Here is a 69,899-nt window from a genome sequence, read left to right on the forward strand (position 1 = left end):
TAATAATTCACATGTCATTACAAGGCATACAACAAACGATTTTCATTAATATTCAACAGCTTGTACTGAAAGCTATGCGAAAGTCTCTGTGAATGGTCATAATACAAGATTTCTATTCCTTTCCTACATAAAATATGGCCTTTCGGATATAGTGTGACCAAGGCTGTATATTGTAGAGACTGACAAGAGAGAACGGTCCTATAGTTAAAGTACTGACTTCATTTGCTAGCTGTATGTGGACAGCCTTCAGTGAAAACAGTACAGAAATAGGAAAAAGTGATTAATGCGATACTTTTAGATTTTTAAACCAAATTCAAGCTATGATTTGAAAAAAAAAATATCGTAGGCCTGAACCTATTCTTGCGTTTTAATCGAGCTTTCAAAAGATTAGACGTGTAGTTAGTTCGTATGAAAACAATGTAGTGCTTAAACTTACATATACGGTCATATCTATTCTTATTTTTGTTTTAAATAGAAAGCCTGATGATGGACTTCAATTTGTGTTTATTTAACTTTTAAATTGGTGATAAAATTAACTCCTTTCATTTTGATGCTATTTGATAGATTGTTCTTCATCAATTACCTTTTGTTCATACATACACTCCTCAAGGAAACCATTTTAGTTATGGTATGAAAGATTGCGGCTCATTCAATGGCGCCATAGGTTTAATTACTTACCCCTATTAAGCAGTAAAGACGGGAGCCAATTAGGGTAGACTCGTAAAATACAATTTAGTTAAGATTATTACTCACTCAGTAACCAGCAAGCAAGATAGAAAGCTGGTTTTCGATATAATACATCAAATGGCTATGCCATTTCCTTTCCTTTGGTTCTACATGTAACGTTCCTCGCTACTTTTAATATTTTTTTAAAATATCCATTCAATACCGAAATACCTAGTCCCGTTTATTATTTATGTCAATTTCTTAAGCTGGCACCAAATTATGTTCTCTTTTCCCTCACTAGTGAGTGGTAGAGACAGTATTCCACAGTCAAATAGGTTCATGGAATATCTTATTTGTTATTCGTAAGATTTTTATCTATATTCAGGTGACAGGTATATAAGGGGCGCAAGGCCGGTAGCAAGGCCGGGGTTTACGTATTCTAGCGGGGTGTCGGGGACGTCGACCCGAGCGTTGACCATAACTTCACTTGTTACTTGTTACCACCTTAGTGCGCGCTATTCCGGACCAAGTCGGTTACTACCATACGTTTTTCGGAAGATCACACGAGTGCTTTGCGTAATTGGGTAGCTGAAGTGATAACCAATATTTAAAAAGACATGTTTTACATAACGCCATACAAAATCGGTGGGAGCGTCGCTTTTAGTTAGCTCATAAAAAGTGCATACATGTCAATTGACTGGGGTGTTGTCACTACCTTATTCATTAGATATTTTGATTTTACTCGACTTAGCAGAGTCACTGCTACGACCCAACTGTTAAGTAGGTATTTACTCAAAATTGAATATTGAAACCGTTCGTCAATGTTATCAATGAAGTCGGATATAAATAGTTACATCTGCAGTTTATTTATCAGTGTATGTACTTAGATACTTTCGCATTTATTGCATCATCATTATCGGCTACAGGACGTCCACTTCTGATCGTATAAGTATAACCGGTCGCAAGCGGTCTGTATCCTGGAAAATCAAGCCATCTTTATTCCTTGCTGTTGGACGTCTCTATTGCTTTTCGGTAGTTCCTGCTGTACTCGGACTGACATAGTGACATTGTTGTGAAACACTGCTGCAAGACTTTAATGTACCGTTAGACAATGTGTCATTGTTGAACTTGAGGAGACCGTAAAAGCAATATACCCTCTCTTTTAATATCGCAACAAAGTAGGTAGGTATTTTCATTCCATGTAGAGGCTTATTTATACACCCGGGTTAGCTATCTTATTTACTGCAGCTTGGTCTAAAGTTCTATGATCAGCACGTCATGCTGAACAATCTGGCATTTTACGTAGTTATAAAAGACGCTATATTGCAACAAAAATGTGTAGTAGGATGTGCTGTCAACTCTACCATATCGGAGTACGAATGGCTGGAAATCATGAAAATAAATCTTCGATTGAAAAGATTCCATTTTACCCTCGAAAGCAGTTTGTGACTCATAAGCGAGATGGCTTGTTATTCATTAATAAAGTTGTCCTTTTTTCAAGACGCTTCATTTCCATGCCTCCAGCATTGCCTTCATGAATATTATATGCATTGCATAACATCATTGAATCTACGAAGAACTTTGAATACTGGCTTTCATACAAGAAAAATAAATGAAAAAAGGTTTAAATTCAACATTTATCAGCTCATTAATCAATGAGGAACATCGGTGACCTCTACAAACATTTTAGGTCATCCTTGTTTTAAGATAATTAACAGGTCACGATCAAGGTTACATTGTGCTATTTTTGTGTATCGAAAAATAATATTATTTATCTAAACGTTAGTATGACTAACTTCGATCATATGATAAACACTGCTTTTTTGCGAATTTATTGCTCATCATTAAATGAACAAATCTTGATTCAACTGACAGATTTACTTATGAATAGGTATATAATATTTTTCAGTGCCGACTTACTTGGGCTTCTCTGGGCATAGTTATAGTAGCTGTTTAGCCAAAATCAAAAAACAACAAAATAATGGTAATAAGCTAGTCACAAAAGCTTTCGTTTTATTAATGAATATTTTATGCTGTAGTACCTACTCTACTTTTTATATTTTTTCATATTATACCTAATTGTTTGCTAACTCATGTTGAGTATCTACATAGGGGCCGTCCATNGTTCTATGATCAGCACGTCATGCTGAACAATCTGGCATCTTAAGTAGTTGTAATAGACGCTATATTGCAACAGAAATGTGTAGTAGGATGTGCTGTCAACTCTACCATATCGGAGTTCGAATGGCTGAAATCATGAAATCTTCGTTCGAAAAGGTTCCATTTACCCTCGAAAGCAGTTTGTGACTCATAAGCGAGATGGCTTGTTATTCATTAATAAAGTTGTCCTTTTTTCAAGATGCTTCATTTCCATGCCTCCAGCATTGCCTTCATGAATATTATATGCATTACATAACATCATTGAATCTATGAAGAACTTTGAATACTGGCTTTCTATCTGCTCACGGAAAATCGTAAATCGGTCTTCATCCGTTGCTTATTAAAATGTTGGATCGGATTTTTAATAAGTACTATCCTACATAAGGCAAATTCATACAAAAAAACCGGCCAAGTGCGAGTCGGACTCGCTCACCGAGGGTTCCGTACAAACCTGCAAGGTTTACAAAGTTCGTTCATTACGACAATCGAGTCATAACTATGGTATTTTTATTGCAAAATGAAATTCATAAGTTTTTATTTATTAAAAAATATATATTTTGTAATGTAACTAAAAATTTAAGGTTTTCGGAATTTTTCCTTCATGTGTGCTATAAAACGTTGCTTCATGCCAAATTTCAAGATTCTAGGTCGACTGGAAGTACCCTTTAGGTTTTGATTCCCTTGCGAGTACTTGCGAGTTTCAAAATATGCAGCTTAAATTGCTGTTTCTTTTGATTGCGTTGACATAGAAGTTTGATTTTGTTACAGCTTAAAGGTATTATAGACCTGAGTATTTGGTATGAATTTCAATTTAATACCTCTACGCGTTTATGAGGAAATGGGTAGTAAGTTTAAAATTATTAAAAAAATATATATTATGTGATGTAACTAAAAATTTATGGTTTTCGTAATTTTTCCTTTATCTATGCTATAAGACGTTGCTTCGTACCAAATTTCAAGATTCTGAGTTCACGGGAAGCACCCTGTAGGTTTTGATTCCCTTGCAAGTGTCGAAAATTTGCGGCATAAACGGCTGTATCTTTTGATTGCGTTGGCTTGGAAGTTTTATTTTTTCACAGCTTCAAGGGACAGTAGACCTGAGTAATTGATATAAATTTCAGCTTCATACCTCCACGCGTTCCTGAGAAAAAGGGTCTTGACAGACGGACGGACGGACAACAAAGTGATCCTATAAGGGTTCCGTTTTTTCCTTTTGAGGTACGGAACCCTAAAAATAAATGAAAAAGGTTTAAATTCAAAATTTATCAGCTCATTAATCAATGAGGAATAATCGGTGACCTCTACAAACATTTTAGGTCATCCTTGTTTTAAGATAATTAACAGGTCACGATCAAGGTTACATTGTGCTATTTTTGTGTATCGAAAAATAATATTATTTATCTAAACGTTAGTATGACTAACTTCGATCATATGATAAACACTGCTTTTTTGCGAATTTATTGCTCATCATTAAATTAACAAGTCTTGATTCAACTGACAGATTTACTTATGAATAGGTATATAATATTTTTCAGTGCCGACTTACTTGGGCTTCTCTGGGCATAGTTATAGTAGCTGTTTAGCCAAAATCAAAAAACAACAAAATAATGGCAATAAGCTAGACACAAAAGCTTTCGTTTTATTAATGAATATTTTATGCTGTAGTACCTACTCTACTTTTTATATTTTTTCATATTATACCTAATTGTTTGCTAACTCATGTTGAGTATCTACATAGTGAAAAAATATCACTTTTTTACCTCTATTAGCGGTAATTGATCTCTTAAAACCTGTTAAAGTAAGTGGGTTAGTGTTACAAAAATAAGTAGGAAAAATAAAATTAATTAGTATCGGCAATTTAAATATTTAACCCATTCCTCCCCACTGTCCTATTTTTAGGACACCATATTCAAATATTTTTTTTACAAGTTAATAAACTATTTTTTATNGGGCTTATTCCACTATTTCCCATTGACAATCCCCGTCAACCGGGAAGAGTGAACTTTTTGTTCACTAATTCCCGTTAACGCCAATTGGAGCTTATAATGGGGAATAATGAACTAACAAGTTCATTAATCCCCGTTATATTAGGATTTTATTTATTACGTAATGGGGATTAATGAACTTTTTACTTCATTATTCCCCATTATAAGTCTTATAAGCTTCAAATGGCGTTAACGGGAATTAGTGAACAAAAAGTTCACAAAACGGCTTATTCCACTATTCCCCATTGACAATCCCCGTCAACGGAGATTAGTGAACTTTTTGTTCACTATTCCCCGTTAACGCCAATTGGAGCTTATAATGTTAAAAATAAAATCCTAATATAACGGGACTATTCCACTATTCCCCGTTGACGGGGATTGTCAACGGGGAATAGTGGAATAAGCCCACAAAACTTCAAATATTTCTATTGTTGACTTTCGTCCAATTCTGTAAACAATAGATTATCTTCAGCTTCAGAGGCAAAAAATTGTATTGGCCTTAGTCATTCGTGTTTTAGACATGTCCCTAGTGAATGCATGGATAATTATTTATTATTTACAACGAGGTAAATAAAGATGAGACATTGAAATCTAGAAATATTTCGAGCGTAGGGTTTTTTCTTGGATAAAAAAATCGGGAGGCAAAGCAAGCAAACCTGCACCAGGTACATATGAACGCCTTTTACAACCTGTAAGGTTTAAAAATATGATCAATATTGATGACTATATGACGAAGAGGGACAAATAGAGGCATTGCCAGGGAGAAGATTGTAAAAAAAACTCTTATTTTTTGCGCTAAATGTGAAAAAAATACTCTGCGGTGATTGTTTTATACTTTACCATACAAAATAAGTTCCTAAAACTTCATGTTTAAAGCTGTTTACGGAAAAATTTTCAAATACTGCTAATTTTCTTATAATTGTTATCTTTTATTATTTCTGATCACATGTCCCCACTGTCATATTTATAGGACAGGCTGACTCAGCATTAAAGGTACTATTTTTTTTATTTTTTTGTTTTTATAATTTTTTCTTAGCCTATTATGAACTTAGTTTCAAGATTTGATCAAAAAATTCCAAAGATTTCGATGCTTGGGAAGTAATGGGTTAATACGCTCACAAAATCTCTTTTAAGCTTCCTATTTCTATGATGAGTCATACTTATGATACACGTATCTCTGTAGAATGTAATGTTTTTCCTATTGTTTTTTAGTACGCTGGGCGCGAAGTTCAGGTCACGATCTGTAATTACAATACTCGTAATTGTGATCCATCCATCCTCAAAACATACAACACGATGCTCTGTCAGAATCCATTACCGCTATTATACACCGCGGTCTACTCTACAGTTCTTTTTTACAAACATCTCTTCAACCATCTCTTTCAATCAATCCAAGGTGCTGGCATGTGTGAGAAAGAAAGGTAGAGTCGATGTACTAATGGTTTGCAAGGTAGACCTGCTAAATTGCAAAAACTTCGATGTGCAGTGTAAATATAGCAACAGAAAGCGTTATAAAAAGGTTAAATCGGCACGCAGTCATTAAAGCCTTTATTGCAAAGCTTTACACGTATTCAATAACTAGTTTTGCTATTATGGATTTAATATGATAGCAAATAAGCACTATGTAGGAACTTTTTCTAGTAGCTCTTCTTACAGGGTTGAATTTTAAAGTCAAAGCTTTTCTTTGGGAATTTTCCAAAGCTGCCATGCCCAAGAAAGTGGTTTTTATTTAATGTCACTGATCGAGCCGTAACTTAACTGAATGTCATTGGTTGACCGACTGACGTTATTTTACTTAAAAATTACATCAATTGCCTAACAATCAATCCTTTAGAAATTTTCCAAGCCATCCCAAGAAAACGGTTTTCATGTTTTAGTCGTAGTCTGACTTAAAACTATTGTTGACTGATTGTAGTTTCTTTTTCATTCACTTACTTTAACAATTACAAATACCTAACAATCGTGCATTCCCGTTAGGCATGATGCATTGGTTTTGGAGGTAACATGCCAATTACCAAGCACCAGATCTGTACTAATACAGCCACAGACAAAACTCAGGTCCGTGACCTAAGCAAAGTGGGATTACGACTTTCGATCGTTGTGACCGTGAATGTATTCAATACAACACACGAAAACCGATACAAAAGAGTTTGAAATAGGTTTGAAAAGAGGTGTCTTCATACTAATTACGTAGAAATTTATTGACATTTTATTATTAAAATTAATTAACTACATAAGTTATTAAAATGTAGAGATGTATTGTTGTAAGTGTTCTGTACACTATAATACATAAGTAAATTGGGTCGAGCTGTTAATCACTATGAACATGTATGAAAATGCGCACATTACACCGACCGATTCTTGATACAAATTAAAATGGAGTCCAACTATCAGCCGACTAAAAGCCTGAAGTCTGCGGTGAGTCTAACGCTACATACATAATTACGGATTACAGTACATCGACTTAAACATTTATTTATTTATTTATTTAAGGACAGCTAACAAGACATACACAATTAACAGGAAAAAAAAACATTGAAAACAATACATGTTTATAGTGTAGCCTTAATTAAAAGCTGCCACGACATGTGCATAGATTGCGTGGAAGCGTAGTATCGACTAAATTAAAATAAAAAAAATAATATATAAGAATTCAATTCAAGCCAGGAATCATTGTGGAACCTTATTTGCCAGTAACAGGGGTGATCTTGTAGCAAGAATGTAGAGTCTGATTATTATCTTTTGCACTCAAGTCGATGTCGCAAACACTGAGTAAACATATTTTCTTCCCATAAGTATGTAACTTAAGACTTCCGATTTTATACAAGGTTTTGGGAGCAACTTGGCATTTACAAAGTAACCTAATTTGCCCATTTTCCTGAAAGACAACAAAAAAAATTGCGGAAATTTCACCTAAATAAAAACCTCTTAGTGTTCATTTAAAATCTTATCTACCATTTACGCTCTTTACTTATGTAAAAACCATATTTTATAAGCAGAAAAATGTACGCACGGTGTGTAATGCGTTATTAATTGGCTTGGTTTCACCTTTTTGAAGTTTTTCACCTTTTAGTGTTTACTATTTAAGATCTTGTCTAGCTCATAAGAGCTTAAGCTCTTTATGTAAAAACCAATTTTCAGCAAAAAAATGTACGCACAGTGTGTAATGCGTTGTTAATTGGCTTGATTGATGGTGTCTTAATTGTCTGAGGTGCATATTTACACTATCGTTAAGTTCACTAACTACGTGTACATGATCACGCGTTTTTATTTACTTTAGTAAATAGCTTCTTATTAATTGATTCACGACAGCTTCCTGTATTTAGTCATAATTAGGCTGATAGGAGCTTGTTTTTGTTTTGGATAAAAATATAATTGGTTTTAATAATTGATGGTGTACGGTTTTTTTCAGTATACCTACTTAGATCCCTTTCTGCCTGAAAAATGCTACTCGCATCTTTTAATAGTATTGATCACTGAATGAATACTCTTTATAAACTTAATCATGGATAAGTTTACAAAATGAGACGTAAAATACTAATAGGTGTGTAGACAGCTACAGGTATGTAGATACATGATCGTATCACTATGGTAGGTCTTTAAAGTAAGAAATTAAGTATTAACTTGGGCCGGATTTTTCAACCGTGAATATCATTTTTACAGTGTAATAAGTAGATATTGTATACACCACACCAATTACACAGCATTATACTCGTAGATATACACAACTATACGAACTGTTGGCAGGTTTGCGTCTTCCAATTAAATTGATCACGTTCTCCAAGCATGCAGTTCGATTGTGATTTAAAATATAATAGATGTTTGTGATAATAATAATAACGTTAAGCTTCGAGTTCTTGTCAAAATGCGCAAACGCCTGTACAGTCGACAACATATCAAAATTAAACGTGCTCAAACTTTACTGCATTATCGCACTTATTTCAATATGTAAGATGCCACTACATCTAGCATCGTAACCGCTGTCGTATGTACTTAACAATGATTCTAAAGAATCTAAAAGCACACAAAACATGACCCTCACGTACAAAGTTGCTTTCGGCTGATTACACCTTTGCTTTGTGATCTGCCCGTTTCAAGGAAAAGTCCCTCCGTTCGATAGAGGGTCGTCGACATACACTAAGAAGAATCCGTATCCCACTACGTCTAGACTTTAAACCTAGATAACCTGGACCTCTGGATTGGAGCTTGACGTCACATTGATGCGTAGATAATACTTACGTCGGTGTGTGAAATGTCGTCTGGTGATTGCAAATACGCATTCGTATTGACGATAGCACATTAAGGTAAACTGAAAGCATCTTTTGTAGTTGTATTAAGTGCTATTTTACAACAATTTATAGTCTGAAGGCTGTCATCTGAACATAACTTCTAGTAAATGAAGATATGAATAAAGTATTGACTAGTTATAACTGGTAAATAATATCATGCTTGCTTGTTAACTAGTTTTCATTAGTTGTTTAATAATTATTACTTTGCTTATGAATTGAAATTTGAAACACAAACTTAAACTCTATTTAAGATTTATATTAGATAAGCTTACTACCAATAATATTATATTATGTGGGATCACCTAAATCTTTTGCGATAGCAATGGTACTGCTTCGTATAGTTTGAAGCCCCATAGCGGTCAGCAGGCGTAATCAATGAGGCTGACATCTGGATTTAACTAAATCGTGCTTGAATTTGCTATAAACAAAATAAACGGACACATCAAGATACGTGTAGTAAACAAATAAAGGGTGGTGGCTTTTATTTTATGTAACGAATTTTGGAATGAACGTTTTTCACATTGAAACTCACTCTATCCCTTTTGATGTAAGTGGTAAGAGGCGGGATAATTTAATTAAGCCCTGGTCTGCCAGAATTTTATTACCTTGAAACTAAAAATAAATCTTCCCAGAACTAGGACACTCTCTAGAACTCTACCCATTTTTCCACTCGTAGCGTCAGGTGGAGGCGTCTTAGGTTATTTTCCCTTCAAGGCTATGGAGTAGTGTGAATGAGCGTTCGAACTTAATTTTCATTTCATGACTATGAATGGTTCGCCGAACAGAATGATTTAATGTCGATAGAATATTATCATGAAGTTTTGTTCAATAAATGTAAAATTCAAGCTGAAATTATTAGAAAAAACTTCATTCGATATGTGATTAAGAAAATGATCAAAAAAATAATGGTTTCCGATGCCCCCGATATAAATTCAGGAAAAATAGCTAAATTTTAGGTATTTTCATGACTGTGTATTTTGTGAATGTTTGGGCATTGATAGGTTTGAGGTTAAATGTAAAAACAAAAGAAAAATAACACTTTTCTATTTATTTTTCATCACATCTTACAAAGTAAGACAAGGAAAACAGTCGGAATTCATTACAATTATTACAATGGTAATAAAAAACATTGGAAGATTCTAGATAAATCTATATCAGTAGCATGAACTGTAATAATAGGTCTATAAATATGTTGATATCTATAGGTATTAGGTATATATGTATAATTTAATAACATGTTTGATTGATGATTATATTTTTAATCTTGTACATTTTTATTGCCTTTTGTATTATACAAACCACTGAAACATCAAAACAAATGAGAGAGTATGGCAGTCTAATAACCATGGTATCATGATTTTAATACAATATTATGGTTACCATACATATTTTATTTATTCTAAAAGAAAGTATACATGAAAATACTTCAAAAGTATAAAAATTAAATGAAACAAAGCATTTGTCTTAATATTAGTATTGCTACGTTATTCTGTACCTCTATTACGAAAAACTTTCGAGTTCGTTTCGTTTGCGTATTCAAAGTACCATCGAAAAATTTTGTATGAAAAATTAAACAGCGCCCCCTAGGGCGGCTATAATATAGGGGGCGCTGTTTAATTTTTCATACAAAATTTTTCGATGGCACTTTGAATACGCAACGAAACGAACTCGAAAGTTTTTCCTACTAGAGGTACTGGTGTCATATCGAGTTATCGTCCGGTCACCACTAAATCACAGATCACGTGATATTTATCACACAAGGTCCGTCTTCGGGATCACTTAACGTTTTCCGTACCTGAAAGATGAAAAAAGAAAATTAGATAAAATTAACACTTAGAAAACCCGGCTTATAGTGATTCATAACAAATGGTTGTGTATTATTGGTAAGCTTAGATTTACTTTTGCCTACTTAGGCTGAGTTGCACCACCTAACTTTGATGGTAAATAGGTATAACGATAACCGGTGCTTTTTATATGGAGTTTGACAGATTTTTGATGTTTGTCAAAGTCAAAGTAAGATGGTGCAACCCAGCCTTAGTGTACCTACTATAATCATTACAAGTCACAAGGAGAACAAACAAAATAATTGGGTTGGTCTCTAAAATCTAAAAAAAAGTTTAAACGTAAGTATTTTAAGTAACAGTTAATTTTGACTGCTCTACAATGTGCGAATTAACTTTTGTGTCATCAGTTCAGTATTTTTATCAGTATATTCAAGCAAGTTAGATGCATTTAGGCACGTTGAACTTTGTCGTGTGAGAATGTTAAGGTCGAATTGATATCAGCAATATTTCTGCGCTGTAGTTTAAATGCCAGACAGAATTAAATTGATTATTCAATGTAGACAAAAAATAAATAGATGTGGTAGAGACGACTAAAATTGATTTATCAATACACAATTGGACCTAGGTTTTTTCATAAACTAAAATACTCTAGCAGTCTCATGAGAGCGCGCTAACAATTGTTTCTATCATCATATCTCAAGTCTTTCGCTGTACAGGTGACAGAACATTCGCTGTACAGGTGACGGAACATTTGGTTGTGCTTGAAGGGTTAAACAGTTATAACGTTATTCCTTACCCGCTAGCACTAGCAGACGCTGACGCACTGGCACTAGCACTGCTGCTACCACCTCCATAATTGCCACCGCCACCGCAACCGCCTCCACAGCCGCCGCCGTGGCCCGGGTTGCCACCGCCTCCGTAGCCGCCGCCACCGCCGCCGCCGTAGCCGCCTCCATAGCCTCCACCGCCTAAGGATTATAAATCGTGAAAATTAAGAATAACAACGAGTTATGTACTGACTCATGTACACTAATGTAACGGTCAAATAAACAAACTAATTAGGTAAGAGAGAAGTTAAAAGTGCATTACAAAAAGTATCCGTTGTGCATTTATGATATTTATTTTTACACGGTAAAAAGAACACATTTCATGACGTTTAGGTACCTATTATTTATAGAACCGAATCCAATTGCCAATTATTATGTGTGGCATTTCATTTAACATGTTGAAAGAGTTTATAATCCTAAAAAAATTGCTTGTGTTTTACACGCGGCCTTATAACATGACAGAATATCACTTTTGTATTCATAAAACTGTTATACCTATTTGTTCTTCAATTTATATGTACGCTATTCTTACCGCCACCACCGCCGCCGCCGCCACCGCCGCCCCCGTAGCCACCTCCATAGCCACCACCGTAGCCACCTCCGAAGCCGCCACCGAATCCTCCGCCATTCCCGTAGCCACCTCCTTGTTGGTAGTTGCCGCCTCCGTGGCCGCCGTGGCTGTAACCTCCGTGGTGGCCATGACCTGTAATCAAAACAATATTGTAAACTCATGATGCTAGTAAAAAACAATAGGTTTTTCTTTAGCCTGTCATATTGTAATATCTACTTTAATGTCATTATCGTTTACTTGGGACGGACGTTGTTTATTAATAAGATTCTGCCTGAGGCCTCGCTCGCGTGATTATCAATCCAGAAATCTTCATCGTGCGTCCCGCGAATTTCTTGGAAGAGCATTAATATGGATTAATTTTCATATGTTAGGGTTAGGTTCTCATGCAAACTTGTATAAAATACCCGTAGGTATTTCACATCTAGATTTTTTGCAAGAAAAAGTACCGAGCTTATGAAATTATCACAGTTTACTTAAAATCTTATCTTCACAACAACAAAATAAGTTCACTTTACGAACGGTATTAATACGGTCTTTTGCATTCATTACATTAGTGTAGCTAAATAAGTGTTTACTTATTTTATCCGTTATGTACAAACGGAACACTAGAGTACACAATGCCTTCTAATACAGCTAACGGTATGCAAAGCGCAAAATAAAATCTTACCGCCTATTTCTTTCACAATGATAACTTTAGTGGATCCTCCACCATAGCCACCATCGTGTCCTCCATAGCCTTGATGGCCGCCCCCGTAGCCACCGCCATAGCCACCGCCACCGCCGCCACCGCCACCGTAGCCACCGCCACTATAGCCACCCCCGCCGAAACCGATACCAAAGCTCCCACCTCCGAGACCGAGGAACTTCTTCGCCAAGAGATGCCGCTTCTGCCTGTTCTGTTGACCGGGGTTTGCTCTCTCCTGGTCTTCTAGTTTCTGTAGATAGCAAAAGTTAGTAATTTATTTGCAGTGTCCAGCAATATTTTTATTTTAATGTGAAATTCGCGATTTAGAAAATTACTGTAAAATAAAATGATTTAATTAATTGAAACTTTGCTGAAAAGTATGAGCTTTTTCATAATTTGGCAGTTTATATATTTTCCTTCAGCTTAGAATCTAACGGGGACATGTAATAGCGCAATGTTAATTTTACGTTTACGATGTAATAAAACTGTTACCTTAAACCTTTTTAACGTTTGGTTCGATATCAAATGTTTCACACATTTGCAATAAGCCTTAAAATTATTATTTTATAAATTTTGGATGAAGTTATATTCCTTATCATCACAATATTATGTTTCAACTAGATAGGATTATAATTACTCAAATCGAGACGAGTAATTTTGCCGGCGAGTGCGTGTGTTTCGCAAACTCGTTTCAGTAAACGCGTGAAGTTCAAGTTCGCTAAGCATTACAAACTATTGAACTCACTTGTACATAAATAGGTTGAGGGTTGGTTTCCAACGACTTGGCCTGGTCAGCGCGGGCTGGTTCGGCTCCTTGCTGTTTCAGTAACACTAGGATAGGGAACTGCCGAGCACGATCCGTTGAATGCTGTCTAGAGTCCCGAGGGGGCGCTAGCACGGGGGCCACTAAGACCACTCGATCTCCACCATCCAGGTTATTGTCACCAATCGTGGCCCACGCCGCGCTCACCAGCGCTAACACGCTCACCACCACTCCACTGGGTCCCATTGTGATCACTGGCACAGGACTCACAAAGCAAACCTATTTATACGAGTTTTTCCTGCAGACGCGACGTCATGACCGCCCAAGTATTGCGACTCGACGCTCGCAGGACACAGCTTCGTAGAACGCGCTTCTCACAATGACGTCATCGGATTGACCGTAGATTTATGATCAGCATCGAACAATTAAGGCCTATGCCATTGTTTGTGGAAATACGAAATATACTTAGATACATCTGTCGATGCGAAACGTGATATTGTACGCCTTCGCGTAATTTACTTAGTCCGAGCACGTATGATATCTATCTGGTTATTCCCTTAAACCGGATGCGGCGTGTTTTTGTATGAAATAACAACACACGAGTATTATTTTTGCTGGCGAAATTACGATGATAGTTTTATTTGTAAACACAAGCACGAGATGCTTTCGGTCGCGATGCTCCTTTTAGAACCTGTTCCCGGGGCAGCGATGTTACCAGGGTGGTGTTTTGTTTATTTTTTTGTTTGCTGATGTAAATATCGCAAATAGGATAAGTAGATGGTATCTGGAATGGATTTAAGAAACATTTTTAGTGCTTTGAACAATTGCTTGTATCAGGTTTGTGACATGAAAATAAAAGTAAAAGGTTTACGTTTGTTTCAAAATGATTTTTTATTTTTGCCTTTCCCTATGCTAGTGGTTAGAGTTAAACTTTCTCGACCTGGGGGTTGTTGATTCCACCCTATTCGTCTGGTAGAGCCATGACAGGTACGTGACCTCAGATAATGTAAATTGGGTTAGCAGTCGTATTAAATATAACAACATACTTCTATTCGCATTGTTTATAATAAAATAGCTGTTCCAGCTCATAACTCAGACAACATCGAACCTAATTAACCGCTTTGACATCTCATGCAACATGTAATTAAGCAATTTTCTTTACAAGAAGTATTTTGTCTGATTTGTGTCTAGTTCAACTGCAACAATGTAGTACCTAGTTAGTTCTTTACTACTTTTTCTTCGAAAATTGTATTCACTATACTTACGTGTATTCAGCTTGAATGGTTTTTATTCGAAGTAGGTAATTATAATTTTATAGGCTACCTGACTTGACAAGTAAATGAGCTAGTAAAAACCTGAAAAAAATAATTCATTGTCACGATTCTCAGGATCTATTTAAGATGTAGTCCGGAGTGAACTCTACATTGTTGAGGTATCATTTTACTCCAGGACGCTAAGAAATCTAATTATTCTGTGATTCATCATCATTATCATTTCAGCCATAGGACGTTCACTGCTGAACATAGGCGTCACAATGGCCGGTTGGTGGCGGCGTGCATTCTGTGATTGATACTTTAATAAAAATATGGGACACCAACCTACTATACTTTTGTGTGCCTTGAAATAATGAGACGTCCTTCTTGACTGATTTAATTTGATCATCATGATCTCACCTGAGGAAGTAGAGTTTTTCAAGTGAAAAATTATAATGAGCATAATAAATGAAACACTGTTTTTAAACGGTTTTATTTATTCACAAATAATATAAAGGTAAGTTCGCATTAGACTTGGATATAAGGGTCGGTGAGAACTCCACGATTGTATTGATCTGTAAAGCAAGAAAATAAAATAATTTATTATTGATGTTGATTCTGCAAGTCTCGAGAGTAGTTAATAAATGAAATAGTGTAGTGTTTAATTAATAAACTAACATATATAATTATATCTGTCGCGATTTACTTTATTATAAAGGTTTCTTAATGAAAATATATTTTCACATGTATTTTGCGTATTACAGATCATTTTCCTCAAAATACATGTGTACCGTTAACCGCTATAGATAGCGGTTTACCATTCAGCTAGTATATTGATTGTCTCTCTTTGGCTTTGGTTGCTACTCAAAAATTATTTAAAATGTGATTTTTGGCCAATAAATATAGAATTGAAAAACGCATCTCACCTGGCTTAACAACGACAACAGTTTGCCCTCGATTCGAACTGCTACCATAGGTACCATACCCGTAAGATTGCCTAGTACCTGATAAAAGTTAAAAAACATATTTATANAATTATTTCCGATTTAAAAGCTAATTCTACTGGACTATTAGGACGCTTAGAGTTTTAATTATTCTGTGATTCATCATCATCATCATTTCAGCCATAGGACGTCCACTGCTGAACATAGGCCTCCTACAATGATTTCCACAATGGCCGGTTGGTGGCGGCCTGCATTCTGTGATTGATACTTTAACAAAAATATGGGACAACAACCTACTATACTTTTTTCTGTTCACTAGCATATACAGTCTATCAAGATGCCTTGAAATAATAAGACGTCCTTCTAGATTTGACTGATTTAAATAATTTTATCATCATGATCTCACCTGAGGAAGTAGAGTTTTTCAAGTGAAAAATTATAATGAGCTTAATATTAAATGAAACACTGTTTTTAAAGGGTTTTATTTATTCACAAGTAATATAAAGCTAAGTTCGCATTAGACTTGGATATAAGGGTCGGTGAGAACTCCACGATTGTATTGATCTGTAAAGCAAGAAAATAAAATAATTTAATTATTGATGTTGATTCTGTAAGTCTCGAGAGTAGTTAATAAATAAAATAGTGTAGTGTTTTATTAATAAAACTAACGGCCGCCCGTGACTTCGTACGCGTGGATCCCGTTTTACCACCTTAGGGGTGGAGTTCCGTAAAATCCTTTCTAAGCGGATGCCTACATCACAACATCTACCTGCATGCCAAATTTTAGCCCGATCCGTCCAGTGGTTTGGGCTGTGCGTTGATAGATCACTATGTCAGTCAGTCGTCACCTTTCAGTTATACATATATATTTAGACAACATATAGAATTATATCGGTCGCGATATACTTTATCAAGGTTCCTTAATGAAAATTGGTTTACAGGAAATTTTCCGCAAAATACATGTGTACCGCTATAGATAGCGGTTTACTATTCAGCTAGTATATTGATTGTCTCTCTTTGGCTTTGGTTGCTACTCAAAAATGATTTAAAATGTGAATTAGCAAAAATTTAGAATTGAAAAATGCATCTCACCTGGCTTAACAACGACAACAGTTTGCCCTCGATTCGCACTGCTACCATAGGTACTATATCCGTAAGATTGCCTAGTACCTGATAAAAGTTAAAAAACATATACCTATTTATAAGTTAAAAAGCACTTGAAGATTTTGATAAAACTGTACGCTCTATTTCTACTTGGGCATCTAACTATCCATTTATCTAACCATCTAACTATTTTAATGAAGACCTCTCCTTGACAAGCGTAGGTAAAAATAATAGGACTTGGAAGGATATATGTATTTTGATGGGGAAATATTTTTCCAGTTAACCTAAAAGATGGGAATAAGGGTGACGGTCAGATATTAAGAACTAGTTACCTTGGTTAGGGACTACAATCACAGTTTGGTCTCGTTGTACTCCAGCTGACCTTATGTAGTCTAAAACAAAAAAAGTTATTAAGATGGTATTTGTTTACGTCATGTGGTTTGTACTTTGTACTTTAAATTGTGGTTTAATACGTTAGCAAGAAAGTCTTTTTATTGTAAAGCATCTTCTGTTTGGATTGTCACAGTTCTTGTTCAAACTTTTTTTAAAGGTAAATAAATAATTTTTGCTAGAGCTTCCATAGGAAGTTACGATGGGTATCTAATTGGTTTCTTGTTGGTTTATTATAAGTTCAATTCAAAATAAAGAAATACAGAGGGCAATAGACCATACCATTTTCAGTAAGTACACACGACAGCACATCAGGTTACCCATTTTTGTTGCAAACTCGCCCCTATTAAAACTGCACAAGAACCCACAGTGGTTACGTTGACGTGCCGTCGTCCGTACATCAAAATAGAAAAGTTACCTTACCTATGTTCCTGGTTACACGAGCAGGACCGAATCCCTCTACTTCTTCGTAAACCTTTACAAGGAAAATAATATTTATATGAAAATAAATTTGACGAAATATATTTTAATTACCATATTAAGGTAAAGTTAACATCATTAAATAAAAAATAAAAAATACCTGAATATTTATAGGTGGAAGTTTTCCATCACCAGCAATATAAAAGCACTCTACATAGTACACCAATGTTAAAGCAAGGAAAAATCTGATTTTCAGTGGCATTGTTATAATATGTAATGTCTTGAGGCTGAATGTGAATCTGTGTAAATTCAGGATGCGACACAGTTTATATATTGTCTTTAGTGTCAAGTTGATTTTATCTGAAGGAAATTGTCTTTCATAATTTCAAAATTGCTGCCTTTATGTGATACCTGTGTTACATAAGCCAATTTGGTCATGTGGGTACAGTACTTGTCACAAAGTAGTTGTTTATTGTAGAATTTATTGACGTAGGTACAGGGTACAATTGACGTAGTTGATACCTGAGTCAAAAGTAATTAAAAAAATGCTAACCCTTTATCTGCAAACATAGATTTTTATTATTTCTTGATTTACTCAACAACAAATAACATCATCAACATTGTAGTTAGATATTATATTAGTAGATATTTTGCTAGTGGACTGTACCTATCTATGTCAGTTAACGTCGTGGTTTTTCTCTACGTCAGTAATAAGTTACCAGTTTAGTGAAGAATTTGTTACAAGGCATTTATTTATATTTATGACTTAAAAAAACGTTTGAGCATATTAATTTATTTAGTAAATTTAAACTAATTATTTCGAAGAACTCTTAGCTTGGAAAATCTTCTGCGTCTTCTATAGGTAAATTTTTGGTCTTCTAGCTTCTGCAAAAAACAAGCGCAAATTATTCAACACGCCGAATAATTAATTACTTAATCAAACGTTTTAAAAATTGTTTATTTAAAAAAGACTCAACGAACATGAAATATCTGCCGACTATAGAAATTCTCTACTAATTTAATTTACCAACTAAAACTGTTACTCACCAGTACATAAATAGGCATATTATTATGTTCTTCTTCCACTTCTGGTACCTTCGCTTCACTATTATTCGTGGCCAACACCATCAGCACTGGAAAATCCTTGGCAGTTTCGGTGACCCTCGCTCTGGAGGACTTCGGAGGGGCTAAGACTGGTGCGACCAGAACTACATGGTCTTCAGGAGTTACTTCAGCCCCCACAACACAAATTATACAAACAACAGCCAAAACCTTCACTTTAGCAGCAATTATCATCGTGTCTGAAGTGGAATGAGTATGGAAATAAGCCAGGAGCTTTATTTATACCGGAGATCCTCAATAACATCACGATTTTGTAAATGATGGACACATTTAAAGTTCCTTTTGTTTCGATCACGACAACCAATCAAGCTTTGAAAAATGCTATCGAGTTTTTGTCCGCATCCAGGCACGAGCTGAATAAATTATAGTAATAACTATAGCATTTTTCTGTTTATTAACGCAATTATTTAACTGATTGTTTATTTTTAAGGTGACTTTGGGACATCCTGATATACGGAGTTAAGGCATTGAACTCCAAACTTGATTCAAACATTTAGATTGATGTGATTTTTCGAAGTAGTGAAATTCCTGTCATAGGCCTGCGTTGATTCGAACTTGAATATCATTTTATGATTCGGCCTTGGGTTGCAAATCTATCTATTAATAGGTACATTTGAGGAGCAATACTCGTGTTTATTTTGACAAAATCCAATAAAGTTCATTCTAATGAGCTTTAAATGATCTAATAAAAAGTTTCGAGTGATTTGGTTGAGTTGATGTAGATACGGGTGGTAATAATGTGAACTAGCAAATAACTGTTTTTACTACATATGATGTTAATGCTGTTAGATTAATAGTGTAATAAACACTGTTTAATAACAACACAAGTGATTTGATAATAATTGAGTCTTTGTGAAGAACAAGTCACGATTATACCATCGCGGATATTTATCAATATATTTATTATTACCGTGAGATATAAATTAAAATTCAATTAGTTATTAATACCGAAAAGCGTAAAAAATATTTTTAGATGAATATTAATTTGTAGAAACAAGTAGGTAAGTAATTAATTAATACCTAGTTTCTCTTAAAAGCAGTTCGTTCTTTTCAGCCAAATGACGTCCACTGCTGAACAAAGGACAAGTTATACTCATTTGAACAAAATAATTACAAATATATGAAATAATAAGCTCATCCTTAGTAATTATAATTTAATATCAAAATACATAAAAATACACAAGAAACAATACCAGTTTTACCCACTTGCTTTATCACGCATCATATTATTTCTACCTACTTACCTAATCAATCATCCAAATAATATAAAATGAAGCAATCGCTTGTTTGTTGGTTTCAGCCTCCTATTAAAGGACCAATTTACATAATGGTGGAAAAATATTATGAATAACTTAACAAGTGAAGTATTTAACAAGTTTACACGATGTTGATGTAAACAAGTTATTATGTTGGGAAAATTTACAATCGCTCTACAAAAAATAAAGAATTTTATTTGTAGAAAAACGTTACCATCGTGTTCTCAAACATTATAGTTATAAATCTAGCCAAAGTTAGTATTTTTGTACGTAGGTGTGGTTGTGACAACGGAGGTTACAATCTTAAATATAGCTACTTCGGACACGGCTCTATCGCATCTAGTTGAGCACATTCTTGTCGTACTACTTATGTTTGGAAAACTCGAAAAATTGTAACTACTTAGTTACAATCTGAAAATAAACACAAATTTTTCTTCAGATTGGGAATCGAACCCAGAATCCGAGAAGGTTCTTACTCGAACTACATGTGGCCTAGATTGAGGTCTTTTTTCTGAATAAAAAATTAACATATTGTGATCCCTCTTACGCTTAAGGATCTAGTGACCAGTCAAGTAAAAATAGCCTGGAAAATGACGCAACCGGTACATTGCTCTTTCAAGATTATAAAGATCAGCTGGTATCGTTTCCTGGAAGAGATACAATAAAAAGATTTTTCGTTGGATGATAGTTTCATCTGGTTGTTAACAAGTAGGGGAGACTGAGTACGGTTGAAATAACAGGGTACGGTAGTAACAACTAGAATGTTATCAAACAATGCTCGGTAGGTGAGAGGTACAAGGAGAAGCATACGGGCGACTGTCCATACTACCTTATTTGTCTTATCGCCTGTACCCCTTTGTTCCCCTCACCTGCCGAGCAACAATCGAGTTGTTACAACCGTACCCTGTTACAACCGTACTCAGTCTCCCCTATGAAAGTAGGCAGACTATATCGATTTGGTATCGACCAATTTGTCATAAAAATTAGAAGCTAACCAAACTATCGGTCGATAAAAAGTCTGTTTAGTCTGTGAGGACTCTTACTCTTAGGCCCGGTTTTTTTATTAGTAGTTAAAAACCAATAGTCAAATTTGACAGATGTCAAATGACAAGTGGTTAAGTATCAGAAAAAAATGTTCTTCGAACAATGGTTATAGTTCCAAAATACTGGACTGTCCTGTCGATGACATTGACAGTGGGGCGCCACGGCGCCACCGTCAATACCGGATCGCTGGTTCAGATTTTTGCCATGTTGGAAACCATATAGTTGAACGATGGTAGCGCCCCCCTGTCATTGAGTTTGGTGGGACAGTTCAGCGTGGGTCATCTATACCTTGACTTTTAGTACATTTTTTAACTATTAGTTAACATTTTGTTAATATTTAACCATTAGTAACAAAATTTAACGATTTGTTATTTTAACTATGAATCAAAAAACTGGGCCTTAGTTACTTACTTAGTATTCATACAAGAAAGTGGAGCACCGTTAGAGTATGCTGTATTTATTTTGTAACCTGCGGCTTCACTCTTGTGGATTTCGGTATCCTACAGAGAGTCTTTATCACTTATCACGCGATCATAACTCGGTCATATTTTTTAACAAAATTAATTAGGATCCTTTTATTGAGAAATGATTAATTTCCATACAATACCTTTATGATTCATAATTAGTTAAGTTAGTTTTGCAGGGCAATCGAATACCGCACTTAGCCTCATGATTGGGCCATTGTGCGCGATTTGTGGTTTATCTTCCTACCCCAACCACCCCAGTGTGCCTACCATGAGTTTACGTTAGGTGTGCTCGCTAGCGACTGCGTAAAAAAATGACATTTAAATGTATGACATATTGTGCAGCGCCCCTAGCGGCTACTTTCAAGAAATAAAATCTTCATAGAATTTTTTGACGTATTCGCTAGCGAGCTCACACAGATCCCCCTAGAAGGCAAGCAGCCCGTCTAGGCTGCTATAGGCCTCCTGCAGCGAGGATGGTGATCGGAGAAATTGAGCCCGTTGTTCTGCTACGCTGCTGCACTCCATGACCACATGCTGCGGTGTTTCTTCTGCCTCCATGCATCCCCTGCACAGTGGGCTGTCTGTAACACCTATGTTGTGTAGGTGCTTTTTTAACATACAATGTCCGGTTATAACATTCAAGACCTTGCGGATGCTGTCCCTGTTTAGTTTGATGAGGCTGCTGCTTTATGATTCTTATTAGCAGTCTTTGTCCTTCTACTAGATCTTAGTTTAAATAGTGGTGGTAGTGATACTAGTCATTATTAATTGCTCATTGTCTTACTTTATTAAAATTACCTAATCTAAATTGGTTCAGCATTTTAAGGCTTCAAAACATTACAAGTTCTTACTTACTTACAAATCCTACCTACACAGAGTTATACTTACGTATTTTTAAATAATTACAAATGTCTGCATTCTATAGTACAAATAATCCTGCTTCACAGTTTAAAATAAGTACTTATGTGTTGATCGTTACAAAAAAACATTTACAATGTGGTCATAACAGTTTATTTTTGAATATTAGAGGCATATATTTATGTCAGTATCGTTTATTAAATGTTGATTCATCAGGCTTCGACTGGGAAATCAGGTTTTTTCTCTGGTCCAACGGCCTTGTTGTTGCTTTTCTGTAACAAACAGTATCTTCATTACAATGTAATCGTATGACGTTAATAGTAATTAACCTAAAGACATACGCCCGTATTCACAAACATTACTATGAGATCTCACAGGGCCCGTGAACGCACAGGGTGACACATGAACCAATCACGGAACTCTAGCTCTATTCAACGCTGTGCGTTCGATTTGCTGCTTCACTTGAGCAAGCATCGTATGTTAATACGGGCGTTAGACATAGTTCGAGTATAGACTCTACTTTATATTAACATACCGATTGCTTTTCTTTAATTAAGCTGAAGCTCATCCTGTTCTGGTCATATCTAATATTAGAAACTTCAAGAATGGAATTTTTATTTGTATGTCCAATCGGTATGAAGTAAAGGATTTTCCTGTCATTAATTGTTCTACACCATAACATACCTCTAAGAAACAGTGACGTTATCTCATCTCATACATGTTATTTTTTATTAGTAATAAAAAATGCATGTAATTAATTTGCTGTGGGTTTATAAAGCGGATTCTTTAATTATCATATAGTTGTAAAAACTAATGTTACGTCTTGCTTTTTTATATATTTTTTTTTATTTTAATAAATTTTATATTACTTACCGTGACATACAATTTCGTCGGCTCTGTGTCGTCTAAAGACACATCTTCAGGAACAAAATAAATTCCATCAGGTAGGCTTGCAGGGTCCGCATCCTCGACCTTCGTCAGATCCAAAGAACCTCCCTTGGGCGGTATACCTCGTATCAGATCGAAGAGATCAGCACCCGTGGCTTTATAAACTACCTGTTCTTTACCAAAAGTGGCACAAACAAGCACTAATAACACAAAAACGCACTTCATTTTGTATTCAGTTTCACTCTATAGAGGATACAAGTGAACTACTTTTTGCAAAGCCCGTCCATCAGTTTATATAAGACAGTCTGTTTTATCTTATTATTAAAAACGATAATGGACTCATCGTTAGGTAATTAAATACTAATTTATAATCGTAACTTGATGTTCGGTTCTTCTTTCATGTTATGATTTATTGATGTGAATTAGCTTAAAGAATAAAATCGCTTAATGTGTTTTTGTAGCTAATATTACTCACCTACTCGTATTGATCAAAGATTGTTCAAGTAATTTACGTACCAAGCTAATAATGCATTATGTTGTGAAATTCTTTAAGCCGCTAGACTACCAGCTGTTATTAAGTTCTCAATTGAAGTGTCGTGAATCCTGCGACTACGGCGATAGAAAGGTTTCATTTTTCTTCACCAATCAATACTCATTTCACGATTATCGTTCGTTTCAGACAAATGGAAAAAGGCCTTCCTAAAGGATTTGTAGAACGATCGGTTCTGCGCTGCCCGTATCCAGGTTTTCCCGCGACCTTCACGAGATCGTCGGTCCACTTAGTGAGGGGCCTGCCCACACTACGTCTTCACTTTTATACTACATGTTAGATAGAGATTGAACCAAGTGATTTCATAACATTTTTGATCAATAGACAACGAAAACAATACACATGGGCAGTGTACAAAGTCGCATGGGAAATACTACTCATTATAGACAGCTCATTACATTTTTTGCGTGGTATTATTACCGGAATCATATTTTCCACTCAAAACTAGTGCCCCCTACGTATTAGAGAGTAATTATTACTTATGTGGTTATATCAACAACCTACGTTCTGGTCCTTAGTCACAGGGGATTCCTGCAATACCATTGGATCATAACAAAGATGATGACCAGGTAATTGTACAGTTATCAATGGATTCAGTAACGACATGTAATTTAATCAACAGGTCGTTATAACAAAGGTGATTAGGTCTCGGATGAAAGATGTACTAATTGCAACAATTGCGTAATAATCCATTGTTTTATGTCATATTTTTGAAACTAGGTATATTAGGTGAGTTTAATATTTTAGAAGATTGAACAAATCTTTGCACAGAAGTGGTATTTATATAAGTTTCATAAAAATTGAGACGTTCAAAATTGAAATGTATGCTAACTCGTTGATGTCTAATGTACTAAAACATAAAAATAATTAAAAAACAATTAAAATTTAGTTCAAACAAGTGTATTTTACTATTGATTCATACTTATGTGTCTAACTAAAGGATAGCCATACGTGTATTATCATACGAGTAAGTAATTGTTGCACTAAGCTTCTAGTTGAAGTGTTTAAAGAAAGTTGTATTTTCTCCATTAACTATAATAATATGGTTGTTTATTTATACCCAAACGATAGTAGTAGAATATTGGACGAATAAAGTAGAATATTGGACGAATAATGTAGAATATGTGTACTTAAGTATCTACTAACAAAACTCGATTGTCAACTGTAGTATATACCTAATAAATAAATAAATAAATATTTAAAAGGCGTTTCTTCTCAATTAATAAAATTCTTCTAATAGCAAAACTTTTTTAGCAAATCCTAAAAAATAACCTGTTTAGTAAAATAATAATATACGTTTAACGTGAATAATGCCCATTTTCACCATCAATCCCTAATTTTTAAGTGACCCCTTTGAAAACAAAATTCCTGTTATGTGTTACCATAGGGGTCACTTAAAAATTAGGGATTGATGGTGAAAACGGGCATAAGACTGCTAAAAAGGTAGGTAATCTAAATCGATGTTGTTTGACGAAAAACAAACAAAATATTATTCTAGTACGTTCGTTCATGTTATAACTTATAATAAATGCAACGAAGCATGTAACCAATTTATGTAAGACTTTATCAGAATTAATTAGATTTGACAAAAAATGCTACAAAATCTGATATAAAATTACGACGTTTTTGTTAATCACAATAAGTAATATCTTTAGAAAGTACAATAATTGTAGCATGTCGTGTTCAATAGTAATTTGCTAACATAAATGTAATAAGAACAAGAAATTAATTGTTTGACACGATTTATTAGTTATTTGTAGTTATTATTATGTAGAGATCATGTATTGTTATCTTTTAGTCTATAGGAAATATGTGTTTGGGAGCATAGTTCTTATTTTTGCAGTTATAAATAATTGAGTTTAATTGAGTGTCAGAAAAAATATGTTTTTTGGAATGCCATATTCTCGTTTAGGTTAAAATAATTGTAACTAACTACTGTATCTACGACTACGTATTTGAACACGTCTTATTTATACCTTTTGAAAAATACTATTATTTTTACTGTAAAAAGGGGCATTGTTTCAACGTCTATCTCCATTTTTACAACCCAAGAAAAACCGGGTTGGACCTCTAGATTGCTATGAAAACGGATTTGATTAAGTGGTATGTTTTTATACAATTTTCTGATACATAATAAACTCTTTTTTGTATCAAATAGGCGGAGTAGTTACCTACTTACGGTTGCTAATGATATGATCCTCCCAAAATATCTCTACGGTACTTACAAAAACCCAGCTATTTAATATTCAAACCCACAGAGCGAAGAAAACTTTGATTTGTTCAAACAAAATAAATCTTTTGTCTTTCAAATAATGTTCACAATTGAATGAGGATGAACTTAAGTACCGGTCGTTTTAATTCAAGCCGTACTAACGTGTTATTTCTCAATTATAATTCTGCACTTGGACGTATTTTCCGATGTTCATGTCGTAGTATTATGACGAATCAGTTTAATTTCCATACATAATAAAAAATATGAGGAATCTCATTAATAAACATGGTACTTACTTCTTTATGGAAGATTTAATTCTATGAAAAGTATGATAAATAGACGAGGTATGTATGTTACATTGATTAGCAGGTATTCATTTATCTAACATTTTACAATAGGCTAGATGACAAAATTTCAATTATTTGTCTGTCAGACAGATAATTAGAAAATATTAGTCTCATATTTTTTATTTTCTTTCATAATTAAATAATAACAGTGCTACATCGAGTTGAAATGCCGCGATACGTCACGCTTGAATAGAATTTTTACTCAAAAGTGACGTCACGCGACATTTCAACTCAATATAATTACTGTAATTATTCGATTATGGAAAAAAATAAAAAATATGAGTCTAATATTTTCTAATTATCTGTCTGACGGACTAAATAGAATTTCGATTTCATTACCCATTCATCATCCCTATTCCATGGGGAAATTATATTTATTTTCCAAAAAATGTTGCGGTCTTCGTATTTGCTATGTAATATGGAAAATTAAAATGAAAATTAAATTGCGGAGCAATAAAAATTTCTTGTCACAATGTATCATTTTAGATGTCATTGGGTGATGAGAAAATTATTTACAAGATCGCCTTGTAAGTGGTATGGTATGGTAAGGCACAGGTGTTTTATAAATTATGTGTTGTTAGTTAACCTGCTTCTCTACAGTCGGGTAAAAAGAAAACGAGTATTTAAGTTTTTAGTTGTACTATATTTCATTTATAGTTTTGTACGCGATTGGCGGTTTATAACCGCCATAAAACCATTGATCTGCATATCTGGTTGTGTAATGCATTTGTGGAATTAATTATACGATGTTTCCAGTTGGAATAATGACGTAAGTGATTATAATTGCTATGACTGCTGATATGGGAACTTTTTTATGTGAATTTTAAAGTTGGAAATATAAGTTCGGTCTTGACGGTCTCTCTTTGAAACTGCGTATGCTTGGTTATGACGATCTCTCCCGTGGGATGTATAAGATATTTACTCGTATTTATGCCGATGGGCCTTCCTGTAACAAAGAATTTTGATTATGTATAAAAATATCACGTCATTTAGTCTCAAATGCATTAGCACAACTCTTTTATATCAGAGACAAGTGGAGGATTTGATTCGAATCTAGCAGAATAGAGAACCACCGCTACTCTTCCAATGGAAGTCGTAAAATTCGACTAAGGGACAGTCTCGATCATCAGTTCACCTCAACCCATCTTTAAATATGGGTAGATATGTACTTAAACTAAAGTAGCGCCTGAATAAGTTGGGCAAAACATTTAAAAAGGTTACTAACATAGAGATTAAATAATATAATACAATTTTTGGTTCACTATAAAATAATTAACAAATGAAAAATGATAATATTTTGTAAATGAACCTTCATGTTAGTAATAGCCTAAATTAAATCACAAATTTGACGGAAAACACGAACGAAGCAAAATGGGGTGAATAACTTGTGACATCAGTACCTCTAGCATGAACAACTTTCGTCTTCGAATCGTTTGCGTATTCGATAAAATTCGATACTCAATCTTCGAATTAAACGATAACGTGACAATTTTGATTCTCAAAATAAGTTTCTTGCAACCACATCTCATACTAAGTTCACTTTACGACACGTTCACGAGGGCGCTGTTGTAGTTTTCTTACTAAATCTTTTGATGGCGATTCGAGTACGCAAACGATTTGAATTCGAAAGTTTTTTGTGCTAGCCGTACTGTGAAGGTCAAGTTATGTTTTATAATTGGGATTAAATATAGTATTATTCTAAAATGCCATAATTTTTTGGTTGTGATGCTAATTTCTACTTTTCGAAGTCGAACATATTTCAGTCACTTATCTACAAATATAATGTACAGTTGACAGCACATCAAGCTATACATTTTCGTTGCAAAGTCGCCCGTATCGCAACTACGTAAGATACCACAGTGTTTACGTTGACGTGCTGTTGACCGTACCTACTCTATGAGATATAATTATAAGATTCTTTTAAAAAATGCTACGAGCTAGTTTGGTATAATGTATGGCTATCTATGATGAGATGTAACATTTTAAAACATCACTAATGTATTCTTATGATAATCGTTATGTTCATGATATGGTAAATTAATGCATTATGGTGTTTGATAAAAGTTTATATTCCCATTAAGCCCCATAAAAGCTTTTTAACGATGGTGTCCTTATAATCGTTGCCACTTGCGTGTCCAATGAGCGACTTTTTCTTTTTGAAACGCACGCATGGGCAGCTTTAAAAATGTATTAAATCGTCGAATGCAATTATGGCAATACATTGCATTTACAGTACACTGTATAAGAACTTAAAAAACAATACAGTGCAGTAACTGAAATAACTAACAGTAATGCACAACACTTTGATATTTATTATGATTTATGACTATAGAATAACATAAATTAATTTTATTTTATATTATTTCATTATGTGATTGATCCTTTCGAAGGGTAAAGTTTATACTTTTGCATGTAGAATAGGACGACTAATAAAGCCATTTAAATAATGAGATCCATGTATAATTAGAAATGTCATAAAATTAAATGACCTTATTCTTAAAGTAAGCTTATTGGCTCTACTAATGTTATTTCGATTATGTACTGGCTCTTTTCTGGTATTTTTTATACCTGTATTATATTGACAATAACATAAAATTTAAGATGTTGTTTTACAATGTTTAATTACTTACATTAGTTTATATTTAACCTACATCACGAAAAGGAATTAAACGACTTGGTTTTAACCTTATTAAAAATAATAAAGATAAGATGTGCAACTAAGTAGGTAGAAAGATTTATACCTTTATTATGTTGGATTCAGTCTGCATTCTAATTATCTAGATAACTGATAACGTTAATGAGTCATCAGAAACAGGATCAGGACGTAAAATGATCTAATCTAGACTAACGTGCTTTAAATATAGACTCTTTGAAAAATAGATAAAGTTCAAAATGAATAAACTGTATTTAAATATTTGATTCTAGGACAACCTTATACAGCTACTTTCACTGAAGCTTAACATCATATGGTCTAGTGATAGGGATCTAGGATCAATTTAGAAATTTAGGTACGTTTTAAAGGAACATTTACAGTGTAGAGTTAGTTTGTGCAATTATTTCCAGATTTTTCCTAATTTATTAATGAGAAAATACGAAATAAATATCTTCTCTATTTGACCTCTGGGAAATTAGAGAGAGTCGTATTCATGCTATGGGGACAAAATTACTTGATGATGAAGATGAAACCCTGTTAATTAAGGGTTTTTTTTTTCAGTATAAATACAAAGTTGCTGAACTGAAAAAACCCAGTTAAGAGCAACATCTGTAATAATTATATTATTTCCTTTGTTATATCCAGTTTTATTTCCGCAGTAAGGTAACTTACGGTGGATCTTCTAAGATGTTTATTCAATCAATGTAACAAAACCAGACTAATTATGAACGAGGAAAATACGTAGATGTAGTATTTTTTGCGGTTTCATTTGCGTTCTCGAGATTATTATAATATTATTACATGTTTCATAGAAAAGTTATAACCGGCGTAGTTATTACATCAATACTTTGTAAATCAATATTAGGTACCTATGCATTTGATTTTTTTCAGGGTGATGCGATATTGTTTTCGAAATCTTTAGACCGAGTTGCTTCATCTTAGTTCAACAGTAACCCTAACCGGTATTTTGTATAGAAGTTGACAGAATTTAGACGTTTGTTATGGTTAAAGTAAGATATTGCAACCCAGCCTTAATTTTTTTTATTATTCATCTGTATTTGTTACTTTTTGTCGAGTTTAATAAAGAATAACCTATGTATAACTTATTAACTAATACATTTGGATGCAGAATTGAAGTGGCGCTCACAACGCATTAATTATAGTATAGCTATTTAAAGTATTAAATGATATTTAGACTATGTTAATTTCAACATAGTTTCAAATTTCTAGACTTTGTGGAAATACTTAAACATGCTTACCTTGAAACTAAATGTGTGGACATGAGATCATGGAACTTATTTATCGGTTGATTATTAATCGTAATATCTATTAAAGAAGAACACAGATTATATACATTACACACAGATATGTGTGTTTTCTGAGAAAATTAATATGTATGGATCTAATGGAAAATATGACTTTTTTAATGCATATCAAGGCAGGTATTTGACTGCAATCGCACCTGGTGACTTCCTCAGACTTCAGACCAACGTTTACACAGACTTTTCTCCCCAAATCTTTATTTACTTATGTTTTTGTATTTTTTAGGTTTAGGTACTATACATATAAACGCTACATCTTTGATCTCATTACTACATTGATATTTAATTAATTATTTTATTCATAGATAAATGACCTTAAAGTTAGAATTTTAAATATCTTGCTAAAAGTAATGTATCAGGCAGTAGTACTATTTATTAAGTTTTGTAACAATAAATACTTGATAGACAATTGACTCACCTTAGGAGGTAGCAGATCTCTTGCAGGTGCATTGACGTCACCGGTTGAGAGGGCAGGAGTTTTGTCGACTTTCGTTGGATTTATACCAAACGACGGAGCTCTAGTTTCATATACAGAATTCGTCCGTGTAGGTGTTATATCAGGGAGGCTAGGGGTGTTATATGCTGGTACAGGCTGATTCGGCAGTGGAAACACCTTCCAGCAAGTCACACATGACACAAGAACTGCTAGAGCAAATACCAAAATGTGTAACTTCATTTTTAAATACTTTTTTTTTATTACACGACACGAAACCTCCGCGGTGGATGCCCAAACTAGAATGTCCAGTTTCATCTTCATAGATAACGCTCAATCAATGAATATTAAAGTTACATTAGGCATCTAGTTCACCCTGAATATTTTATTTGCAAATCATTTAATGTCAAGATGGCCATTGACACTGTTACATGAACTAGCGTCAGCCCGTGGCTTTACCTGGGTGAATTTCGATCGCCCGTATTCACAAACAATACTTGCTTAAATGAAACAGCAAATTGAACGCACAGCGTCAATGCTCTATTTAAATAGAGCTCTGTGATTTCTTCATATGTCACCCTGAGCGTCCACGCGCACTGTCAGACCTCATAGTAATGTTTGTAAAAAGGGCGTTTACTTATTTCTTCTTGCTACACTAGACTAAGAGCAAAAATAATATTTCCTATTTCAGAAAACCTTCCTTGCCTATTTCAGATTTTCAGACCCCATCAATTTAAATTTCCCTTTGTTTTGTTAATCTTCAAAATCAAATCAATTTCTTGATAGAAACGAACATAATAACAAACAGTTGGAGTTACTTTTGTATATTAATATTACTATACTCGTATGATTGTGTATCTTTCTTTCAGTATTCGAAAGTGTTTCTACCTACGCTATTATTGCTCATGAGCGAGCACTATTGTGTAAGTGGTAGAGACCAATTGGGTAAAATTATTTGCTGTAAACAACTTTTAAAAGGAGTATTTTTAGAATAATATTTCCACTTGAGTCATATTCATATATGTTTACAATGCATTATGAATGATAATTATCATTCATTTCTGACGTAGATGAATCTGATGGTAATACTCGTATGTTTAATATGCTATCAATGTTATTAAAACGATAAGAATAAGATTATTATTTGTGGTATTTCGTATAAGCTGCAAAGTAACTCCAGTAATTTGGTTGAGATTGAGGGAAGTGTCTTTAAGTTAAATTTTAATGCAGATGGTTGATCCTTATATCAACCCTCAAAGAAAAACAACATGAAATGGTAAAAAAAAAACAATCTTGGCAAGTCTTAACGCTAGAAAGCTATAGATGTCTTCCAGTCTATCCGAAGGATAAGAATATTGATTGTTAGCTTAGGATTTCCAAAATTGTATAACTATAAAAAACTCATAAAACTCACTTGTTTTTGCTAGTAGGCTTTTAAAAAGCACTTTTACACGTCCCAGTATTAACCATACTATATCTTCGGGACAATAAATGGGCCAGTGCTGAGAAGAAGCAGCGCAAGAAACTCAGTCACTACTGTCAGCCTCTTTTTCAAGGGTTTACCGTCTTTAAAATATACAGAGTCATAAATATTGATGCGAGCCAGGCAGTTAAACATTCCAAACATTTTTATCTTTTATATTAATCACCAACTTTATTGTAGTCTTCTTTCATTAAGGTGCCTTTAATATGAATAACATTTGAAATTAACCTAACATCTGTCGAATCAAAATATACGTACTTATTACTTGTCTAAATTTCAACGGTCTAGTTATCATCGATGGTATGCAAACAAGCGAGCCGCACAAAAGTTTGACGTTTTGAATACTTATTTCTATGACTTCATGCCATTCTTCTGGCTCCGGTCCAACTTAAGGGTCATTTATAATCTGATGATACGTGTTACGTGATTCAGAATCGCATCCTGGACTAACGCCGTCTTATTATGCATAGTACAGGCAAATCCAGTGGGCTTATTACGTCATTGTATATTCAGAAATAAGCTTTAGACTACAGACTTTTAGTAGGCCGATAGTTGGGCCCGATTCTAATTTATATGAAGAATCGGCCGATACCAATGTGCGCACTTCCATACATGCCCATACTGATTAACAGCCCGACCCAACTATGGGACAATAAGCCTGTAGTCTGCCGCTAGGATTAGCAGCTACCAAATAGATGATCTTGGCAAGTTTTCATAATATTTGACAGCAGCCGTCTCTCTGAAAAACTATATGATTTCTCGGAATTAAACCTTCTTTTATAAAACTGTGTTTAGACCATAGTTACTCGTATGTTAGCACTGCATCCAACCACATGTTATACGGTATTTGACATTTTTAATCAACCATTTTCCATGTGCGGTCATTACAGGTTGCAAACGGACGCTGAAATCCGATCCAAAATATCTGAACAGGTCTGTACTAGGTAGCTACAATAAAACCGTGGACTGTATGTACTATATCATTCTATTTCGCTCAAACTAGTTCTATCTCTGTTCTACTACANCTATGTTTGTTACGCGATAACTCCGCCAATTATGAATCGATTTGAACAAATCTTTTTTCAGCGTATAGGTAATACCTCAAGGGTGGTCCCATTTCAATTTAATAGTAAAAAAAAAACAACCCCCAAGGGTGGAAAATTAGGGATGAACTTTTTTATACGCAATATCTCCGCCGATTATGAACCAATTTGAACGATTATTTTTTTGTTGAATAGGTATTATCAAAAGGGTGGTTTCATGCGAATTTGAAGAAAATATTTCACCGCCAAGGGTGGAAAATTGGGGATGAACTTTTTATAATATACATAAAGAATATGGTATCAATGTACTGCCTACCTTCAGTGGTAACATCAAGGTAATAATTAGTTAACTAAAAAGCAAGAAATAAGTAAAATTTTATAAAAAAAAATAAAACCGACTCCAAAAAACCTACACTAAAAAGTAGAAAAATAATTACTAATTACCTAATAAATAAGTAGGTAATTAGTAATTATTTTTCTACTTTTTAGTGTAGGTTTTTTGGAGTCGGTTTTATTTTTTTTTTCTTTACAAATCAATACTCATTTCACGATTATCGTTCGTTTCAGTCAAATAACTTCCACTCTGGACAAAGGCCTTCCTAAAGGATTTACAGAACGACCCATCCTGCGCTGTCCGCATCCAGGTTCTTCCCGCGACCTTCACCAGATCGTCGGTCCACCTAGTGGGGGCCTGCCCACACTACGTCTTCACGTTTATACTACATGTTAGATAGAGTTTGAACCAAGTGATTTCATTTACATTTGTGATCAATAGACAACGGAAACAATACACATGGCCAGTGTACAAAGTCGCATGGGAAATACTACTCATTATAGACAGCTCATTACATTTTTTTCGTGGTATTACCACAGAATAATAATAAGTACTACGTACAGAAGTTTTACTTCGCGAAGGTATTTAAAAAAATGTATGCTCAATGTCATTAACAATATGGTGTAATTTAGCCTGTCTCAAAAGTCAAGCACAATTTTGTTGGCAAACGTCAGTGATCGGCACTGCGCCGAAGCTGTAGGGCTGACTTCGGTAAAATGATGTGACGTGAGGTGCCAAACTGCGGAAAATGGCGGAGGAAACACATGATTTAGCATGAATTATCATGAATAATATTAACTACTTATTTACCTCTCAGTGTCTTGAGGCAACTTAAAAAAGTACATTCTGTGTTTTTATTATTATTTAGGCAGTTAAATACTGCACAGTATTTAGTACACCATTTTCTTTATTTTCTTCCATCATACACAAGAATACGCGTGCGTGAGTCAATGTTCGCTCGTATGTGAGNTAGAATGACGTAATATATGGACGGCCCCATAATGAAAAAATATCACTTCTTTACCTCTATTAGCGGTAATTGATCTCTTAAAACCTGTTAAAGTACCTAAGTGGGTTAGTGTTACAAAAATAAGTAGGAAAAATAAAATTAATTAGTATCGGCAATTTAAATATTTAATACGCTTACAAAATCTCTTTTAAGCTTCCGCTATTTCTATGATGAGTCATACTGATCATACATGATACGTATCTGGCTGTAGAATGTAATGTTTTTCCTATGGTTTTTTAGTACGCTGGGCGCGAAGTTCAGGTCACGATCCGTAATTACAATAATTGTGATCCATCCATCCACAAAACATACAACACGATGCTCTGTCAGAATCCATTACCGCTATTATACACCGCGGTCTACTCTACAGTTCTTTTTTTACAAACATCTCTTCAACCATCTCTTTCAATCAATCCAAGTGCTGGCATGTGTGAGAAAGAAAGGTAGAGTCGATGTACTAATGGTTTGCAAGGTAGACCTGCTGAATTGCAAAAACTTCGATGTGCAGTGTAAATATAGCAACAGAAAGCGTTATAAAAAGGTTAAATCGGCACGCAGTCATTAAAACCTTTATTGCAAAGCTTTACACGTATTCAAACTAGTTTTGCTAGCATGGATTTAGTACGATAGCAAATAAGCATTATGTAGGAGCTTTTTCTAGTAGCTCTTCTTACAGGGTTGAATTTTAAAGTCAAAGCTTTTCTTTGGGAATTTTCCAAAGCTGCTATGCCCAAGAAAGTGGTTTTTATGTAATGTCATTGATCTTGCCGTAGCCTGACTGAAAATCATTGATGACCGACTGATGTTTTTTACTTAACAATTACAAATATCTATCTAACAACTAGCTGACCCGGCGAACTCTGTTCCGCCTTAAAGGCAGTAAATAAGCCAATTTTGACCGTTTATACCTACCCTGGACTACAACAAACATTTTAAAACCAAAATCAGCTCAATCGGCCCAGCCGTTCTCGAGTTTTAATCAGACTAACGAACAGCAATTCATTTTTATTTATATAGATTAATGCTCTCCTTTGGGAATTTTTCAAAGCTGCCATCCCACGAAAACGGTATTCATGTTTTGGCCGTAGCTTAGTCTGACTAAAACTATTGTTGACTGATTGTTTTTTTTCATACACTTACTTTAACAATTACAAATATCTAACAATCGTGCACTCCCGTTAGGCATGATGCGTTGGTTTTGGAGGTAACATGCCAATTACCAGGCAAAGATCTGCACTAATACAGCCACAGACAAAACTCAGGTCCGTGACCTAAGCTAAGTGGGATTACGACTATCGATCGTCGTGACCGTGAATGTATTCAATACAACACACGAAAACCGATACAAAAGAGTTTGAAATAGGTTGAAAAGAGGTGTCTTCTGATTAATGAAAATGAGGCATTATTGGCATTTGATTTTGAAATTAATTACGTAACTCATTAAAATGTAGAGATGTATTGTTGTAAGTAAGTGTTCTGTACACTATAACACATTAAGAAAACATATAAAGGGTCTTGTAACGCTATTACATTGACTTACATTGTGGAACATCTCGTAATATCTGTAACAAGGGTGATCTTAGCAAGAATGTAGAGTCTGATGTGTTTTGCACTCAAATCGATGTCGCGAACACTGAATACAAACGTATTTTCTTCCCATAAGTATGTTACTTAAGACTTCGGATTTTATACAAGGTTTTGGGAGCAACTTGGCATTTACATAGTAACCTAATTTGCCCATTTTCCAGAAAGACAACATTTTGCGGAAATTTCACCTAAATAATAACCTCTTTTGCCCGTTTTCACCATCAATCCTAAAATTTTAAGTGACACCTAGGAAAACAAAATTCCTGTTATGTGTTACCTTAGGGGTCACTTAAAAATTAGGTATTGATGGTGAAAACGGGCATCAGTGTTATTTTTAGATCTTATCTACCTCTTACGCTCTTTACTTATGTAAAAACCATATTATTATGAGCAGAAAAACGTACGCACGGTGTGACGGTGTGTAATGCGTTATTAATAGAGTTTAAAAGATTTTCACCTTTTAGTGCTTATTTAAGATCTTGTCTAGCTCATAAGAGCTTAAGCTCTTTATGTAAAAACCAATTTTCAGAAAAAAAAAGTTACGCACAGTGTGTAATGCGTTGTTAATTGGCTTGATTGATGGTGTCTTAATTGTCTAGGTGCATATTTACACTATCGTTAAGTTCACTAACTACGTGTACATGATCACGCGTTTTTATTTACTTTAGTAAATAGCTTCTTATTAATTGATTCACGACAGCTTCCTGTATTTAATCATAATTAGGCTGATAGGAGCTTGTTTTTGTTTTGGATAAAAATATAATTGGTTTTAATAATTGATGGTGTACGGTTTTTTTCAGTATACTTAGATCCCTTTCTGCCTGAAAAATGCTACTCGCATCTTCATCATCTAGTATTGATCACTGAATGAATACTCTTTATAAACTTAATCATGGATAAGTTTACAAAATGAGACATTAAATACTAATAGCAGGTGTGTAGACAGCTACAGGTGTGTAGATACATGATCGTATCACTATGGTAGGTCTTTAAAGTAAGAAATTAAGTATAAACTTGGGCATTGGTAACGATAAACCGGATTTTTCAACCGTGAATACCATTTTTACAGTGTAATGAGTAGATATTGTATATACCACACCAATTACACAGCATTATACTCGTAGATATACACAACTATACGAACTGTTGGCAGGTTTGCGTCTTCCAATTAAATTGATCACGTTCTTCAAGCATGCAGTTCGATTGTGATTTAAAATATTAATAGATGTTTGTGATAATAATAATAACGTTAAGCTTCGAGTTCTTGTCAAAATGCGCAAACGCCTGTACAGTCGACAACATATCAAAATTAAACGTGCTCAAACTTTACTGCATTATCGCACTTATTTCAATATGTAAGATGCCACTATATCTAGCATCGTAATCGCTGTCGTATGTACTTAACAATGATTCTAAAGAATCTAAAAGCACACAAAACATGACCCTCACGTACAAAGCTTTCGGCTGATTACACCTTTGTGATCTGTCCGTTTCAAGGAAAAGTCCCTCCGTTCGATAGAGGGTCGTCGACATACACTAAGAAGAATCCGTATCCTACTACGTCTAGACTTTAAACCTAGATAACCTGGACCTCTGGATTGGAGCTTGACGTCACATTGATGCGTAGATAATACTTACGTCGGTGTGTGAAATGTCGTCTGGTGATTGCAAATACGCATTCGTATTGACGATAGCACATTAAGGTAAACAGAAAACATCTTTTGTAGTTGTATTAAGTGCTATTTTACAACAATTTATAGTCTGAAGGCTGTCATCTGAACATAACTTCTAGTAAAAGAAGATATGAGTAAAGTATTGACTAGTTATAACTGGTAAATAATATCATGCTTGCTTTTTAATTAGTTTTTATTAGTTGTTTAATATTACTTTGCTTATGAATTGAAATTTGAAACACAAACTTAAACTCTATCTAAGATTCATATTAGAAAAGCTTACATAATATTATGTTATGTGGGATCACCTAAATCTTTTATGATAGCAATGGTACTGCTTCGTATAGTTTGAAGCCCCATAACGGTTAGCAGGCGTAGTCAATGAGGCTGACATCTGGATCTAACAATCGTGCTTGAATTTGCTATAAACAAAATAAACGGACACATCGAAATATGTGTAGAAAGTTGAAAAATATTTTTTTATATAAAATGTATTTTAAAATGGTAGGCCATTTTATGATACGAATTCTGAAGTGAACTGTTTCCAATTTGAAACTCACTCTATCGCTTTTAATGCAAGTTCGTTCGTTCGTTCGTTTCAGCCGAAAGACGTCCACTGCTGGACAAAGAACAGGCATTTAATGCAAGTAAAAGAGGGGATATTTTCTTACGCCAATCTACCCAGAACACTATCATAGGCCACCAATTTTTACACGTCTTGTAGAAGCATGAAAATCTTTAGGCGCCTTAGGTTGTTTTCCCTTCCAGCACTCAAGTCTATGGAGTAGTGTGAATGAGCGTCCGAAATTAATTTTCATTTCATGACTATGAATGGTTTGCCGAACAGAATGATTTAATGTCGATAATAATATTATCATGAAGCTTTGTTTAATAAATGAAAAATGCAAGCTGAATATACTAGAAATAACTTCAAAAATAAACTCGAATTATACGATTCGATATGTGATTAAGAAAATGAACGAAAATAATTATTTCCGATGCCCATCCTATAGATTCAGGAAAAGTAGCTGAATTCTAGGTATTTTCAGGTGTATTAATAATTATGTTTGAGGTTAAATGTAAAAAACAAAAGAAAAATAACACTTTTCTATTTATTTTTAATCACTATCTTACAAAGTAAGACAAGGAAAACAGTCGGAATTCATTACAATTATTACAATGGTAATAAAAACATTGGAAGATTCTATATAATTCAGTAGCATGAACTGTTATAATAAGTAGGTCTATAAATATGTTGATAGGTAGGTATATGTATAATTTAATAACATGTTTGATTGATGATTATATTTTTAATCTTATTCATTTTTATTGCCTTTTGTATTATACAAACCACTGAAACAAATGAAGAAAATGAGAAAGTATGGCAGTCTAATAACCATGGTATCCTGATTTTAATACAATATTATGGTTAAAATACAATACATATTTTATTTATTCTAAAAGAAAGTATACAAGAAAATACTTCAAAAGTATAAAAATTAAATGAACCAAAGCATTTGTCTTAATATTAGTATTGCTACGTTATTCTGGTGTCATATCGAATTATCGTCCGGTCACCACTAAATCACAGATCACGTGATATTTATCACACAAGGTCCGTCTTCGGGATCACTTAACGTTTTCCGTACCTGAAAGATGAAAAAAGAAAATTAGATAAAATTGACACTTAGAAAACCCGGCTTATAGTGATGATGGTTGTGTATTATTGGTAAGTTTAGATTTACTCTTGCCTATTTAGTGTACCTACTATAAGGGCACTTCTTCGAAATTGCATTCTTCGGCTGATTCATATGGACAAATTTCAAATTCAATTTTAGGTCTGTAACATAGACTCATATGAAAATAGGTANTCGCTCGGAATTGCATGTCATTATAATAATATTTTTCAATAGCGTTCAGCCTTATTGCGTTCCTGCGATTAGATCTAGGTATTTCCTCGAGGCTCGAAAGAAATGATAACGATGACACACATTATTTATCACTATTTAGGTCGATTTAGGTATAAGAATAGGATTTAAGATACCGGGCAAGCACTCTCAAATTTAACTGCTGCTTATGACGATTTGACAGATGTTTGAGTAATGCTTAGCGTTGAATGGCGTTTCAGTATGCGAAAATTCATTTGAGTGGCGTTTAAGTGCAACTTAATTTGAGAGGTGCTTAAAAATTGAGAACTGCTCAGATATTGTTTTGAGTATGCGAAATGTAAGTTTAGGAGCTGCTTAACTATTTGAGAAGCCGTCAAATATTTAAATGGCGTTTCAGTATTCGGCCGTAAGACTGCTAAAAAGGTAATCTAAATCGATGTTGTTTGACGAAAAACAAACAAAATATTATTCTAGTACGTTCGTTCATGTTATAACTTATAATAAATGCAACGAAGCATGTAACCAATTTATGTAAGACTTTATCAGAATTAATTAGATTTGACAAAAAATGCTACAAAATCTGATATAAAATTACGACGTTTTTGTTAATCACAATAAGTAATATCTTTAGAAAGTACAATAATTGTAGCATGTCGTGTTCAATAGTAATTTGCTAACATAAATGTAATAAGAACAAGAAATTAATTGTTTGACACGATTTATTAGTTATTTGTAGTTATTATTATGTAGAGATCATGTATTCTTATCTTTTTGTCTATAGGAAATATGTGTTTGGGAGCATAGTTCTTATTTTTGTAGTTATAAATAATTGAGTTTAATTGAGTGTCAGAAAAAATATGTTTTTTGGAATGCCATATTCTCGTTTAGGTTAAAATAATTGTAACTAACTACTGTATCTACGACTCTACGTATTTGAACACGTCTTATTTATACCTTTTGAAAAATACTATTATTTTTACTGTAAAAAGGGGCATTGTTTCAACGTCTATCTCCATTTTTACAACCCAAGAAAAACCGGGTTGGACATCTAGATTGCTATGAAAACGGATTTGATTGAGTGGTTTGTTTTTATACAATTTTCTGACACATAATAAACTCTTTTTTGTATCAAATAGGCGGAATAGTTACCTACTTACGGTTGCTATAATGATATGATCCTCCCAAAATATCTCTACGGTACTTACAAAAACCCAGCTATTTAATATTCAAACCCACAGAGCGAAGAAAACTTTGATTTGATCAAACAAAATACATCTTTTGTCTTTCAAATAATGTTCACAATTGAATGAAGATGAACCTAAGTACTGGTCGTTTTAATTCAAGCCGTACTAACGTGTTATTTCTCAATTATAATTCTGCACTTGGACGTATTTTCCGATGTTCATGTCGTAGTATTATGACGAATCAGTTTAATTTCCATACATAATAAAAAATATAAGGAATCTCATTAATAAACATGGTACTTACTTCTTTATAGAAGATTTAATTCTATGAAAAGTATGATAAATAGACGTAGAAGTAGAAGTGTAATTAAGTATGTTACATTGATTAGAAGGTATTCCTTTATCTAACATTTTATAATTCCATGGGGAAATGTAATATTTTCCAATAAATGTTACGGTCTTCGTATTTGTTATGTAATATGGAAAATTAAAATGAAAATTAAATTGCTGAGCAATAAAAATTTCTGAAATGAGAAAATTATTTACAAGATCGCCTTGTAAGTGGTATGGTATGGTAAGGCACAGGTGTTTTATAAATTATGTGTTGTTAGTGAACCTGCTTCTCTACAGTCGGGTAAAAAGAAAACAAGTATCAAAGTTTTTAGTTGTACTATATTTCATTTATAGTTTTGTACTCGATTGGCGGTTTATAACCGCCATAAAACCATTGATCTGCATATCTGGTTGTGTAATGCATTTGTGGAATTAATTATACGATGTTTCCAGTTGGAATAATGACGTAAGTGATTATAATTGCTGTGACTGATGATACGGGAACTTTTTATGTGAATTTTAAAGTTGTATTTTGGTCTTGACGATCTCTTAGATTTGAAGCTGCGTGTGCTTGGTTTTGGCGATCTCTCCCGTGGATTGTCTTTGTACATGCTTAGGTATTTACTCGTTTATGCTGATGGGCCTTCCTGTAACAAAAAAAAAATGATTATGTATATAAATAGGTGGTGGATATCATCATTATCATCAGGTCATTTAGTTTCAAATGCATTAGCATGACTTTTTAATAAACCAGAGACAAGGAGGCTTTGGTCTAGATTTGGTTCGAATCTGGCAGAATACAGCACCACCTTTTTGCTCTTCCAGTGGAAGTCATAAAATTCGACTAAGGGACAGTTACACGAACATCAGTTCACCTCAACCCATCTTTTAAATATGGGTAGGTATGTACTTAACTAAAGTAGCGCCTAAATAAGTTGGGCAAAACATTTAAAAATATTAATAACATAGATATAATAACATTTTTGGTTTACTGTAAAATAATTAACAAATGAAATGATGATATTTTGTAAATGAACCTTCATGTCAGTAATAGCCTAAAATTAAATCACAAAATTGACGGAAAACACGAACGAACCAAAATGGGGTGAATAACTTGTGACATCTGTGAAGGTCAAGTTATGTTTTATAATTGGGATTAAATATAGTTACCACGAAAACACATTATTTAAAGAAAACATCTGCAACTGTATGTTATTAATAACACTACCCTTCGATTTATAAACAAACATTTTATTCTAAATAGCCATAACTTTTTGGTTGTAATGTTGATTAGTACTTTTGAAGTCGAAAATATTTATTACTATTAAAATATTACTTGTATAAACTTTTATCTGGCTCTACCTAATAATTGCGAGATTTTGTTAAACAATGCTACGCGAGCCAGTTTGGTATAATGTATGGCTATCTATGATGAGATATAACATTTTAAAACATCACTAATGTATTCTTATGATAATCGTTGTGTTCATGATATGGTAAATTAATGCGTTATGGTGTTTGATAAAAGTTTATATTCGCATTAAGCCCCTTAAAAGCTTTTTAACGATGGTGTCCTTACAATCGTTGCCACTAGCGTGTCCAGTAAGCTACTTTTTTCTTTTTGAAACGCACTCATGGGCAGGTTTAAAAAGGTATATTAAATCGTCGAATGCAATTATGGCAATACATTGCATTTACACTGTATGAGAACTTAAAAACAATACAGTGCAGTAAATGAAATGACTGACAGTGATGCACAGCACTTTGATATTTATTATGATTTATGACTATACATAGAATACGCGTAGTCCTAACATAAATTAATTTTATTTATCTGATTTATCCTTTAGAAGGGTAAAGTTTTGCAAGTAGAATAGGACGACTAATAAAGCCATTTCAATAATGAGATCCATGTACCTATAATTAGAAATGTCATAAATGACATATTTAAGATGTTGTTTTACAATGTTTAATTACTTACTTTTAGTTTATATTGAACCTTTACATCACAAAAAGGAATTTAACGACTTGGTTTTTACCTTATTAAAAATAATAAAGATAAGATGTGCTACTGAGTAGGTAGAAAGATTTATACCTTTATTATGTTGGATTCAGTCTGCATGCTAATATCTAGATAACTGATAACGTTAATGAGTCACCAGAAAAAATGATCTAATCTAGACTAACGTGATTTTAAATATAGATTCTTTGAAAAATAGATAAAGTTCAAAATGAATAGTGTTTTTAAATATTTGATTCTAGGACAACCTTATACTTTCACTGAAGCTTAACATCATATGGTCTAGTGATAGGGATCTAGGATCAATTTAGAAATTTAGGTACGTTTTAAAGGAACATTTACAGTGTAGAGTTAGTTACTTTGAGCAATTGATTCCAGATTTTTCCTAATTTATTAATGAGAAAATACGAAATAAATATCTTCTCTATTTGACCTCTGGGAAATTAGAGAGAGTCGTATTCATGCTATGGGGACAAAATTACTTGATGATGAAGATGAAACCCTGTTAATTAAGGGTTTTTTTTTCAGTATAAATACAAAGTTGCTGAACTGAAAAAACCCAGTTAAGAGCAACATCTGTAATAATTATATTATTTTCTTTGTTATATCCAGTTTTATTTCCGCAGTAAGGTAACTTACGGTGGATCTTCTAAGATGTTTATTCAATCAATGTAACAAAACCAGACTAATTATGAACGAGGAAAATACGTAGATGTAGTATTTTTTGCGGTTTCATTTGCGTTCTTGAGATTATTATACATAATATTATTGCATGTTTCATAGAAAAGTTATAACCGGCGTACTTATTACATCAATACTTTGTAAATCAATATTAGGTACCTATGCATTTGATTTTTTTCAGGGTGATGCGATATTGTTTTCAAAATCTTTAGACCGAGTTGCATCATCTTAGTTCAACAGTAACCCTAACCGGTATTTTGTATGGAGGTTGACGGAACTTTGACGTTTGTTATAGTTAAAGTAAGATAGTGCAGCCTAGCCTTAATCATTTTAATATTCATTTGGAATTGTTACTTTGTGTCGTGTTTAATAAATAATACCTAACTAATTAACACATTTTGGATGCAGAATTGAAGTGGCGCTCACAACGCATTAATTATATAGCTATTTTAAAGTATTAAATGATATTTAGACTATGTTAATTTCAACATAGTTTCAAATTTCTAGACTTTGTGGAAATACTTAAACATGCTTACCTTGAAACTAAATGTGTGGACATATGATCATGGAACTTATTTATCGGTTGATTATTAATCGTAATATCTATTAAAGAAGAACACAGATTACATACATTACACACAGAGATGTGTGTTTTCTGAGAAAATTAATATGTATGGATCTAATGGAAAATATGACTTTTTTAATGCAGGTGTTTGACTGCAATCGCACCTGGTGACTTCCTCAGACTTCAGACCAACGTTTACACAGACTTTTCTCCCCAAATCTTTATTTACTAATGTTTTTGTATTTTTTAGGTTTAGGTACTATACATATAAACGCTACATCTTTGATCTCATTACTACATTGATATTTAATTAATTATTTTATTCATAGATAAATAACCTTAAAGTTAGAATTTTATATATCCTGCTAAAAGTAATGTATCAGGCAGTAGTACTATTATTAAGTTTTGTAACAATAAATACTTGATAGACAATTGACTCACCTTAGGAGGTAGCAGATCTCTTGCAGGTGCATTGACGTCACCGGTTGAGAGTGCTGGAGTTTTGTCGACTTTCGTTGGATTTATACCAAACGACGGAGCTCTAGTTTCATATACAGAATTCGTCCGTGTAGGTGTTATATCAGGGAGGCTAGGGGTATTATATGCTGGTACAGGCTGATTCGCCAGTGGAAACACCTTCCAGCAAGTCACACATGACACAAGAACTGCTAGAGCAAATACCAAAATGTGTAACTTCATTTTTAAATACTTTTTTTTATTACACGACACGAAACCTCCGCGGTGGATGCCCAAACTAGAATGTCCAGTTTCATCCTCATAGATAACGCTCAATCAATGAATATTAAACTTACATTAGGCATCTAGTTCACCCTGAATATTTTATTTGCAAATCATTTAATGTCAAGATGGCCATTGACACTGTTACATGAACTAGCGTCAGCCCGTGGCTTTACCTGGGTGAATTTCGATCGCCCGTATTCACAAACAATACTTGCTTAAGTGAAAAAGCAAATTGAACGCACAGCGTCAATGCAATTTAAATAGAGCTCTGTGATTGGTTCATATGTCACCCTGAGCGTCCACGCGCACTGTGAGACCTCATAGTAATGTTTGTAAAAAGGGCGTTTACTTATTTGTTCTTGCTACACTAGACTAAGAGCAAAAAATATGAATATTTCCTATTTTAGAAAACCTTCCTTGCCTATTTCAGATTTTCAGACCCCATCAATTTCAATTTCCCTTTGTTTTGTTAATCTTCAAAATCTAATCTATTTCTTGATAGAAACGAACATAGTAACAAACAGACCGAGTTACTTTGGTATATTACTATACTCGTATGATTGTGTATCTTTCTTTCAGTATTCGAAAGTGTTTCCACCTACACTATTATTGCTCATGAGCGTGCACTATTGTGTAAGTGGTAGAGACCAATTGGGTAAAATTATTTGCTGTAAACAACTTTTAAAGGAGTATTTTTAGAATAATATTTCCACTTGAGTCATATTATGTTTACAATGCATTATCATTCATTTCTGACGTTGATGAATCTGATGGTAATACTCGTATGTTTAATATGCTATCAATGTTATTAAAACGATAAGAATAAGATTATTATAATATGTGATATTTCGTATAAGCTGCGAAGTAACTCCAGTAATTTGGTTGAGATTGAGGGAAGTGTCTTTAAGTTAAATTTTAATGCAGATAGATGATCCTTATCTCAACCCTCAAAGAAAACCAACATGAAATGATAAAAAAGTATGCAGAACAAAGCTATGGTTTACAGTCTAAACTAAAGATTTAAAAACGCACTTTTACACGTCTCAGTATTAACCCTACTATATCTTTGGGACAATAAATGGGCCAGTGCTGAGAAGAAGCAGCGCAAGAAACTCAGTCACTACTGTCAGCCTCTTTTTCAAGGGTTTAGTCTTTAAAATATACATAGTCATAATATTGTTGCAAGCCAGGCAGTTAAACATTCCAAACATTTTTATCTTTTAAATAATCATCAATTTTATTGTAGTCATTTTTTATTAAGGTGCTTTTAATATGTGTTTTAAATGAATAACATTTGAAATTAATACCTTTACATATCTATCGAATCAAAATATACATACTTATTACATGTCTACATTTTAGCGGTCTAGTTATCATCGATGGTATGCAAACAAGCGAGCCGCACAAAAGTTTGACGTTTTGAATACTTATTTCTATGACTTCATGCCATTCTTCTGGCTCCGGTCCAACTTAAGGGTCATTTATAATCTGATGATACGTGTTACGTGATTCAGAGCCGCATCCTGGACTAACGCCGTCTTATTATGCATAGTACAGGCAAATCCAGTGGGCTTATTACGTCATTGTATATTCAGAAATAAGCTTTAGACTACAGACTTTTAGTAGGCCGATAGTTGGGCCCGATTCTAATTTGTATGAAGAATCGGCCGATACCAATGTGCGCACTTTCGTATATGTCCATACTGATTAACAGCCCGACCCAACTATGGGACAATAAGCCTGTAGTCTGTCGCTAGGTTTAGCAGCTACCAAATAGATGATCTTGGCAAGTTTTCATAATATTTGACAGCAGCCGTCTCTCTGAAAAACTATATGATTTCTCGGAATTAAACCTTCTTTTATAAAACTGTATTTAGACCATAGTTACTCGTATGTTAGCACTGCATCCAACCACACGTTATACGGTATTTGACATTTTTATTCAACCATTTTCCATGTGCGGTCATTACAGGTTGCAAACGGACGCGTCATCCGATTCAAAATATCTTATTTGAAAAATCCCTTCACGTTAGGAGCGTTAACTTAAAATTCCTGTAAGTTTGATAAACTTATTTACATAATTATTTCACTGAACTACAGAAGTAGTTACTGCATTCAATTTACTTTACAGCATTACAGATGAACACTTGAACATGACAACAGAATAGTGGTTTTTTACGGTTACCGTGAATGAGCGGAGTTTAATGATCCGTGAGAAATCATTTAAGTAAATATTGTTATCTGTTTAGATCATTTATCACATCAGTTAATTGAAGAGACTAACGATTGTTAAGTGGTGGCTTAACTTCTTTTGCTGTGATTTCAGATACAATAGAACATGTTGTGCTAGACACATAATAACCGAGGACGCGGCATATCAATGATTATTTTACAGTTTATCTTGACTAGAAAACTTCTTAATTTGATACTTATGGCTGCAAAGGTACTTTGACACTGTCTACATTTTGGTGAAACTTTTCTACTTGTCTTCAGGTTAAGCTTCGTATACTCCTATAAAATTAAAGAAATATATTTCCAGCCAGATGGGTCGACGACATTTTCCACAGTAAAAAACAATGAATGTAAACGTCTTAAAAGGGAAGTAAGTACTACTTACATAACAAAATGTTTATACGATAGTACAGAAAATTGTTTTAAGTTGAAGCAGTTGGTTACATTAGTATTTTGTATTGGATATGCGTGTGCGTGTTGAAAGTCGACGCAAAATGGAGAAAAAGAATCGACGAGAATATTCAAAGATATTTAGAAGTTATACCTGTGATAATTTTTGCGACTAATTGCGAAAAAATTACTTCATCATTTGTTACCATCCAGTCATTCACCATAGTAATAAGGAATATTGTCTATCTTTCACTAATTTTTAACATCTTAGCATAGCTAAATGCACCACTTATGGTCTCGCTTGTTTTAATCGATAAATCTGTTGGTCAAGTAGGCACAGCTTAAATACCTATGCCTCGCACGTCTCTGTCGACTAGATTCTGAGCAAGTCTTTTTGCTGGATGGCAAGTAAACTGTATGAATTAACTTTGATTAAACTTTAGGCGAAGAAGCAACATTCGCAGGCCAAGATATTTTTAACGCGGCCGTACCCCGAACCGGTCCCAACCACTCCGCCATGTCACTGATACCATACGCTTTTCTTTGTTTTTGTTTTATTATAAAGATACAGTCTTTGGTTATTATGGCTAATGTGATAATGATTTCGTTTTCTTGTCTTTTTTGATAATTAGTTAATAGGTTTTTATCTACTTTTAATAGTGCAATGGTTCGATTCGATAGTAATAAGATTGAATAAAACCAAGCTACGAGTATGACTTTCAACTTATACTAAGAACTATCAAAGTATTAAAGAGCCAAAATCCCTTATTTTTTGAATCGATATCTTGCTTCTACCGGTCAACAGTGAATTTAAAACTTATATTGAGATTCTATTCACTATGATTTTACCAAAGGTTCTGCTAATACAAATAGCAGTCGAGTAACAAACAAGTTTTTCTGCCTGGCATAAAGTCACAGGCGTTTAACTCTGTGCTTGGAATCAATACCCGCTCTTACTCTCTGGTGAGATCATCGCGGCCATTGTAGCGACCTTTTTTATTTTCAGCAGCGAGGGAAGAATTCTAGCGCTTTGGAAAATTGAAAATTCATCGAATTCCAATTTGCACAATCGGATTTGAATTTATGGAGTAGGTGCATTAAAAATACGTAATAGCTAGTACAAATACATCACTATATTCAGTATTGCCTCCATGGTTCTTTTCTAAAAAAATCATCTGAAGTTCTAGGAAAGTAGGCCATTTTTTCAGATGCATTTTGCATCCAATATTTAATGTGCTGTTGACTGAAAGAATGAAAAGGGAAAAGGAAGGGAAAACGGTCATCAAATAGCTTAACTTTTGATGTTCATTGAGCGCCTAGTGTTTTCGCATAATCATAATTATAATCATAATATCATAGTAAGGCAAGAAATAAGAATTTCATTAATTTTGTTTATTTTCTTGTAGATAGACTGCTGCTTTTATTTTACATGGTTTTAGAAAATGAGCTCTTATTTTTCGATAACTTTTGGCGTTTTTCCGCACAGCTCTACATTTCACTTCGACAAGTGTGGAACTTTAACAGTAAAGGCTGATTTACACGTATTAAGTAGGTACATAGTTATGTAGGTAACTAAATTTTAATTTAATTCCAAACGTCAAGTGACAAGCCCCGCCCACCAACTTGACAGAAAACTTAAGTTAAAATTTAGTTACCTACTTATCTACTTAATACGTGTAAATCAGCCTTATGGGGTAATTTAATAATAATGGATATTAAAGTAATCAACTCTTGTTTGTCTTTTATTAATAAATAATCTTACTCACTAGCTTAACTATACACAATGTCAGTCAAGTTTTTATTTGAACATCATTTTACTCTTCGGTATGGTTTTGTGAAAAATATTCTTGAGTCCTTAATTCTGGATAGATGGTTGGTTAATGTATTATGAAGACTTTAAAAAGGTTTTTAATGATAAAAAACTGAGAACAGTACTTTGACGATACTTAACGCAAATATAAATAAATACTTTTTTAAATAAATACTCCACTTTAAATCACTGAATTACAATAATCAAAAGACTAGATAGTAGACATAACCATGCAAATTATTCTAGCATTGTTATTTTCTTTCCCGATACTTTTTGCCACTTTACCACATACCTATTCATAAATGATCATTTGATTAGCCATTCCTAGTTACAACTCACAGGTGTACTGAAAATAAAGTTTTCTTCAAATTATTCACGTGAAAATAGCAGTTTCAGAGCTAATTAAGTTTTTAGTGATATTATGTGAAAAACTTTGCATCTTAATGAAAATGATTATTCTTTTCTGGTTAAGATTTTGGTATTGTTGCGATTTTAATACAAGCTTAATCGCCCATGTGCACTTATGATTACACTCTGTGTACATACAGGGCGGAACAAGTTACGTATTATTTTAAACGTAATACACATTTTGTGGCAAAACAAAATATTGATGCAACCGTTTATTTTTGTGGGATATAACAACCACAACACACACTTTCGCTTTCCCCTTATTGCGAAAAGTCGCAGATTAAGTATTTGGGTTCAAGCGACATCGAAAATTCGCAACTGACATCAATCTTGTGACGTATTTTGCAAGATGTGTGAATATTTAATATTGATATTACGTTACACAAACGCCTGCAGACGAAATAGTAACGTGTGTTTTGTAACCTCGCATTTGTATGTGTAATTGAAAAACTATTACAACATAACAAACCTGTACAATTCTAGTTTTGTCACTTTAAACATGAGTGCTCAGATTTGGTCACTTTTTAAAGGTTTATATTTGTTAAATTCCATTTCAAATCCTAATTCTACTTCTCTAGCTCGTAATTTTCTTATCAGTTTGAATTTTTCTATAGTTTTTATTATTTGAGCAGAGCACATGTACAATTTTTAACGGCACTTAATGCAGATTTAGTTTAGAGCGGATTTAGTAATTGTATTAAATCCGGAAAATTGTGCTTTGGCAGATATTATTTTATGTCAAACTTATTCTTTCGATAACTGCTACTGACGATGGAGAAACCTGCATGTTTGCCTAACACATTCGTTGCATCAAACGATTAACATAATTTATATCACGTGACTTTTGTTTTGCACCGAACTAACATTGATTTTGGTTAAAAATTGCTTAATCTGACACAACCACAGACACAAAATCATCTCCACTCCTAAAGGACGGACCCTTCCGTGACTTGAAGATGGCCGCTCCGGCACCCTTGCGGCCTGAGAAGTTAGGGAACCCTGATGGGAAGGTGGGGAAGTCTGGCACCCCTCGATGTCTGACGTCGAACGCTCCATCGCCGAATGTCAGCTGGAACAGAAACAATGATTGGTGAGTTTCGGGCATATGACCAAGTCTCTACGACACAGACTATCTTTGGGTACGGTGGATTTTTTTAAAGAACGTAGTTGGTCGGATGTTGAAAGGAAAAAATAGTAGATTAATTTTATGATGATTTTATGAAATCAAATTAGATAAGGAAACGTATACTAAATGTACTTTGAGATTATTCTATTATGTTAAAGGCAAAAATCTTAGTAGCTGCGAAACTAAATAAAAACTATTGATAGCGGTACTTATGCAAATGTAGTCCACGATTTGAACTTAGTTAACATTTTATAGGTTTGTGAAATATTTTACATTGGAAGTGTAAAAAAATATCATCAAGCTTCATGAGATAGCAAAATATTTATAAAAAAATAGCATCCTTTTTTAGTTAAATTATTTACTGACTAATTAATGTACGTATACAGGGTGTTAGGTAAATGGGTATATGAGCCGACACTAGCCCATGTTAACATGGGCATATAAATGGTATAGTGAAGTCAGGAATTTGATATCATCATTTAATTTTTTTTTAATTTCATCTGATTTCACCATACCATTTATATGCCCATGTTAACATGGGCTAGTGTCGGGTCATATGCCCATTTACCTAACACCCTGTATAGGATGTGTAAGGCACAGGTTGTCAAAAAAAATAATGTCCTTGGTTCAAAGTTAAAAATCAATATCATTTAGGAAAATTTTAAGATAAATTCTTTGTAAATGTTTTACTCCTGTTGTACACAAAAAAGTATATAAATTATTCTTCCGTCTTTGGTTTAAGACACCATCGAATTCTGATGTAGTTAATTAACTCTTTAACCTTTTACCAACCTGTCCCGTACACCCTGTATGGATGTATCAGGTTACCTTGAACCTGATTGCAAACGGAACGAGTTTAAAATAATGCCGTTGTAACTGTAATGTTATTCGTGATGTAAAATTGTTGCAGCAACGTGCATATTATTTTAAACAAAATGGAAGGGCTGTGGCTGTAATGCATGGGGTTTTGGAACATTCTTTATGGACCGCAGACCGCTGCCAATCGATCAACCAGTCCTATGGCTGAAATGATGATGATGATGATGATTATGGACTGTGACTAGCGATAAATATTGTTGTCTACGTGCTACTATTATGTATTCTGTGGTTATGCCTTACCATAATCACAGCGGTCCATTGTAAAGTATATACGCGCATATAAACTTGTAAATCAATAAAGTTGACCTTAACTTGGTCCCAGAATAGATTGCAAAGTGAACAAGTGACATCCCTAGAGAATGTCTCCGTCTCCGGCGCTCCTGCACACGACGCCGCCACCGCGCCGTCGCCGCGCCGTCGCCGCGGCCCTACACTGTTCATACGCGCCGAGTAAAACCGTCACCGCGCCATCAAAGCATAATTTGTGGCGGCGGCGCGGCAGCGGTGTTCACGCGGCGCGTATAAACAGTGCAAAGGCGCGGCGGCGGCGTCGTGTGCAGGAGCGCTAATTACAGTCGACTTTTTCATAAATCTTTTGGCGCTTTCTATATTTTAGGGATGACGATGAGCAACTTTTTGCATCCAAGGTTTTTTGAAGACTTGTGCAAAGATATTTGGTACTACTATGAAATCGTAATTAGGTACTATCAAATCGTAGTAGTGCGAGTAGTTACCGATTTATTAGTAGTATTTATAATGGCGCAGGCCTGTCCTTGAGCTATTGATCTTGGAAGTGGTTTACACGCTTTCGTAAAAGCTGCTTTGAAATTGGGCTACTTATGTAATACTGCTAATGTAGAAAGAGAGTACAGCTCTTAATTGGCAAAGAATTCGTTTTGTAATGTTGTTATCAATGAGAGCAAACACTGAAATGCTGCGGCTGAATCCTCTTTGGTTGCCAAAGTGTAAAAAAACTTGTTTGTATCAGATATTATTTGTAGTTGACTTCTCGCCAAAGAACAAGTGAATAAAACCGAGCACCTGCTAAGCTGACTGTAGCTGATTGACTTTGGTTAAAGACATAGCATACTCACATCAGCCTGAGGGAATCCATTGAGCGAGTTGAACCCAAAAGCGGATGAAGCGCTTTGGCTCCCGCTGTTTCCACCAAAGCCGCCGCCTCCAAAGGCAGCAGCCGACGAAGCTGCTCCTGATACAGACGACCCGCCAAACGAAGCCGCTTGGCTGCTGGCCTGGCTGCCGCTGAAGCCGCTGGAAAATTGCAATGCACGAAATTATTTTCACGATACGAAGATTTTTAGTCTGTGTGTTTGTTATAAGACCAATTATTTTTCGATTTAGGGTGGATTCGACCCAACAAGAGTAAATATTAATCTCAGAATAAATCGTCAGTTTTGACATATTTCCCATACTGAAACTGTCATGTGTCAGTTAAAACCAAGAGTATTCTCGGATTAAATTTGGTCAAATCGAAGCTTTATACAGGGTGTTAGGTAAATGGGTATATGAGCCGATACTAGCCCATGTTAACATGGGCATATAAATGGTATGGTGAAGTCAGAAATTTGATATCATCATTTTAATTTTTTTAATTTTCATACGGAATAAATTTTATAAAATCCGATTTGTATGAAAAATAAAATAATTAAAATGAAGATATCAGTTTTCTGACTTCACCATACCATTTATATGACCATGTTAACATGGGCTAGTGTCGGCTCATATACCCATTTACCTAACACCCTGTATAAAAAGTAGCCGAAACTAAAAATGGAACTAACGAAACAACGGGAGTGGAGAAATGGGCGCTTTGCAAATAATATAAATGCAATTTGGCTTTGATGGCATTTGTATTGAATATGTTGTTATGAAGCATATCATTGCTATCTTCACACTAGGTACTTAGTTATCACCCAAGGGCTGACCTTTAGGTGATAACTCAGTAGCTATTATTATAAATAACGGTTCGGTGACCCATAGCTTAATGCATAAGTAGCAGTCATAAAATCACAAAACGAAGGTAAGTTCGGTCATTATTTGACTTAAAAAGGAGATTGCCCTTCTTTTAAATTAATTGGACCAGTCGTCAGCACATTAGACTACAATATTGTTGTGAAATAGCATCTATTACCATTAGATAAGACGCCACAAAATTAGGTTGATATGCTGTCCATACTTCACAAAATAAGAATGTCAAGTGGTTTAGACGAAAACTTTGTTATTTTTAATTATGCATGCATATTTCGTAACTTTGTCACTTTGCCATTGATAATGAGTTGTCGGTGTTCCTTTATTCATCACGGGTCAATGTTTTATGCTAAACTATCGTTTAGGTCACAGTTAGTCATTGATATTAATCATCATTCAGAGCACTCTTATCTGTCGAAACAGTGTATGATTAAATGAGATTAGAGTGAATGTTATAATATGATGTAAGTTATGTTACTTACAGTATGACCAACATACTTGTATATGTTTAGAAGGCTCTGACGTATGAATATAAAGCTGTTTTTAACAGCAGTGTCTATGTAATGTGTAATATGTATTGTTAAAAAAATTGAATTTATTTAACATAAATAGCAGATATTTTTCGGTCTTAGTGTTCAAACTAAAAAAAGACATAATTAAACATTGATGATTATAAAAATTGATCACAGCGTCGTGCTGATTGATAGCACCTGTATTTCACTTTTCTCTGTTTGTATGTACAATTTTTTAAATCTTCTAAAGACTAACCCAAATCCATTGAAGGAGGCTGCTTGACTAGCAGCCTGCGAAGCACTGAACCCTTCGTTGAAGCCGAAGGAGAACGACTGCGAGGCTGACTGGCTGGCTCCTCCGAAGCTGCCGCTGCTGCTCACGCTCGCCGTCAACCCTCCGTTCCCAGAGGGCCTCACGTTGAACCCACCCCCATTGAACCTCGGCTTGGCTTGCGGCCGCGAGCGACTCTGAACCTTCTCACTGGGGAGCAAAGTACTCGGATCGCGCTCTAAATGCTCTAACACGGGTAGAACTCGTTTCAGCCAAATGACGTCCGCTGCTGGACAAAGGCCTCCCCCGAGGTTTTCCACAATGAACATGAAATGACCTAGGATATAAATGATTTATATCCTAGGTCTATGTAAATTTGTCAGAGAGAATAAAATTATTTACTCTCAAGCAAAAGAACAATATTCAGCACCCCGTAACTTAAGATACAAAGATAGATTAGCATTACCCGACACTAAGCTTCACCTGGTAAGATCAGGAGTCTACCACATGTCCATAGTAGTCTATAATAAACTGCCTACCTATTTAAAAAATATTGAAAAAGACTCATTATTCTTGGCCAAGCTAAAAGAGTTCCTTATATAAAAATGTCTTTATAGTATTCAGGAGTTCTATAATTTGAGTAGGATGCGATGATGAAAATTATGTAGGTATGAATAGGTATGGAGAAACATTATTGTATTTTAATTGTACTGTAAAATTATGTAAACTAATTAATTTTATAATTTATCAATATTAATAATTATTACTAACTATTGTAGAATATTTAGTAATGTACCTACGATACAAGATTTGCAACACCCTTACAGGGTCATAAGTTGAGACTAAGTTTAAGATCACCACCTATGTACACTTATGAAGCAATAAATAAATGATTATGATTATGATTATTAAGGAGCCAAAATCCCTTATTTTTACTATCGATATCTTGCTTCTACCGGTCAACAGTGAATTTAAAACTTATATTAAGATTCTATTCACTATGATTTTACCAAAGGTTCTGCTAATACAAATAGCAGTTGAGTAACAAATAAGTTTTTCTGCCTGGCATAAAGTCACAGGCGTTTAACGCTGTGCTTTGTGGAATCAATACCGGCTCTACACTCTCTGCTGAGATCATCGCGGCCATTGTAGCAACCATTTTATTTTCAACAGCGAGGGAAGAATTCTAGAGAGCTTTAGAAAATTGAATATCATTCGACTGGCATAATCGGATTTGAATTTATGGAGTAGGTTAAAATAAATACATACAGCCGAACATAGACCTCCTCCTTTTTTGAAGTCGGTTAAAAAATACGTAATACTCGTAGCTAGTACAAACACATCTCTATATTCCGTATTGAATAGCTTCCATGGTTCTATCCGAAGTTTTAAAAAAGTAGGTCATTTTTTTAGATGCCTTTTGCATAAAATATTTAATGTGCTGTTGACTGAAAGAAAGAAAAGGGAAAAGGAAGGTAAAACGGTCATCGAAAAGCTTAACTTTTGATGTTTATTGAGCGCCTAGTGTTTTCGCATAATCATAATTATAATCATAATATCATAGGTAAGGCAAGAAATAAGAATTTCATTAATTTTGTTTATTTTATTGTAGATAGACTGCTGCTTTTATTTCACATGGTTTTAGAAAATGAGCTCAGCTCAGATTTTTCGATAACTTTTGGCGTTTTTCCGCACAGCTCTACATTTCACTTCGACGAGTGTGGAACTTTAACAGTAAAGGCTGATTTACACGTATTGAGTACATAGTTATGTAGGTAACTAAATTTTAACTTAATGCCAAACGTCAAGTGACAGGCCCCGCCCACCAACTTGACAGAAAAATTAAGTTAAAATTTAGTTATCTACTTAATACGTGTAAATCAGCCTTATGGGGTAATTTAATAATAATGGATATTAAAGTAATCAACTCTTGTTTATCTTTTATTAATAAATAATCTTACTCACTAGCTTAACTATACACAATGTCAGTCAAGTTTTTATTTGAACATCATTTTACTCTTCGATATGGTTTTGTGAAAAATATTCTTGAGTCCTTAATTCTGGATAGATGATTGGTTAATGTATTATGAAGACTTTTAAAAGGTTTTTAATGATAAAAAACTGAGAACAATACTTTGACGATACTTAACACAAATATAAATAAATATTTTTTTCAATAAATACTCCACTTTAAATCACTGAATTACAATAATCAAAAGACTAGATAGTAGACATAACTAACCATGCAAATTATTCTAGCATTGTTATTTTCATTCCTGAAACTCGTACAAAAACTCTACTTTTTGTGACATTTTCACCTATAATTTTATGCATAAGTGTTCATTTATTAGCCGTTTCTAGTTACAACTCACAGGTGTACTGAAAATAAAGTTTCCTTCAAACTATGTACACATGAAAATAGCAGTTTCGGAGATAATTAAGCGTTTAGTGATATTATGTGAAAAACGGTGCGTCCTAATGAAAATGTTTAATTAATCTTTACAGGTTAAGATTTTGGTATTGTTGCGATTTTGATACAAACTTAATCGCCCATGTGCACTAATGATTACACTCTGTGTACATACAGGGCGGAACAAGTTACGTATTATTTTAAACGTAATACACATTTTGTGGCAAAACAAATATTGATGCAACCGTTTATTTTTGTGGGATATAACAACCACAGCACACACTTTCGCTTTCCTCTTACATGTGTGTTGCGAAAAGTCGCAGATTAAGTATTTGGGTTCAAGCGACATCGAAAATTCGCAATTGACATCAATCTTGTGACGAATTTTGCAAGATGTGTGAATATTTATATTGATATTACGTTACACAAACGCCTGCAGACGAAATAGTAACGTGTGTTTTGTAACCTCGCATTTGTATGTGTAATTGAAAAACTATTACAACATAACAAACCTGTACAATTCTAGTTTTGTCACTTTAAACATGAGTGCTCAGATTTGGTCACTTGTTAAAGGTTTATATTTGTTAAATTCCATTTCAAATCCTAATTCTACTTCTCTAGCTGGTAATTTTCTTATCAGTTTGAATTTTTCTATAGTTTTTATTATTTGAGCAGAGCACATGTACAATTTTTAACGGCACTTAATGCAGATTTAATTTAGAGCGGATTTAGCAATTGTATTAAATCCGGAAAATTGTGCTTTGGCAGATATTATTCTACGTCAAACTTATTCTTTCGATAACAGCTACTGACGATGGAGAAACCTGCATGTCTGCCTAACACATTCGTTGCATTATACGATTAACATAATTTATATCACGTGACTTTTGTTTTGCACCGAACTAACATTGATTTTGGTTAAAAATTGCTTAGTCTGACACAACCACAGACACAAAATCGTCCCCACTCCTAAAGGACGGACCCTTCCGTGATTTGAAGATGGCCGCTCCGGCACCTTTGCGGCCTGAGAAGTTAGGGAACCCTGATGGGAAGGTGGGGAAATCTGGCACCCCACGATGTCTGACGTCGAACGCTCCATCGCCGAATGTCAGCTGGAACAGAAACAATAATTGGTGAGTTTCGGGCATATGACCAAGTCTCTACGACACAGACCGAAATATCTTTGGGGATTTTTTTAAAAGAACGTAGTTGGTCGGATGTTCAAAGGAAAATTGTAAATTAATTTTATGATGATTTTATTAAATCGAACTAGTTAAGGAAACGAATACGAAATCTACTTTGAGATCATGCTATATGTTAAAGGCAAAAGTCATTATCTTAGTAGCTGCGAAAATAAATAAAAACTATTGATAGCGGTACTTATGCAAATGAAGTCCACGATTTGAACTCATTTGACATTTATAGGTTCGTTAAATATTTTACATTAGCAGTAGGGATTCTTAATGAGAATCGTAACTAGGTGGAAGTGTAAAAAAATATCATCAGGTTTCATGAGATTGCAAAATATTTATAAAAAATTGGATGCTTTTTAAGTTACATTATTTACCTGCTCATGTATAGGAGTAAGGCACAGGTTGTCAAAAAAAATAAGCTCTTAGCTAAAAATCAATATCATTCAGGAAAATTTTAACATAAGTTCTTTCTTAAAGTTTTACTCGTGTTGTATCCAAAAAAAGTAGGTACATTATTAATCTTCTGCTTTTGCAGACACCATAATATCGAATTATGATGTAGTTAACTGTTTAACCTTTTACCAACCCGTCCCGTACACCCTGTATGGATGTATCAGGTTTATACCTTGAACCTCATTGCAAACGGAACGAGTTTAAAATAATGCCGTTGTAACTGTAATGTTAATCGTGATGTAAAATTGTTGCAGCAACGTGCAATTTATTTTAAACAAAATGGAAAGGCTGTGGCTGTAATGCATGGGGTTTTGGAACATTCTTTATGGCTTGTGACTAGCGATGTATATTGTTGTCTGCGTGCTACTATTATGTATTCTGTGGTTTTGCCTTACATAATCACAGCGGTCCATTGTAAGGTATTCGCACATACGTTTACGGTTTAGCCAAATAACGTCCACTGCTGGACAAAGGTCTCCCCCAAGGTTTTCCATAATGAACGGTCCTGCGCTGCCCGCATCCAGGCTCTTCCCGCGACCTTTACCAGATCGTCGGTCCACCTAGTAGGAGGCCTGCCCACGCTACGTCTTCCAGCTCGTGATTGCCACTCGAGAACTTTCCTGCCCCAACGGCCATCGTCTCTACGAGCTATGTGCCCCGCCCACTGCCACTTGATTTTAGCAATTCTGCGAGCTATGTCGGTTACTTTGGTTCTCCTGCGGATCTCCTCATTTTTGATTCGATCACGCAGGGAAACTCCGAGCATAGCCCACTCCATCACCCTTTGGGTGACCTTGAGCCTTCTTATGAGGCCCATAGTAAGCGACCACTACTCAGATCCGTATACCATCACTGGCAACACACATCGGTCAAAGACTTTTGACTTGAGACACTGCGGTATTTCGGACGAGAGTATATGGCGAAGCTTCCCGAACGCTGCCCATCCGAGTTGGATTCGACGATTGACCTCTTTCTCGAAGTTGGACCTACCTAACTGGACTGTTTGTCCCAGGTATACATAATTGTCAACAAGTTCGAGTGTAGAGTCTCCATTCGCACATATAAACTTGTAAATCAATAAAGTTGACCTTAACTTGGTCCCAGAATAGATTGCAAAGTCAACAAGTGACATCCCTAGAGAGTTGTTTTCGTTTCAGTCGAGCTTTGCATAAATCTTTTGGCGCTTTCTAAGATTAGGCGCAGACCACCGACTTTTAGTTGGCCGATAGTTGGGCCCGATTTTAATTTTATGAAGAATCCGCTGATATCAAATCGGTGTAATGTGCGCACTTTCATACATCTCCATATTGATCAAAAGCCCGACCCAATTATCGGCTAACTAAAAATCGATGGTCTGCGCATAGGCTAATTTAACGATGAGCAAAAATTTTTCATCAAAGGGTTTTTAAAGACTTGTGCAAAGACATTTGGTAATAATATGAAATCGTAATTAGGTACTATCAAATCGAAGTTTATTAGCGATTTACTAGTAGTTTTTATATTGCCGCAGGCCTGTCCTTGAGCTATTGATCTTGGAAGTGGTTGACACGCTTTCGTAAAAGCTGCTTTTAAATTAGGCTACTTATGTAATACCTACTGCTAAAGTAGAAAGAGAGTACAGCTCTTAATTGGCAAAGAATTCGTTTTGTAATGTTGTTATCAATGAGAGCAAACACTGAAATGCTGCGGCTGAATCCTCTTTGGTTGCCAAAGTGTTAAATAAAATTCTGTTATCAGATATTATTTGTGGTTGACTTCTCGCCAAAGACCAAGTCTGTAGCTGATTGACATTGGTTAAAGAAATAGCATACTTACATCAGCCTGTGGGAATCCATTCAGCGAGTTGAACCCAAAAGCGGATGAAGCGCTTTGACTCCCGCTGTTTCCACCAAAGCCGCCGCCTCCAAAGGCAGCAGCCGACGACGCCGTGCCTGATACAGATGACCCGCCAAACGAAGCCGCTTGGCTGCTGGCCTGGCTGCCGCTGAAGCCGCTGGAAAATTGCAATGCATGAAATTATTTTCACGATAGAAATATTTTTGGTTTGTGTCTTTTTTATAAGACCAATTATTTTTCGATTTAAAAATATTACTCCCCTAAGATTCACTTATTATAAAAAATAGCCTAAACTAAAAATGGAACTAACGAAATAATGGGAGTGGAGAAATGGGCGCTTTGCAAATAATATAAATGCAATTTAGCTTTGATGGCATTTGTATTGAATATGTTCTGTTATGATCACAGGGAAACTTGAAGCATAGCATTGCTAGATTCACACTAGGTATTGAGTTATCACCCAAGGGCTGACCTTTAGGTGATAACTTAGTAGCTATTAATATGAATAACGGTTCGGTGACCCATAACTTTATGCTTAAGTAGCAGTCATAAAATCACAATACGAAGGTAAGTTCGGTCATTATTTGTCTTAAAAAGGAGATTGCCCTTCTTAAATTAATTGGACCAGTCGTCAGCACATTAGACTACAATATTGTTGGGAAATAGCATCTATTACCATTAGATAAGACGCCACAAAATTAAGTTGATATGCTGTCCATACTTCACAAAATAAGAATGTCAAGTGGTTTAGACGAAAACTTTGTTATTTTTAATTATGCATGCATATTTCGTAACTTTGTCACTTTGCCATTGATAATGAGTTGTCGGTGTTCCTTTATTCAGCACGGGTCAATGTTTATGCTAAACTATCGTTTAGGTCACAGTTAGTCATTGATATTAATCATCATTCAGAGCACTCTTATCTGTCGAAACAGTGTATGATTAAATAATTAGAGTGAATGTTATAATATGATGTAAGTTATGTTACTTACAGTATGACCAACATACTTGTTTATGTTTCGAAGGCTCTGACGTATGATTATAAGCTGTTCTTAACAGCAGTGTCTATGTAATGTGTATTATGTATTGTTAAAAAAATGAATTTATTTAACATAAATAGCAGATATTTTTCGGTCTTAATAAAAAAAGACATAATTAAACATTGATGATTATAAAAATTGATCACAGCGTCGTGCTGATTGATAGCACCTGTATTTCACTTTTCTCTGTTTGTATGTACAATTTTTTAAATCTTCTAAAGACTAACCCAAATCCATTGAAGGAGGCTGCTTGACTAGCAGCCTGCGAAGCACTGAACCCTTCGTTGAAGCCGAAGGAGAACGACTGCGAGGCTGACTGGCTGGCTCCTCCGAAGCTGCCGCTGCTGCTCACGCTCGCTGTCAACCCTCCGTTCCCAGAGGGCCTCACGTTGAACCCACCCCCATTGAACCTCGGCTTGGCTTGCGGCCGCGAGCGACTCTGAACCTTCTCACTGGGGAGCAAAGTACTCGGATCGCGCTCTAAATGCTCTAACACAGGTAGAACAGGCGGAGTAATAATCGGCTCCAATTTCTTCTCGCGGCGCTCATCAGGGAACACGAACCCCTCGGCCGGCGCCGGCGCCACGCTCCCGACCAGCCCGGCGAGACAGACACAAGCCACGATGAACATGGTTCGCATTATTGGTAATACTAGGGCTGATTGTCGATGTATCTTGTTTTAATAGGAGCGGACGAGGTCGCGACCGGTGTTGGCATGCGGCCCGTGCCGCAGCCTTCAGAAAACCCACTGCGCTGCGCCGGAGACGACGTCCTGCGTCCACGCATCCCCTCTACACACGCTCCTTGTACTTAACGACATATTGTTGGTGCGCAGTAGGAAAACATAGATGTGGGAGGCGATTGGGAAATCCATCCGACCATGTGAGGAATATGGAAAACGGATCACGTTTGTATTGTTGTTTGGAGGTAAATGAATGGAAACGAGAAATCGAAACGACTGTTTTGTAACATAATTAATGTTAAGATTTATATTACACACGTGTTCTATGTTGCGAAAAGATGTTGGTTACAAAAATAACACAGACGACACCGCACCACGCCTTCATAATTTAAAATGATATTTCCTTAAAAATGACAGTTCATGATACGAGTATTATCATCATGTGTACAGCAATATGACCCTTGAAGGTCGCGATTACAAGATTTGAATAAATTAAAATATCGTAAAGATTTAGAGTTGGATAAAAATGTCTTTAGAGTTTTAATCTTCTCCCAATAATATTTAATTCTTCCACTTAAATATTTAAATCTCAATATTATCGAAATGCAATAATTCCAAATTATAAATAATCATAAAAAATATCAAACCATCACTTAGGTTTTGTTGAGGTTTCAATAAATTAGCTGCTTGACTCTTGGGGCGATTGAAAAGCCTTCAATAAATAATGAAATACATTCAGTATAAGTACCTACTTAGGTAATACAGGGTAATACATAATACTCGAATAATGAAGACAATAAAAAGTTTGCCCTAATTAAACGAACCTTTACTACACCAAAAATCAATTTACACTCACCCAATTTGTGTAAATCATACCAATATTGAATTAATATTACTTTGTATGCAGAATTAAAAATCAATTTTACGGGCACTGCCATGAAATGAAAGCGCTTATAAGGTACTTGATACAAATAAGGCCTACGTTCTAATAAGGCCTATACATCAGAAAACACAGATAAATAAATCCAACCGGGATAATACTTCAAGGACACGTACTCATATGCCCTATAACCCGGTAGAGTGCAAAAGCGTCCCGATCCACGATCCCAGTACCAATTGGCTCGCGTTCTTCTAAGGTGCTGGGTGATTTCGTGCTGTCTTATAAAAATCTGGCGATTTCATCTTAAATTTTCGGTAAAATGACGCTGTTTTAGATTAAGCTTTTCTTGGTAATCGTTTCTAAATATTTCTTACTAGCTAATAATTACCTTAATTTGTACTACTGGCTATAGATGCATTATTTGTAAATTTTTAAAGACAACAAGAGCGAGATATCTAATAAGGCCTAGGCCTTATTTCAGCATGGTAGGCCATATTAGATACTTATGTTAACACCTGATTACGGACAAATTCATTAAACTAAATGAGTAAAAGAGTAACTAAATATTTATTTAATAAGAATGTTACTAACAGCACAGAAAAGAAAAAGAAAACAGAGTCTAAAAAAATTACAAACCCTGTAAAAAATACAAAACCAATAAAAAATAAGAAAAAAAGCCGTATGTATAATTCTAAAGGAAAGAAGAATAAAAGCTGATATTATCATGCCTTTCTCTAAGACAAAGTAGCAGATATGCGACCATAAAGGACTGCTTTTAGTGGTATCACAAAGATTGTGTAGGAGTTCGTAAAGATGATTCAGAAGCCTTTTTATGCACTGGTTCTAATAAAAATAGAGATCTCATTTTGTTCACAAAAATTCAAGACTAAATGATATTCCTAATCTGATTTATTTTAAAGGTTTTATGTGTAGGCCTTATTCGAACACGGTGTTTTAATAAGCCCTATACAAAAAATAATATTGTTTGTTTTTGATTTTTTTTTAAATAATATATGTAAGGAATCATTACTTAGTTACTATGAATATTTAATTTTATCTATAATTTATGTATAATTCTTAATAAGTGGAATTTAAGTTTATCTAGAGATATACAGTATATTTCTGTTTACTTGGTATGTAAAATTTTGATAACGCAAACAAATCGACGTGTTTAATGTTATAAGACCGCATTTTGTTTAATAAAACCTCAATTTTAAGGTCTAGAGGCATTTGAATCATATAGGCCTTATTCCGTGTAGGTGATTTATTAAAGCCAAAATCAGTGGTTTCGTAATTTGCTTATTTTGAAGAGATTTTGTTAAAAATTGTGTTATTTTTTGTAATATTGCTAAAATTAAAGGATGGAAGAAGTTAATTAACCTTGTTTTTGTTGATTGGCGTTAATATTTATTAAAATATAAGCATTTAAAGTTAGGTAGGCCTTATTTGTATCAAGTACCTTATGTAAATCATACTTACCCCATAGACTTAATAACTCGTTATTAATAAAGAGTAACTTGTTTTCTTAATGTAGGTTGGGTCTGGGGGTCAACTCGATGAAAATCGTAATTTTAATGGCAGATTGGAAGTAATCGAGATCGACTAAGGATGCGCAAATAAATAAGCTTCATTTTATTACGAAAGCATGAAAATATAGATCCAATTATTGGAAGGCCACTTCGGTTGTCCTCTGATCAGTAGAGCTGGCTGACTAGCTTCATAGAGCCGACCGGAACCCGCTATGGCGGGCTGGAAGTCTTGTTCGACCAGGGCCATGAGCATGAGGAGGAGAAAACGTCCTTGAAAAACAACTGTAGTATGGCACTGAGGGACCCCTCGAAGCTGGAGATCTCGGAGCTGCGGACGAATGTTCTAGTTAGGACAAAAACTCGCGGCTCCATTTCATGTGGCTCCGGTGGACACTGTTGGGTTTAAGTGAGAGTACCACATAACCCACTGCTCCACATCGGCCAGTGGGTTATGTGGTACTCTCTCCGCGTCTATCCACTTAAACGACGGAGTATTTCCCGATGTTAAAGAAATGTATCTGTCTGACCAAGATGTATGATGTATGTATTCCAAATAAATTAACACATTTCAGTAAAACTGACAGCCCTGTCACTCAGTCCAGTAAAGAAATGGCCGAGTGCGGTCCAGCAGGGTCGCACGCGCGTGTCACGGCCAAGCACACACGGTTTCCTCCGTATCCGATTGTAACCGATACACCATAATCGATTATATCATCGGTTTCATAATCGCCTTCTGTTGTTGTTGGTAGAGCGGAAAATAGACCGTTTTGAAAAGCTTTTCGCCCACAGAAATTTAACAATAAGGCGGCCTTGATAAAACTTTAATCAATTGGAAATGACATTAATATTGGAAATATATTATGTCGATTTACGTAATTATTAAGGTAAACTTAAGGCAGACATACGAGTATGTATAAAGTAGTTACTCTTATATCGGTGTGTTCATGATTTTTTATTGTATTATCCACACACATAACATTATCCTTGTATGGATTACCAAATCATCTTTAAGAATTTATTTCGGTTAGATTGTGATATTATAAGTTTAGTTTTATTTATTTATTTAGTAATCATAATATTGAGAGAACCAAACTTACGGAATCCTCTACCAGATATATTTTTAACTTTCAACTGATTTGATAACCACTAAATAAAATAACATAATTATCAAACGTATTGAGCAAACTTGTGCCTTTTGCAAATAAAATGACGCAAATGCAGAAATCCGCGTGTTATATAACTAATGGGGAATTGAAAGAAGCTAAATGGAAGAATGTGAATCCATGAGTCAGCGAATGACGCGCTACGAATTGGTTATTATATTATTTTTAGACCAAAGCCACAAAATAGATTTTATTTTGTGCCAAAAGTCACCAACAACAGTTACATATTTTAACAAATTACTAACCACAGTTAAAAGATAAATCAAACGTTTTAAATTAACGGTTTCGTCATTATTCAAGTCAGACGATTTCACAGCAACGGTCCTGCGCTGCCCGCATCCAGGTGCCTCCCGCATCGAGTTTACAATACCAAATGATTATACAAATTGATTAACAAAGTCTCTACTTCATTAACGAGTATCTATATCACTTTACTTAAGTGTATGTATGTTGTTAAAGTGCAATGTTGATAAATATTTAAACTGCTTTATAATTCGCGCGTAACCTACAATAAATATCTTCCACCTGAATCAATTAACGCAAATGGATACTTATGGGTAGATACTTATGGATTAAAAGCGGTTACGAATTTAAGAATCCTCTCGAATCTAAAGAAGATCAAACACCTACATGGGGATAAGTATAGAAAAACTATGCAAGGAGTAATTACCTACTTTTAGATCAGACGCTCATACTGTAATTGTATAACTTTAAGACTATATTTGTTTCGCGCAATAATCTAAGTAAGTTTCCTTTAGTAAGGGCGAAACTTTAGGAATTTTCTTTCGTTTTTGAGGAGATAGTTTATGGTAGGTATTATATCTTACTATTTTATTGCACCTTTCTAACTCTTAGATATTTTAAGAAGATAATAAGTAACAGTGGTTGTCACAAACAAAGGTTTGAGGAATAAAATTGAAGGATACTGGAACATAAACATGTCTCTACATAGAGTGCCAATAGTGCCATAAAGTCTTCTATGAGGTCGCTGACTCTACGCGCTACATACGAAATAACTATTTGGACAATGTTGCAGTTTATTTAAAATATTCATAAATCTTATGACAGGTTAAATATTTATGATGCTTGAACTGTTTTAGTTCTATACTTTTTAATATTATATTCTTATTTTACTGTCGAGTTTTTCCGTATATCTATAAGTTTTCTTATGTTGTTAGTAAAAATACGGTTGATGGCTTGGCCTGACCGTTATTTTGATAAACACAACAGTATCAGTATCCAAAATTGGCAAGAGTAGAGTTCTTGATATAATGCAATGAAACTTTCGTTGTAGATGATAGACCTCCTTTATCTCTTGATACTATAAATGAGCTTTCTAACTTTACTGAAACGTGCGCGTACGCAGCCATAGCTAAAGTTAGTGCATTAAACACGTGACTTGCAATTTTCTCAGTATACCTTTATAGCACTATGAATAAAGGAACCTTCTTTGCAATCATGCAGATGTTATGTAGCATATTATTTATTTCAGAACTCATTAGTCAATGTATTTAAGTAATATTTGCATCTTTACAATTTCACTTTTAAACTTCTGTTTATATTTCAGTTTCAGACAGCTTTAATTGAGCGCTATTGTTGTCATTGTTTGCTTTATTACAAATATATTAATGAGTTTACTCTGAATTGATTTTAACAAGTAATACATTGCTATTGGTCCACGTATTATTGCAAATTTTGTGACACATAACCAATGAGAAATTTTACAGGCAATTAAAAAGGTAAACATTTACAAACTCTACAGTTTGGATAGTGATCCTGAAGATTCAGAAGTTTATGAAGATGTATTGTTAACTTGAAAAAGTATATTTTTTCCTTTGTAATATTAATCAATTATTAAAAATATAATATAACCTATTATTTATTCACTTGTTATTTACCAAAACAAAATAAGTAAGTATGTATATTACAATTTTATCCTACTATACAATAACATAAACTTTAATACAATGATATTCATCTCTTAATCAACGCGTTTGACTAGTTTTTCATCTAAAACCAGATGAATTCATCTTCATTATGATAATGTTACAACTAGCGTTCCCACTACGCAAAATTATTCAATTTATTGAACTCTATCGGTTTCTTTCGCTCTCTAAATAAGTGAGAGAGATGAACGGCTATTGAAACCGTATCGCAGAGTAGTTTTGCGTTCGAGATAGACTCTTGCGCATCTCTTTGTATGACAAGTAGCAATGACATTGGGTGTTGCCTAATGCGCGGCACGCGGGAAGAATACATTATGCTGAGGTGTTTGTATGTGATTATATTGACATAATGATTGTTTCGGCATTGAATTTTTGGAGACACTCGGCAGTTATTTTTTACATATTGAAACGTAAGAATGGTGTAGTGTAATCCAATTTGAGAGAATGACATGCATTTCCTACTGATATTGAAATGAATGCTATGAACTTAGTATTTTCCATTTTTACATTTTATGAGTGGTACATGATTGTAGATTTGGTCAACAGATTCTTTATGTAGTTTCATTTAAATAGTACAATAAGTATACATATATAAAGTCATTAGCCTACATATTCCACAAAATAAATAAAATATTAATCAAACTTAAGTATGCATAAAAAAACAGACGCCTTCTGCGCGAAGTGTCAATATATTATAGATTTCTGCATATCATTTTGATCTTTATATTATGTAGTAGGTATATGTTGCAATGTTATGTAGAGACCTAAATCCTTATACGCAACTCATACAGAAGTTAACACAGATACCTGCGCCTGCGTCCCACGTGATCGTGACGTCACTTGTCGAAAATGTTGAAACGGATTACGTAGGACATTAATATTGCAGTTGGATGCGTTCGCTCGTGTGAAATAATTTGGTAATGTGACGTCAGCAACACTTTAGGTCACTTTTACTCGAAACTCCTATAAGTATTACACATGCATACAGCCTTGCTGAAGAAGGTACCTTGACACTTATAATCAGAAAATAGAAGTCAGGTCTGGTGTAGCAGATCACAAGAGAAACTACTATTAGTTAGTTCTCGCTTAACGCCTATACGATGATTACGATATGAGTAATGCAAAATGTAAAGCGACCCCCCAAGTGTACTCGTTAAATGTACACATGCGATTATTCCGTAAAATAAGTTTGAGAACCTAGGTACAAATTACATTACAAATCTTCTCTTCATGAATATTTTTTTTATTTTTTTTATATCTCATCAGTTCCCTGCATAAGTACAGCTTTCTATCCAGTCGACTGCTCTAACGACGACAAGGGTGGGCTGTCGTTGAGATGACAGCGCGAAAATCGTCGGCATCCACTAATTATGACCCTTATGTACCACTATATTGACAAAGTTCTCCGTCTTCGTACGCGATATTGGAAATTTGGCATCTACCATCGGCTGATCTGACATTAGGCGTAGTCTGGCTTTGTTATTAAATTTTCAACTGTATTACCTTGACAATCAGTTCAAAATTGATTACTAGAAAATTATTTGACAGACGATTTCTACTCTCGACAAATGCATTTGAATTAGCCCACAGGTTACAAATCTCAAAGTTATGCGCG

General features: G+C 34.5%; 6 protein-coding genes across 8 annotated transcripts; all 6 read right to left on the reverse strand.

Moving 5' to 3' along the window:
- Nucleotides 1-10,128: 10,128 nt before the first annotated feature.
- Nucleotides 10,129-14,057, reverse strand: CPG10 (cuticular protein glycine-rich 10). Its single transcript, XM_028319366.1, has 6 exons — nt 13,713-14,057; nt 12,950-13,217; nt 12,244-12,414; nt 11,681-11,852; nt 10,797-10,895; nt 10,129-10,592 (listed from the first exon to the last, which is right to left on the reverse strand). The coding sequence occupies exons 1-5, from the start codon at nt 13,974-13,976 to the stop codon at nt 10,880-10,882; spliced, it is 891 nt and encodes a 296-aa protein (XP_028175167.1). The 5' UTR covers nt 13,977-14,057; the 3' UTR covers nt 10,129-10,592; nt 10,797-10,879.
- A 1,405-nt stretch (nt 14,058-15,462) lies between these two features.
- LOC114363604 (uncharacterized) lies at nt 15,463-18,355 on the reverse strand. Of its 3 annotated transcripts, none has more exons than XM_028319375.1 (5): nt 18,002-18,355; nt 17,845-17,896; nt 17,364-17,423; nt 15,910-15,987; nt 15,463-15,558 (listed from the first exon to the last, which is right to left on the reverse strand). In XM_028319375.1, exons 1-5 carry the CDS (start codon nt 18,101-18,103, stop codon nt 15,512-15,514), a joined length of 339 nt encoding a protein of 112 aa, XP_028175176.1. In that variant the 5' UTR covers nt 18,104-18,355; the 3' UTR covers nt 15,463-15,511. The 3 variants fall into 3 exon arrangements, with proteins under 3 accessions (XP_028175176.1, XP_028175177.1, XP_028175178.1); XM_028319376.1 differs by lacking the exons at nt 15,463-15,558; nt 15,910-15,987 and adding exons at nt 16,393-16,491; nt 17,020-17,097 and having other exon boundaries at nt 18,002-18,343; XM_028319377.1 differs by lacking the exons at nt 15,463-15,558; nt 15,910-15,987 and adding an exon at nt 16,393-16,491 and having other exon boundaries at nt 18,002-18,343.
- On the reverse strand, nt 18,005-19,173 carry LOC114363606 (uncharacterized). The gene is made up of 2 exons (XM_028319378.1): nt 18,889-19,173; nt 18,005-18,726 (listed from the first exon to the last, which is right to left on the reverse strand). Exons 1-2 carry the CDS (start codon nt 19,135-19,137, stop codon nt 18,652-18,654), a joined length of 324 nt encoding a protein of 107 aa, XP_028175179.1. The 5' UTR covers nt 19,138-19,173; the 3' UTR covers nt 18,005-18,651.
- Nucleotides 19,174-22,718: 3,545 nt separating this feature from the next.
- LOC114363583 (uncharacterized) lies at nt 22,719-23,776 on the reverse strand. The gene is made up of 2 exons (XM_028319349.1): nt 23,462-23,776; nt 22,719-22,860 (listed from the first exon to the last, which is right to left on the reverse strand). The coding sequence occupies exons 1-2, from the start codon at nt 23,699-23,701 to the stop codon at nt 22,801-22,803; spliced, it is 300 nt and encodes a 99-aa protein (XP_028175150.1). The 5' UTR covers nt 23,702-23,776; the 3' UTR covers nt 22,719-22,800.
- A 27,183-nt stretch (nt 23,777-50,959) lies between these two features.
- On the reverse strand, nt 50,960-56,299 carry LOC114363565 (keratin, type II cytoskeletal 2 epidermal-like). Its single transcript, XM_028319322.1, has 4 exons — nt 56,230-56,299; nt 55,138-55,414; nt 53,475-53,652; nt 50,960-51,444 (listed from the first exon to the last, which is right to left on the reverse strand). The coding sequence occupies exons 1-4, from the start codon at nt 56,297-56,299 to the stop codon at nt 51,262-51,264; spliced, it is 708 nt and encodes a 235-aa protein (XP_028175123.1). The 3' UTR covers nt 50,960-51,261.
- A 781-nt stretch (nt 56,300-57,080) lies between these two features.
- On the reverse strand, nt 57,081-63,247 carry LOC114363590 (keratin, type II cytoskeletal 2 epidermal). Its single transcript, XM_028319357.1, has 3 exons — nt 62,312-63,247; nt 61,024-61,201; nt 57,081-58,674 (listed from the first exon to the last, which is right to left on the reverse strand). Exons 1-3 carry the CDS (start codon nt 62,722-62,724, stop codon nt 58,492-58,494), a joined length of 774 nt encoding a protein of 257 aa, XP_028175158.1. The 5' UTR covers nt 62,725-63,247; the 3' UTR covers nt 57,081-58,491.
- Between the last annotated feature and the right edge of the window lie 6,652 nt (nt 63,248-69,899).

Source organism: Ostrinia furnacalis, unplaced genomic scaffold (assembly GCF_004193835.3).
Source record: "Ostrinia furnacalis isolate ACB-3 unplaced genomic scaffold, ASM419383v2 OfSCF7173, whole genome shotgun sequence".
NCBI lineage: Eukaryota > Metazoa > Arthropoda > Insecta > Lepidoptera > Crambidae > Ostrinia > Ostrinia furnacalis.

Bases quoted from the DNA above. Each gene is read 5' to 3' on its own strand.
- LOC114363590 (XM_028319357.1), bottom strand. From the start codon at position 62,724: ATGCGAACCATGTTCATCGTGGCTTGTGTCTGTCTCGCCGGGCTGGTC. The intron at 61,202-62,311 runs GTTAGTCTTTAG...GCAATTTTCCAG, and splicing joins GCCTCCTTCAATGGATTTGG to CGGCTTCAGCGGCAGCCAGG. The intron at 58,675-61,023 runs GTAAGTATGCTA...TTTCTGTTCCAG, and splicing joins ATGGATTCCCACAGGCTGAT to CTGACATTCGGCGATGGAGC.
- CPG10 (XM_028319366.1), bottom strand. From the start codon at position 13,976: ATGGGACCCAGTGGAGTGGTGGTGAGCGTGTTAGCGCTGGTGAGCGCG. The intron at 13,218-13,712 runs GTGAGTTCAATA...TGCTATCTACAG, and splicing joins CTCAACCTATTTATGTACAA to AAACTAGAAGACCAGGAGAG. The intron at 12,415-12,949 runs GTAAGATTTTAT...TTTTGATTACAG, and splicing joins CATTGTGAAAGAAATAGGCG to GTCATGGCCACCACGGAGGT.
- LOC114363565 (XM_028319322.1), bottom strand. From the start codon at position 56,299: ATGGCCGCGATGATCTCAGCAGAGAGTGTAGAGCCGGTATTGATTCCA. The intron at 55,415-56,229 runs GTGACTTTATGC...GGCTGAAACGAG, and splicing joins AAGCACAGCGTTAAACGCCT to TTCTACCCGTGTTAGAGCAT. The intron at 53,653-55,137 runs GTTAGTCTTTAG...GCAATTTTCCAG, and splicing joins GCCTCCTTCAATGGATTTGG to CGGCTTCAGCGGCAGCCAGG.
- LOC114363604 (XM_028319375.1), bottom strand. From the start codon at position 18,103: ATGCCACTGAAAATCAGATTTTTCCTTGCTTTAACATTGGTGTACTAT. The intron at 17,424-17,844 runs GTAAGGTAACTT...TTTTTGTTTTAG, and splicing joins TCGTGTAACCAGGAACATAG to ACTACATAAGGTCAGCTGGA. The intron at 15,988-17,363 runs GTAACTAGTTCT...AACTTTTATCAG, and splicing joins GATTGTAGTCCCTAACCAAG to GTACTAGGCAATCTTACGGG.
- LOC114363606 (XM_028319378.1), bottom strand. From the start codon at position 19,137: ATGATAATTGCTGCTAAAGTGAAGGTTTTGGCTGTTGTTTGTATAATT. The intron at 18,727-18,888 runs GTGAGTAACAGT...TGTTTTTTGCAG, and splicing joins ATATGCCTATTTATGTACTG to AAGCTAGAAGACCAAAAATT.
- LOC114363583 (XM_028319349.1), bottom strand. From the start codon at position 23,701: ATGAAGTGCGTTTTTGTGTTATTAGTGCTTGTTTGTGCCACTTTTGGT. The intron at 22,861-23,461 runs GTAAGTAATATA...TGTTTGTTACAG, and splicing joins CGACGAAATTGTATGTCACG to AAAAGCAACAACAAGGCCGT.